Source organism: Diabrotica virgifera, chromosome 4, assembly GCF_917563875.1.
Source record: "Diabrotica virgifera virgifera chromosome 4, PGI_DIABVI_V3a".
Lineage (NCBI taxonomy): Eukaryota > Metazoa > Arthropoda > Insecta > Coleoptera > Chrysomelidae > Diabrotica > Diabrotica virgifera.
In genome coordinates, this window is record NC_065446.1 from 82,947,764 (window position 1) to 83,019,852 (window position 72,089).

Sequence of the window (72,089 nt, forward strand, 5' to 3'; positions counted from 1 at the left end):
CATGGAACTAGAAGAAAAGTAAGTAAGTAAGAAAGTAAAAAAACTAATAAATATTTTTTAAAAATTTAGACGCAGAATGAAAGATTACATTATTACAGAGGGCCGAATGCCCCTTATAATAAATAAAAAGTTTCGTTTGAATAAGATATGTATTTAAAATTAAAAATCACACTCAATTTTCTCTTTTTTTCACCCCTGTAACTTATTAAAATAAACATTATCGAAGATTTCAGGGACTTTCGGCCCTCGGTAGTAACGTAATCTTTCATTCTGCGTTTCATCTTAATCAAACATTTTTGACTTTATTGTCAAAAAATTTTACCAATTTGTGGACAAAGCTTATACAAAATAAAAAAAATTCAATAAAAAACAAAAAATAATAAAAAACTACAAACAAAACAAAAACAGAAACAGACACCAAGTAAATGGCGTGAGTTATACTACTTAAGAGGAAACAGTAGCGATCAACAGGTAGCCAAAACGCGTTCCAAGATTGCGGCTGTAATTTTGAATATTTTTTCGAGATATTTGGCACACGTATTCGTAATATAATAAAGAATGGCGGTACAGAGTCCAATTTGAAAAATATATTAATATGTGGAAATTACTCTGTAATTAAATACATTTTGGAACTACTAAAATTTTTTATTTCATTAGTAGTTCCAAAATGACACAAAATCTAGGCATCGGATAAAAAATTTTATTTGATGAAAGTGTATTTTTTTGTTCTTCTTAATGGCGGTACAGGCTCGTTTTTTTAATATCGTATTTAATTACAGAGTAATTTCCACATATTAATATATTTTTCAAATTGGGCTCTGTGCCGCCATTCTTTATTATATTACGAATACGTGTGCCAAATATCTCGAAAAAATAGTCAAAATTACAGCCGCAATCTTGGAACGCGTTTTGGCTACCTGTTGATCGCTACTGTATCACCTTAATATAATTTTATAGTTATTAAGTACACATTAAAAAATTAAAAATTTTGCAAACAATATGTATACAACGTCAGAGCAAAAAGAAGGCGAAAGAGGAAAAGGAAAAGGGAAAGTAAATCAAAAGTTTTATGCCGCTGCAAATATGTATAAAAGTACTCGAAAGTAATAATCCTGCAAGTCAATTTGCTGAATTCAAATCGTTTATAAAAAAAGTCATTCACTGTATAAAAAGCTCTCTCCAGCAAATAAGCTTTCAAGGCCTTGCGAAAAGCGGGAAATGCTGCAATAGATTTCATGTTAGATGGTAGGTGATTGTACATTTTTCTCGAATTGTATAGTATAGAGCACTTAACCAGCTCAGACCGTGGGGTTGGCAGATAAAGATTATGCTCCACGTTTCTAAGGGGATAGTTGTGAGTGGGTCTCTCTGGACCTTCTGATGCATGTTTACGGATTAAACAAACGCATTCAAAAACAAACGAAGAAGGAAGAGTTAATATTTTAAATGTTTTAAAGAATTCTTGGCAATGAACTCTGCTATTGAGTCTCAGGGAGTAACGAAGAGCTCTCTTTTGTAGTTTAAAAATACGCTCAAATTGAGTCGCACAACACGTACCCCAGAATGGAAGGGCGTACCGAAGATGAGACTCAAAAAGGGCATAATAAACGGTCCTAGATGTTGACAAATTCATTTCCGTAGCAACTGATCTTAGCGCAAAACAAGCAGAACTTAATTTTTTGTGTAAGGCATCAATGTCCAAGTTCCATTTTAGAGATTTATCCACAATAAGCCCTAAGAACTTCACCGATTCAACTACCTCTAGACTGTTGTTATTAAGTACTAAAGGTTGCATCATACTGTTGTAAGGTAGGACTTTGGTTTTAGAAACGTTAAATAACAGGAGATTATCGAGTTAAATCGCACCACGATTTAATGGTGACTAGGTCTGTAGCTATGGTATTGCGAAGATCCATAATATCCGTGTTACTCCAAGTAATACTAGTATCATCTGCCAAGAGACATATTTTACCTTTAATGTTCAGACTAGAGATGTCATTTATGTATATCAGAAACAATATAGGGCCTAGAACTGAACCCTGAGGTACCCCACATTCTATTGGCATGCAAGAAGACGTCTTCGTGTCAACCCTTACAAACTGACTTCTTTTATTAAGATATGATTTAAGCCATTTAAGAGCCTTTCCCCTAAATCCATAGTGCTGTAATTTGTCAGTCAAGATGTTATGGTTTACACAATCGAATGCTTTAGAGAAATCATAGAAAATTGTTGCTGTAGAGTGATGGTTGTTTAGACTGGAGTAAACATGATCGAAAAGGAAGAACATAGCATCATTCGTGCATTTGTCACTCATGAATCCAAATTGATGTGGAGTAAGCAATTTGTATTTCAACAGAAAAGATAAGATTCTTTTTTTTACCAGACTTTCAATTATCTTCGACAACGTGGGCAGGAGTGCAATAGGGCGATAATTCGAAGCAAGATCTTTATCGCCTCCTTTGTGTATAGGAATAATTATCGCTGTCTTAAGGCAGCTTGGAAAAACCCCAGTTTCGAATGACCTGTTTATTAAGGTAGTAAGATGGTTTAAAGTGCAATCAGGTAGAGCAGAAAACATTTTAAGAGTGAGGCCATCAGTCCCAGATGACGATTTATTTTTAATCTCATTTATTGTAGAGCGTAGTTCACCTAATACTATGGGTGTAAAAAAGAAACTATTTACATTCCTATGAGAAAGATATGAAATCGGATCCTGAGAAGGAGGTATAGTATTTGTTAAATTTTAAGAAGAAGAAGTTTGTCAATATTAATAGCAATAAGTAGTGAAATTATTACTAGAGAAGTCTCTCAACACATATAGTTTTTCAGTTTTAGTGTACTGATTATTTAGCTTTTCATAAGGTAGGTACTACCAGAACAAGTGGGCCCCGGTGGAGGTGGAGGTCGCGGTGGATGCTACTAGTTAAATCGAGAACGATGTCGACAGCACTTATTACTTTACATCCGCCAAAATTCCATTCCTCACGATAAGAAGTTTTCACTTCAAAAAACCTAATTTTCCTGAAAAGATAACATTTTCGAATTACAAGAGGTTTAAAATCTGAAAAATGAGAAAATATGCTTTTTCGAGGCTTGAAAACTCATAATATATAAATTATTATTTTTTAGATTTAAATATTCAAGTTAAAGATTCTAAAGAGTAATAGGGGCTTATTTTAATTTAAACCGTTGGGAAATTATAAATTATGCCTGTCCCCTCGAGTTTTAGCGTTCTGCCATTAAATATCGTGCCTAGGTAGCTCTCATTAAAAAAATGTAATCAATAAAAAATATATGAAGGGCACAGGGGAAAAACCCCGTCAGTCAAAAAAAGTAAATTTCGAGAAAACAAAAGTTTTTTCAATTCTGGAGGCTAAACCAACTCCGGTAACGGATTACTACAATATCATTTGACTCACGGGGTTCTTCCATACAAATGCATTGACTGATGGGGTTTTTCCCCAGTGCCGCATATTTTCTAATGTGGATTTTAGTAGATGTTAGACGGTGTTTTGTACAAAAGCTAATAAAATGTTTAAAAACTATTCGTTTGAAGCCACTGGATAGCGTCATCAGCCCATTTCTTGAAAAAATTGACTAAGGGGGTTTTTCCCCTGTGCCCATCATATACTAATCACATTGGCAATAATTAATTTAATAAATAAATTATTTAAAAAAATTACGTTAATAATAAATTACAAAATTTTAAAAAATAAGTATTTTTTGAGAAATTTTCGTATAATGTGTATAAATGCGACAGAGACGCACCATATAGTGCGCCGCGCCGCGACGTCTGATTAGCCGCCGATTACTCTTAAAAATCTTGAAACTGAATGTTTAAACTTCAATTTAGGCTCTTGGCAACTTTAAAAATAATAATTTTGTGTAAGGGTTACACCAAAATATTTTATTTGTTGTTTGTATGAGATAATCGGATTATTGAGAATGACATCTGGATATATGTATACATATGCTATTAGTTTTTGCGAACCATATGGCCTCACTTTTGTTTACCGAAATTGAGTGTATTTAGCCAGTTTTGTATGTCAGCTAGGACTAAATTTGTAGACATTGTTCCTGGAATATGGTTATAATGTTTACTTAATAAGACTAGATCGCCTGCATATGATAGTAGAATACATTTGTCTGGAATTATGTCATAAATGGTACTGATGTAGATGTTGAAAAGTAAGGGACTGAGAGGTGATCCCTGAGGTAACCCTTGTGTAGTATAGCCTGGCCCTACAAGGTTTTCTTCATTGTCTTTAATATATATTTTTCTATTGTGGAGAAGATTGAATATGATATCTATTAATGAGCTCAAGTGGAAGCTTTAACTCTAACATTTTTTATATAACGTCGGTATACTGCGAAAACCAGATAAATGACAAATTTTAAAATATTGAGTTAAGTATACCAAAATTCTCAGCTTTTTACGCTCTACATACAGGTAAAACCCAGTAAATGATACGACTTATCATTCAGCAGATAATTTGTGTAATAAACAAATAAGTTACACCTAACTAACTTTTGATTTTTAAATAAAACAATATATCGCTACTTACTTCCATAAAATCAAAGTTTTGTTGCATATAAAACCACCTAAGCGCACATATATATTTGCCGGACAACAATATATTTCTACCGCTGTATATCTACCATATTCAGTTAAAAGGTGATAAGTGTCTTTAATACAGTGTGAAAACCAGGTAAGTGATCGCACCTCGATTTTAAATTTAGGTTTAATCAGCTAGGTCTCTTAAATATTTCAAACTAATGATAGAATATTATTTCTGATATATGCATCTTTCACTAGCATATCGAATATCAAACACAACTGGTACGCTTCATTCAAAATCAAGCACTAAACTTTAAAAACGTTTTTTCTCGATTTCGGTATTTCGACATTTATCTGGTTTTCGTAGTATACCGACGATAAGAGATATATATTGATATGATCATAAGCAGCCTTTATGTCTAGGAAAACTCCAAGTACATATTTGTTTTCTGATAGGGCGGCCTGAATGTAGGTTGTAAGAACAGCGATATTATTCTGAATTCCCATTCCTTTTCTAAATCCTGATTTTAAAAAAGTTAAATGTTTTGGTGTGTTCAACTATCCACTCTAATCTATTTTTTATATGTTCCATTACCTTTCCTATACATGATGAAAGGGCTATTGCTCTGCAGCTGTCTACTAGTTCTGGATTTCTGGTTGGTTTGAGAAATGATAGTATGATATGTGTCTTCCAGCTCTCTGGGATGGTCTTGCCTTTTAGTGTATCATTATATGTTAAGTAAGGTTTTTTGTGCTGATTCTGGTAGGTAATTTATCATTGAATATGTGATTTTGTCATTACCAGGTGCTGTGTGATGCCAGTTGCATTGCTACAAGATGAACATGGTAAAGTAATATTTGAAGTAGAGGACAAACTTAAAGAATGGGAAAATTACGTTACGAACCTATTCGAAGACGATAGGAGTAGTTCACCACCCGATATTACCAACTGCGACGGACCTCTAATAACATGCTCTGAGGTAATAAAAGCCATACAATCATCAAAAGGTGGCAGAGCGTCTAGTCCTGATGAAATTCCAACTGAAATATACAAGCTTATAAATGATAGCAATGTTTTAGAGGCTATAACTTCGTTTTTCAATATCATTTATACCAGCGGACAACTTCCTAATGGCTGGTCTAATTCACTCTTTATAGCTCTACTTAAGAAGACAACGGCAAAAACCTGTGCTGATTATAGAACCATCAGTTTGTTAAACCATTTATTGAAAATTTTTCTGAAGGTAATACATGGTCGTATCTACAATAAATGCGAGGAATACATGGATGACACACAGTTTGGTTTCCGTGACGGGTTTGGAACGAGAGAGGCATTGTTTGGAATGAACGTACTTGCTCAAAGATGTCGAGATATATCTGTAGACATATACTGTTGTTTTATTGACTTCCAAAAGGCATTTGATCGTGTTAAGCACTCTATATTGATCGAAGCTCTAAAAGACATAGGCTTGGACGGCAGAGATGTTCGAATAATTGCAAATTTATATTGGAATCAAACAACATCAGTTTTAGTAGATGGTGTGGAATCACAGGCTCTTAATATTAAAAGAGGAGTACGGCAGGGATGCCTCTTGTCACCACTGCTTTTCAACATTGACTTCGAAAGAATTTTCAGAAAAGCTCTTTCTGAAAAACAAGAAGGAATACTTGTGAACGGTGAAGTCATCAATAATTTGCGATATGCAGACGATACAGTACTCCTAGCTTCTAGTCAAGAAGATCTGCAAACACTACTTAATAGTGTCGTTGAGAGTTGTAGGGGAGCAGGTCTGGATCTGAACATACGGAAAACCAAAATACTCGTAATAAGTAAACAGCAGCATATAAAACCGTATATACAGTATGTCCCTGTAAGTTGTATCCATATGGAAAACTTTTTTATTATTAATTTTACGAAAAAAAGTTATCCTTTATAAAAAGCTCTGCATGGTCCAAAACCTAAGATTTAACCATCAAATATCAAATTTTTTGAATATTATACGAGGTATGTCAAAAAGTTTGAATTGCACTCAAGAGTAAAGTAGCTTTATTTTTCGTAATATTGGAAATTGCTATTATGAAAAGTTGTTTGGAATTAAAAACTATATTCTAATATGCAATTACATGCTTCTAATTGAAAAAAAAAATTGAAAAATTATGGATAACTATCATTATTTTTTCAGTTATTTCAATTCTGATAACTCTTTTATTATTAATTTTACGAAAAAAAGTGATTCTTAATAAAAAGTTCTGAATGGTCTAAAACTTAAAATACAACCATCTTATATCAAATCGTATCAATTTTATACGAGGTATGTCAAAAAAGATAAATTTAGATCAAAAGTAAAGTACCTTTATAGTTCAGAATATTTCAATTAGAAGGTGTAATTACATACTGAAACATAGTTTTTAATTCTAAATAACTTTTCATAATAACATCGCACCTTTAATAAAAAAGCGAAATAACTCAAAATTCATGGTTTTCGAGATTTAATCATAAAGTGAAATAACTAGACGAGAAGAACCTGTTCCGTTTAACAGCCAGGTTAAAATGATGAAAGTGCGAGAGATAAATGATTTTCCTGCTCTTTTTTACTAACGCCTTTGCACAAACGGGTACTCGTAAAGTGGTGGAATTCAGTTATACTCCGGCTGTGTTTGGAGGTAAGATATCCGGTATTTTCAAAGAAAGTGATACAATACGAAACAATTCTGTGTTTTACTAACGAGTAAGTATATTATTTGCTATCGCTTTTTAGAAAAGTGTATTCTTTCAGACTTATTTCACTTTATTAGAAAAGTAGTTGAAGATTTGTTAGTTCATTTATGAGTTAGTTCATTTTAGTAGAAATTATTTCTTATTATGTGCCGTATTATTTCAACTTTATGCAGTTTCTTATTAAAAATTTAAAAAATTACTAAAGTACAATAAGTATTATTTCAATATTCTACTATTATTTTATTAGATAGGTAGTTAGAAACCTTCACGTTTTTGACTGGTTTCACTTTATTATAAAATCAACAATAATTATTGTAATAGTAATACTTTTAATATTCAATGGTTTGATGTTTGCATTGATACTTATGGACTTATTTTTTGATAATCCAATTTAATTAGATTCTTGTTGACTATCAGCTTCTTGTCTAACTAACCGGTATAATATTTATACTCTTGTTTTAGAGTGGCGTCTTCTAGTCTAGACCACAAAAATACTTGGATTAGTAGCGAAAAATTCGTCATTGGATAATAATTCCATCAATGAAAAACCCGTTAATAATAAATGTGAAACTACGGAAGAAGTAAGTTTCAATTTGTATTACTTTAATATATGTATAAATACACATTTTTTTATTATAAACTAAGGCTTTTACTTGTTTCTATCAAACAGTAATAGTATCTTACGTAATAATAGTAAACTTACGTATCTATGTCAAAAAATACAAAAAAAAAACTATCCCAGCTCGTTGTCTGAAAGAGCCATGTACCGAAAAGTGCAGACTTAAGTGCTCCGATAATATCAATACAGCAAACAGATATGGTATTTTTTGCAAATTCTGGGAATTGGGCAGTTTGCTAAAGCAAAGAGCATACATAAATTTTTGTATGGATTATATTCAACCTAAGTACAGGTACACAAACGCTGAGAATCCTAGGCGCTGCAACCAGGCTTCCCATTTTGTTATAAATGATGTCAAAATTAGAGTGTGCAAAACATTTTTTAAATCAACTTTAGATATTTCTGACCGCATGATTTTTACAATACAGACTAAGATTGATGCAAATGGTTTTGCACTGGATGATTTAAGAGGAAAACATGGCAAGCACAGAAAAAATGATCCCGAACTGATAACCGACATCAAGGGACATATTAATTCTATACCAAGGGTTGAATCTCACTGCCTACGCGTTTCTACTTCAAGAGAATACATTGAAGGCAGCAAAACCATTAAAGATTTATACAATGATTTTAAATTAGAACAAGAGCGGAACATTAAAGAAATTGGTACATATTTATATTACCTATTATAAAATATTTACTACTGAATTTAATATCGGTTTCTTCCAACCAAAAAAAAGATCAATGCGATCTGTGTAATACCTACAACAATTCCAATGTTAATGAAAATAAAGACCTGGAGCAAAAATATAAATCAAATTTAGAAGAAAAAAAAACTGGAGTAGGGCTGGGAAATTAAATGACCGAAACAAAGTCAGCCAAAATGTAAGAGTAGCTAGCTGTGCTGCAATGTCATACAGGTCAGTCTTCTTCATTTTATTATAAATCAAAACTGAACTGTTACAATTTAACGGTGGCGGAACTGACAGATAGAATCTAAGCAGGCATATGTAAATGCACAGTGCACAGTAAAATGTACAGTGTTATTTTTGATCTAAATGTGATGCAAAACGAGGATCCATAGAAATCGGTTCTTGCATATGGGAATATTTAAAAAATATAAGTGAAGAGGGCGATGGTGAAAAATAAGTCATACTCTATTCAGACAATTGCTGTGGACCAAAACAAGAATAAGTATATAACGTCGCTGTATTTATTCGCTGTGCACACGTTAAAAATTAAGAGAATTACACATATATTTTTAATAAGGGGCCACAGTCAGAACGAAGCCGATAGTGTGCACAGGCTTATTGAGAAAGGAGTTAAAAAGAGCTTGAAATCTGGATCTATTTACACTCCAGACCAATATGTAACTTTAACAAGGAATGCTAGAAAATCGAACCCACCTTCAATTGTGCACGATATGAATTACCAATCATTTTATGATTTAAAAGGTTTGCAAGAAGAATTGGGGTATAACTTTACGATTAATACTGAGGGAGAACATGTTAACTGAAACGAAATCAAAGCAATACAAGTGAACAAAGATAATCCTACATATTTTTTATAAGACATCATACAAGGATGAGACTTATAAACAGGTAGATGTAAGGAACAAACGAAAAAAAATAGGATCAATAACGGAAATAGCACTCAAACCCGCCTATACAGAAAAACAAAAATTGAGTACAAACAAACGGAAAGATTTGCAAGCATTGCTATCTAAAGGATTGATTCCTTCTTTTTACTCCCAATTTTATAATTCAATAATTTAATCGTTTTTTTAATTCATAGTTCTAAGATAAACGTTGTGCCATATTTGAGAGTAGCCACACAAGTTTCTTGAAACAATCTATTTTATATTTTCGGTTTATTTTTAAAATGTATTAATATCTTTTCATTTTATTATTATAAATGTTTTAATAAATGTATTACTTATGTTTTAGTTTAATTTTGTAATCAGGCAATTTTGTTAATAAAGATAAATAAACGAATAATCAGTATTTTATTATAAAGAAAACGAAAATTTATTTTGTGTTTAAGAAAATATAGAAACAACTAGGATTAATTCAGTGTCAACTCAAAGTCTTTACATCAAAACTGCAACAAACCTAATTGTTTATTTTACATGACAGTTCATTTAGCAATAAAAGAGCATCTTGTAGAATTATTTCATCGGCGCAGAATATATGTTTAATCATAAAGTGAAGTAACTATAAACTATCAAAAGAACAACACATTTGCACCCTTAACAATAGACGAGAGGATTAGCATTTACTAAAATCTAAGAGCTTACTAATTAAACTCTCCACACCAACCTTTAGAATTCCTCTAACCCGTATGATTTTTGTGAAATTAATTTTTAACCTGTACTGTGCAAAACTTAAAAACTTTGACTGCAAATTCCCACAAACTGTGTTTTTTGAGTTATTTCTTTTTTTTTTATTAAAGGTGCGCAATTATCGATATTGTGAAAAACAAACGTATTTTACTCTTGAGCGAAATTCATATTTTTTGACATAGCTCGTATAAAATTGATAAAATTTGACATAAGATGGTTGTATTTTAGATTTTAGACCATGCAGAATTTTTATTAGGAATCACTTTTTTTCGTGAAATTAATAATAAGAGTTATCTGAATTAAAATAACTGAAAATAAAATTAGTTATCCATAATTTTTCAAAAAAAAAAAAAAATCAATTAGAACGATGTAATTGCATACTAGAATACAAGTTTTTAATTCCAAACAACTTTTCATAATAGCAATTTTCAATATTGTGAAAAATAAAGCTACTTTACTCTTGAGTGAAATTCAAACTTTTTGACATACCTCGTATAATATTCAAAAAATTTGATATTTGATGGTTAAATCTTAGGTTTTGGACCATGCAGAGCTTTTTATAAAGAATAACTTTTTTTCGTAAAATTAATAATAAAAAAGTTTTCCATATGGATACAACTTACAGGGACATACTGTATATGTAAATAATATCAAACTTGAGCAAGTTGATAAAATCGTTTACCTTGGACAGCAACTAAATTGTAACGCAGAAAGTCACGGCGAAATTAGATCTCCGATAGAGCAGGCTAGAGCCGCTTTTAGAAGGATGTCCAAGGTGTTATGTAACAGAGACCTAAAATTGGCATTGAGGATCCGCCTACTTCGCTGCTACGTGTTCTCGGTCTTACTTTATGGTGTCGAGTCCTGGACTGTGAATAAAATCGATCTAAATCGCCTTGAGGCTTTCGAAATGTAATGCTATAGATAGAACAATTTTAAAAGTTTCCTGGGTGAAGAAGATTCGAAACTCCACAATACTAGAACGTCTCAGCAAGACTACTGAGACCATAAAAAGCATCAAGCAGAGAAAGCTGGAGTACTTCGGACATGTAATGAGAGGTCCCAAATATAGGTTGCTACAAAATATTATGCGAGGAAAAATAGCAGGCAAACGTGGTCCAGGACGAAGAAGAACCTCATGGTTGAAGAACTTGCGAGATTGGTATGGTGTTGATACAAGCATGCTATTTAGGGTGGCAGTGAATAATATTAAGATAGCTATGATGGTAACCAACGTTCTGAAAGGACATGGTACATGAAGAAGAAGGTGCTGTGTCTTTTTTATATTTAATACAATGTTGTAATTCGCTCATCGATAGTGGTTCGAATGAATGGTTATTAACTGCTAGTTTGAAATCTGGGTCTATATGACAAGCTGATCGTATTTCTAAGATGGTTTCACAAATTTGTTTATTGGGAAGCTTTTTACAATGTGAATATTGTGGATTATAAAATCTTTTAATTGAAGGCCAATCATAACTCATATCTGAGTTTCTATTCAGTGTTCCACAAAATTGTCTACATTTATTTTCCTTTTTTTTGTTTTAGAAACACTTTCGTTTCTGCTATTGTTTTTTTGGCGTATATACAGGGTGTCCAGAAACTCTACCGACAAACGAAGACAGGAGATTCCTCAGATAATTTTAAGACAATTTAACCCAATTCACCTAGTCCGAAAATGCTTCTTAAGGGAGCTAGAGCTCTTTGAAGATGGCATCATGAAATTAGTTTTTCTTAAATACCTCCAGAACGCTTCTATTTAGAAAAACGAAAATTGGTATGCATATTACCTATTCAGAGATGAATCGATTCCATCCATTGCAAATTTCTAGTACCGGTCATGGGCGTCAGTTTTGGGTAGAGCAACGAGTATTTTATCGCATAACTTTTTTGTCCATAACTTTTATGCATTTTTGACACCGGATTATTAAATCGTGAGGTATTCTAGTACTAAAAGGTACTCTTGCTTTAAGTCGGTAGGTCACACCGTTTTCTAGGAAAATCGATTTGAAAGTTTTTCGTTTTTGGAATTTGAAAAAAAAAAATTGGAAGAACTTTTCAATAAAAAACGAAGTATTTTACCAACATAAAGTAAGAGTAACTTTTAGTACTCGAATACCTCATAATTTAAAAATCTAGTGTCAAAAATGCTCAAAAATTCAAGACAAAAAAGTTATGCTATAAAATAACTGTTGACCTACCCGAAACGGACGCCTATGACCAGTTCTCGAAATTCGCAATTAATGAAATCGATTTATCTCTGGAATATAAATAAATGTACCAGTTTTCGTCTTTCTAAACAGTTTTTTTTTTTGAAATTTTTTTTTTATTCAAAAAGCGAAAAATTTTCAAATCGATTTTTTTAGAAAACGGTGTGTCCTACCGATTTAAAAAAAGAGTACCTTTTAGTACTAGAATACTTTACAATTTCATAATCCAGTGTCAGAAATGCATAAAAGTTAAAGCTAAAAAAGTTATGCGATAAAATAACTGTTGCCCTACCCAAAACGGACGCCTATGACTGGTACTAGAAATTGACACTAGATGGAATCGATTTATTTCTGGAAGGTAAATACGTGTGCCAATTTTCGTTTTTCTAACTAGAAGCGTTCTGGAGGTATTTAAGAAAAACTAATTACAAGACGCCATCTTCAAAGAGCTAGGAAGCATTTTCGGACTAAGTGAATTGGGTTAAATTATCTTAAAATTATCTGAAGAGTCTCCTGTCTTCGTTTGTCGGTAGAGTTTCTGGACACCCTGTATAGTTGTCCATTGTGAACTCTGATTTTAACTTCAGTATAGCATTTTTTCTTTCCTTAACAATTTGTGTCGCCCAACAGGGAGATTGTCACTGTCATCGAAATGACAACGACGCATAGAAAGATGGATAAGCATGTTCCGTATTGTGACTGAATGATTAGAGATGAAAAGAGAGATACGAAATAGAGGGCGCCAAACAAGTTTTTAACGGGGAAAAATCAAATTAAAATTAAAATGAAAGTTTAAATTAAATTAAATTAAAATTTAATTAAATTTAAATTACAGAAAATAAAATAAAATAATTATTTAAAAATAAAATGCAAAATGTCACGTTTAAAACGTTAAAAATCATTAAAAAAAATTGTTGAATTAATTTCTGGAAAGAAACCGAATCAGAAAAATTTTTCATACGGGAGCAACATGGCCATGGCCATACATAAATAAAAAACGGATACTGAATAAAAGACTAATTTGATGTATTTTCCAATTCGTATAAACGTCTCAAGCAAATTGCTGCTTAATTACTTTTTAAACAAGTGAGTATGCAAATTTCACGTTGGTTTATTTACATTGTCGTTGAGACACGAGCATAAAATTTACATAGATCCAACAAACCTTTCCAATTATCCTTTTTACAGCTCTGTCGTTGGCATGCATTATCCTGATTACGTCTCTAAAGGATTCAACAGCAGAGAATCCCATGGCGCCTCAATAATGCCGACTCGTTTTCTCAACACTGTTCACTTCAATTAACAAATAGAAAACCATTTCATGGAGATTGATTTTTTTCTATTTGAAATAAATACAGGTGAGTTATATTTGGTTCTATCAGTCTACTAATTTTTCAATTGAAATATTAGTGATACAATTTTGCAATGGCACGCAATATATCTGCTTCTTCTTGTTGTACTGCCTATAAGTTGTGGACGTTGGATACTAATATGATTCTTCTGTCTTTATTAACTGTTGCGCTAGCAGGTCCTGTAGTAAATACCTTCTTTTCTTCTTCTTATTCTTAGTTTAGTTGAATCTAGTTCGGTGCTCTACAGAACACATGATAATATGAAGAGGAAATCCTAGATAAATATGCTTGAACACTATCCTTATATATCTTTCTAGGACGGCCTACTGATCTTCTACCGTCTGGTCTGTCAAAAAACATTGTCTTTAACACTTTGTCTTCCTCTGATGTCTTCCACATGACCTGCCTATCTTATCCGCTTAGCTTTATATAATATGTCTGACGATGTTTTCAATGCTATCCAGAGTCACAAATTAAGCATTACGGCACCTTCTCCACTCTCTTGTCAATTCATCTCTTAGAGGGTCAAATATTATTCTGAGAACCTTCCTGTCAAATAACAGCAACTTATTTATTTCCCGCTGATGTAGAGTCTATGTTTCACTTTCATATGTAACAACTGGCTAATATAACTTTTCACTTCAATATGTAACAACTAATAATTGACATGTGTACAGTCTTAATTTAGATTTCTTTTTAGCAGCTTAGGTAGATCTTAATAATGACGATATGGAGTATAATCCTCTATTCTCAGCAGCTATCATTGCTGAGACTCCTTTTTCTATGAGGTTGTGATCTGTGATTACGGCCCCCAGATATTTAAACTCTTTTACTACTTCGAAGTTGTGGTCATTCATACCAACTTATGTTCTGCCTAACTTTTGGTCTTAAACGTTTGGTTACCAGCATGTCTTTCGTATTTTCTTCATTTATTCGAAGGCCCAGACTACCTGTTTCTTCCTCGAGTTCTGAAAACATCCCTCTCACGTCTCTTGTAGAATGTGCCACTGCATCTATATCATGAGCACAGGCCAACAACAGGTTTGACCCTCGATTCGCAAATCCCCGTGTCAGTGTCAGCTCAGATGCTATTTTACTTATTGCATATTCTAAGGCCAAATTGAATAGCAACGATGATAAGGAGTCTCCTTGTCTAAGTTCTGATGTTACACTAAACGGCATCGATGTTCTGTTTCTTATTTTTACCTGTGCATATAATATAAGTCTGTCACACACATAATATAAGTTAGTTCCACTAAATGTTCTTGGTATTCTCATTTCTAGCATTGCTAGCCATAGTCTGCTTCTTATTATCGAATCATATACTTGCTAGAAATCAACAAAAATTCGATTACATCTGGGTTTAGTTCTAAGTTTTTTCTAATATTTGTGGGATCGTAAATATTTGATCCATTGTTGACCTTCCAGTACGAAAGCCTCATTGGGAGTCGCCTAGAATATCTTCCGAATACGGAGTGAGCTTCTTTAGCAAGATGATTGATAGAACTTTATATGCTGTGTTGATTAGCGATCTGCTTCTATAGTTTCGAAATTGTTCTTTATCTCCTTTCTTATGAATGGGTATTATAACGCTTCCATTCCATTCCCTAGGTATTTTCTGTTGTTGCCATACTCTCAGAATAATGTCATACAATTTTTTATGTAAAACGTTTCCTCCTTTTTTTATCAATTATCTATTTAGATTTTAGACCATGATTTCCTGGCGTTTTGTGATCTTGAGATGCTATCGCATTCTTTACTTCTTGAAGTGTTGGTACTGGTATTTTCACATCTGCAGAATGGAATTTAAGATCTGCTTCCTCCATCTCACTTTCAATATTTAGTAAATTCCTTCCATCGTTCGACGATTTCTGTTTCTATCATTATTAGTTCATCTGCTTCATTTCTCATAGCTTGTGTTGTCCAAACAGTTCCACCTTGTCTGGCGGAGGTGGAAAAAGGACTGGCTATTACAGATATGCAAGGAGCATGGAGTACAGAGAAAATTTCAGAAGACCGGAAGAAATACATAGTTGTACCACTATACAAAAGAGGACAACATAATGAATGTGAGAATTATAGAGCAATATGCTTGTCATCGGTCGGTTACAGCTTTCAAGATCATTCAAGATCAAAGATCAGTGATAGAGAAAGAAATGGAAGACGAACAGGCTGCATTCAGATCAAACCGTCAAACAAACGATAACGTATATATTATAAGGAATATAATAGAGAGACAATGCCGTAAAGGGTATGAACTATTTCTTATTTTCATTGATCTGAAGGCGGCATCTGATACAATAAACAGAGAAATAATGTGGAAAATACTGTAAAACTATAAGATACCAAAATAGATAGTACAAAGATACCAAGTACAAATAAATGGGTAAAGATCAGGCATGTCTAAATGGGATAAGGGAATTAAACAAGGAGATGGACTAAGTCGTCTCCTATTTATAATAGTCATGGATACTTTAATAAAAAATACAAAAGGTCTAACAAGAAACCTTCAATATATGGTAGGATACAAAAACTTAAACGCAGTAACGATCAGCTCCCTTCTATACGCTGATGATATACCTTTAATCAAAGACACAGTAGAAAAAATGCAAGAACTAATTGATATTTGGCAAAAAGAGATACAGAACTTAAAAATGGAAATGAATCTCAATAAAACAAAACTTATGATAATAAATGAAGATGAGAAAATAGAAAGGAATACCAATATAATAGTAAATGAACACTTAATAGAACAAGTATGTACTTTTGAATATTTGGGAAATATAATAACAGATGTTGGGAAAACGGACATGGCAATAAGTAATAAACTGAAGAAGGCTACTGACGTGTATTACTCATTAAATAATACAATTTTTGGGAAATCATAAATAGATAACAAAACTAAACTAAGACTACATAAGAGCATAGTTAATCCGATAATGACATATGGGGCGGAAACTTGGATTGTGCAAAAGAAACATGAATCAATGATAAACGCGACCGAGCTGAAATACATGAGAAGAGTAGCTGGAGTTACGAAATTTGAAAGATTTAGAAATAAAAATATAAGGAGAGAGCTGGAGCAAGAACCGATAATGAGGAAGATCGAAAACAAACAATTGAACTGGTTTGGCCACATAGAGCGAATGGAGCAAAAGAAACTAACAAAGAAATTCCATGAAGTTAAAATGGGAACCAAAAGAAGAAAGGGAAGACCGAGGAAGACATGGATGGACGAAATCCATGATATAGGTGAAAAGCGAGACATGACTACGTATAAGAGACATGAATAATCTGGCCAGCGATAGAAATTCATGGAAGAAATGGATAGGACTACATCCGACACCCTGAAGAGCACTAAGGATTACGAGAAAGGAGAAGAAGAAGAAGAAGATTCCACTTGCCACTTTTACACAGATTTACCAAACTATAATAGATTTTTTCATATTTAATAGTGTTTTAGGTATATTCAATTTTTACACCATAGTATGAATTAAATATATTCAAATAACCTTTATTACCCAATATGAATTCCCCTAAAAGTAGGTATTTAGACTAATGAATTTTTAATATCTTGGTATAATTATAATAATTGTGTTCAAAACAGTACTTATTTGATTCATCCGGTACACATTAACAAGTACCATATGGCATTGACAATTGAATTGTCACATCTAACACCGATCATTATTTATATTCAAAATAGAACACAATAAATAAAATATTATTATAATAAAAAAACAACACATTAGACAAAATATAGATTCAATGCGATTGTTCAAGTAGCGTGAATGAGGTTCAATTTTTATGTAATGTACCAAAATGATGTATTGTATAGTCTATTTATTACTACACCGTACTATTACTTCCAAATAAATGACAACAATGACAAATAAAAGAAATGATGGCAGCAATGTTTGCTCTTCAGTATGTACTACTGCATCCAACTAGCAATTATGCAAACAAAATAATGGAGAAACAACAAAAATATAGAAAAAACAAGAGAAAAAAAAACGAAAAAAATGTATACAACAAATTATATATACAGTGTTCCAATGAAAATTTGACCCCTACCCCAGTAACTCAGAAACCAAAAGTTTTTTCAGAATTTAAAAAAACATGTCAATTTGTATTAAAGGGGGGACGAATTTTCATGCAAAAATTCGTCCCCTGCACCGCATCAGCAACCCAGTTTTTTTAAATAGCAAGTGTAGTCAAGTTGCACATCATTTGAAAGTTATTTGTTTTCTCTACAGGACCCTCTGTTTTTGGTTAATTTGCGGAATAATCTTTAAGATAATTTTGGATTTAACTAATTTATAATAAGTTTGTCCAAAATTATCTTCAAACTTATTACGTAAATTAAAAAAATAGAGCGTCGTTTAGATAAAAAAATTACCTTTAAAATGATGTACCACTCCACCACACCTGCTATTTAAAAAAAGTGGGGGTCGATGCGGGACAGTAGGGGGTTACATTTAAGGGCATGAATTTTGCATGAAAATTTGTCCCCCTTCCATTAAAAATTAAAGTGTTTTTTTTAAATTTTGAAGCTCTTCGTTTCTGAGTTTCTGAGGGGGTCAAATTTTCGTTGGAACAGACTGTATATAAACATATAGTAAAAGAATTAAAAAAGAATGTGTGTGTACTTTGTACGCATGTAAGAAGTTATATTTCTATTATATGATTTCTTAAAAATAAATATACTTTAAACAGTTTGTTTTAATTTTTTTAAACACCAAACTAATTTTGTGCTTACCGTTTCAAAAAAATAAAAAAAAGTATAGGATTGCTCCGGATTTGAACTCAAGACCTCTCGATCTCTGGCCGAATGCTATACCAAATACGTTACGAGGTCTGTGTCTGTAATGGTTCGGACTTACCTAATGACAATTCACGGTAACAAACAGACAAGGTGAAGTATAATAAATATATAATAAAATGTTTTAATAATACTCATCTTACTCCTGAGGAAGACAAAAATTGTAATAAATATATTTACTAAAAACACGAATATATTCTTTTCACACCTTTTCTTGCATTGATATATTTATACATAACTTGAAAGATTTAGCAACTAAGCGCCATACTGTCTGTGTGCGCATGCGCGCAGTATTATGAAATTTTACTCTCAATCGCGCCTAAAGAAGTATAACTTCAAAAATAAAAATAAAGCAACACAAAATGTATGTCTCTTTAAAAATAATGTTAGGCATAAATAGTAGGTAGTAACATTCTGAAATAAGAAATTTGTGTCTATGAATTTGCAATCAATCAAAAACAAATCTGGCTAATGGGCTCAAATAAAGCCATTTTTCAAAAAAAATTTTCAAAAAAGTGCTTATTTTTGAAAGGGGTTTAAGTTGAAAGTAAGTCACTCATCACGAGTGTATGCAAACTTTGAACAGCCATAATATCTTAACCAATTTTTGTATTACAGAAAAAAAAAACAAGATGAAACTATTATATTTATAACAGAAAAACCTACATTTTTACTCTTTGAGATTTTTCGTATCACTAATACTTTTTAAAGTTATTTTGAATAAAGGAAATTTTTCCAAAATTTTTTGAAATTTTTTTTTAAACCATTTTTTTTAAATAAGCACTTCAAACAGGTCAAACCTACAGATCATATATTATAAACAATACACATACATTTAAAGTAAATGGTAAAGCGGTAACGATTAATTTTATGTAGGGTGCTAAATATAGGGAGATTTTTAGAATTTTTTTACCAAAAAAATAGGGGCCAACATTTTTTCAGCGTAACTTGTTTGTTTATGATGCTAGAAACTTTTGTCAAAAATAAAAATAAAGCCGTTTTTAAACAATAAAAAATGTTATTAAGTTTTTCCCGAAAATTGCTTAATTTTTCGGTGTTTTCACGTTGAAATATTCGATTTGGAATTAGACGAATAAGAACGTATTTTTCATGAGCTACAACTTTGGTCTTACTGGGTTTATAGACTTTACTGATACACCATGCTTCTCGTTTTTTTATAAGCTACAGTTTTGCTAAAAATATTTTTTTTCAATAAAATATTTACTTTTTGAGTTAATTGCGAAAACCCATCTAAAAACGTAGTTTTTTTGTCGAAAAATAGAAAATTTTCTTTTATTAATGTTTATTTTGCAATCTGTTACATCATACAATAAATAACAATAAGCATACATGTGGATTGATACAATGTCGTGAAAGAGAGTTTGTCCAATGATCCACTCTCTGTATGCACTGTTACATTCTTACATTTATGTTAAAAATAATAATAATTTATAACTTTACATTATTACATTGATATAGTCGGTTCGCTAAACTACGACACAACTGGCTAGTGATTTTTTTAAGTAATTTTGTCAATTTGGCAAAATTGGCCAAAAACCAAAAAATTACCTACTAAAATCTCTAGCCAGTTGTGTCTGAGTTTAGAGAACCGTCTGTATTAAAAAAAATAAGACTGTCACAATTAGTGTTGCCAGGTCCGATTTGTTTTAAATCGGTACATAAGGTAAACCAAATCGGGATTTAGGGTTGTAGATCGGGACAAATAAACAACAATAGTGCAGTAAATAACTGTTTTGGAGTGTTTTACTTACCGTCGTAAGGTTCTAGTTACACTTGTACCGTTGGTTTCTTTTACTTGGGGGGGGGGGGGTTACAGTTACCCCTTCTCAGGTTTGAAAAAACGCGCGTTTGAAAATTCCCAAAATGGATAAATTAACTAATTCTAAGCAAATTTTTTTCTATAGACTTTTTTAACCAAGTCAATACTTTTCGAGTAATTTGCGATTGAACATGTTTATTTTTCGATAAAAAAAAACCACTTCTTCAGACGGTTTTTCGCAAAGTCAAGAAGCATTTTATCTAAAAAAATTGTCTTAGCAAAAATGTAGCTTATAAAAAAACAAAAAACGTTAGTGTTCAGAAAGTCTATAAAATCAGTAAAAGCAAAGTTGTAGCTCTTCAAAAATAAGTTCTTATTCGTCAAATTCCAAATTGATTATTTCAACGTGAAATAACCAAAAAGTGAAGCAGTTTTTGGGAAGCACTTATTAAAATTATTTAAAGTGTTTAAAAAAATCTTAATTTTTTTTATATAAAAGTATCTAGCATTAAAAGCAAGCAAGTTACGCTCAAGATAAAGTTGACCCTTTTTTTTTGGTTAAAAAAAATCGTGAAAATCTCTCCCTATTTAGAACCCTAAATAAAATTACCGCTCGACCATTTACTTTATAGGTGTATTGTTTATACGAAAAAATGATCTTTTTTCAAAATAACTTGAAAAGTATTAGTGATCCGAAAAATCTCAAGGAGTAAAAAAAATGTAGGTTTTGCTTTTATAAATATGATAGTTTCATTTTGTTTTTCTGTAAGACAAAAATTGGTTACCATCAGGCCCTTTCAACTATTACCCTTTCAAGAATAAGCCCTTGAAACCGGTGAAACTTACAGATCATATAAAAAATACGTAAGGAAAGTAAATTGTTTGTAAAGCGGTAACGATTAATTTCATTTGGGGTGCTAAATAGGAGGAGATTTTCACGATTTTTTTTTACCAAAAAAAAACTTGATTTTGAGCGTAACTCGCTTAGTTTTGATGCTAGAAACTTTTTTAAAACGTAAAAATAACACATTAGTAAACACAAGTTTTAATGGGTTTTTCCCGAAAAGTGCTTAATTTTTTGGTTATGTCACGTTGAAATATTTGATTTAGAATTTGACGAATAAGAACGTATTTTTCATGAGCTACAACTTTGCTTTTGCTGGGTCTATAGACTTTACGAATTCACATTTTTTTTCCATTTTTTTATATGTTACATTTTTGCTAAGAATATTTTTTTCGATCAATACTTACTTTTCGAGTTATTTGTGAAAAACTGCCTGAAAACGTGATTTTTTTGTCGAAAAGTAAACATTTTCAATCGCAGATAACTCGAGTTAGTATTAACTAAGTTACACTTATTTTAAACGAGCGGTTTTTCACCCCCGACTAGGGGTGACTGTCACATCCCGAGTAAAAGCAACCAACGGCAGAAGTTCAACTGTGAGGGGATGGTCCTAAGTCCAAATTTTCATGCAATTTGGAGTTGACCCTGAACATTACACGGTATCGCCGTATTTCAAGATCATTTAATGGACTACAAGGTGTTTTTATAATCCCTATTTAGGACCGGTTGTTCGAACGCTAATCAACAATGATCACTATCAAATATTTAATTACTGTCACCAACTGTCAATGTCAACTTTTATTGGGTTGCTGAAAACATAATTGATTATAATTATGAGATTAGTTAATCAATTAACATAACAATTATTAACATAATTGATTAACTAATTTCATAATTGTAATCCATAATTATGTTTTCAGCAACCCAAACAAAGTTGACATTGACAGTTGGTGACAGATGTTGTTAAATATTTGATAATGATCATTTTTGATTAGCGTTCGAACAACCGGCCCTTAATATTACATATTAATAATAATCAGACGAAATTACAAAATAAAATTGTAGATTAAGTAGGTAAATTATATCTTTCATTCGATATTGTCGCCTTTACGAGTGCCTTGGTTTTTATAACATAGTTACATATAAAATTCACTGCAAGCCATGCTGAAATTGGTTTTCGTGGGTGAAATTTATTTCACCCACACTGAAAATCGGGACGACCTGCGCAAATCGGGACACCTGGCAACGCTAGTCACAATTTAAAATTAATTTCATATGTACAATTTTAGAACGGCAGACCCAAAGGTGTTCTTATTTTCAGCCTTCGGGTTTCTCAACTGTTGTCAAGCAGATTACATAACTCTTTTTGTTATTTTCTAATCTACATTTTTGCTAAAAATATTTTTTTTCGATAAAATATTTACTTTTTGATTTATTTGAAAAACCCGTCTAAAAACGTAGTTTTTTTGTCAAAAAATAAACATTTTCAATCGCAAATAACTCGAAAAGTATTGACTTGCGTAAGAAACTCTATAGAACGAAAGTTGCTTATAATCAGTCAATTTATTCATTTCCGGGCTTATTTTAAACACGCATTTTTCACCCCCGATTTGCCCCTTTGAAGTTGCCCCTGAAAATGACACACCAGAACGGTCATTTACTGGGCTAATAACTAAGTTCTGTGCTATCCTGACCATATATTTTGCATTATCGCTTTTTATTAATAAGTGTTTATGGCATGGTATACTTTCCGGTAGCAAAAAACTGGACAATCTTTAACAAAACGTGTTATGGTTGCTTTTCTCCAATTGCTTTGACGCAATCTTCGTGTAAAGCCCGTATCATTAAATGCGTCATATAGCGCCTCGTGAATCAGCACTTTCGTCAACTATAAAACAAATCAAATAATCGGCAACAATTTTTTGAATATTTCTTGTGATCTCCTGGTAGCAAATCTCGATATATTTTTGAAGTTATACTTCTTTACGCGCGATATGAGGGTGAATTTTTATATGTTAAAACCTACGATCCCGGCGCATGCGCATTATAACTTTGTTCTGATTGGCTGTTCAAATGACATGTCAAAAATTATCCAATATGGCAGCTGTAGCGCAGCTGTGGTTTGGACGATTGACGGTTTGGTTATGTATGGTTGTTGCGTTTTAAAATTTGTGGGAACAGAAACAACAAAGGTTAGTTAATAGTTATACTGCCTTTTTAAATAGTTTTCATATTATATTTTTGAAGTTATACTTCAAAATGTTTTAATTTATGTATGTATCAGCCCAGAAAAGGTGTGGAAAGAATATATTAGTGTTTTTAAATATATTTTTCTACAAACGTGTTAAAAATGCAATTTTTAGGACTCCATAGGAGCGTTAAAAATGCTACTTTAAGGCACTATTGCTTTAAAAATTTTAAGGCACTGCAGTTAAAAGTGAATTGTCAAATTGTGAAACGTCAAAATATTTATATTTCATTTATTAACATTAATATTAATAATATAACTTGCGCAATTTGAGAAAGGTGGTTTAAAAGGTTTTTTATTATAATTTTGTGTCTTTGGATTTGTCTTCCTTGGGCGTAAAATAATAAAATATCTATTTTTATATTTCACTTGTCACCGTGATGTATAATTATGTATATCTGAAAGGTAAGTAGCATGCGGCTTAATGGCCTTGTTGGTAGAGCATTGGACCAGAGATCAAAAAATCGCGAGATTGCGGGTTCAAATCCCGGACGATTCATACTTTTTTCTTTTTTTTTTTTAATATTTGGCATTGTTAAGTTTTGGTTCATTTTTGGTAATTATTGTTAATTTTTTGTATTGTAACTGTTAAGTAGGTATATTTATTTCGTTGAAATTATATTATAATAGAAGTATAACTTCTTACGTGCGTACAAAGTACACACACATTCTTTTTTTTTTCCTTAAGGTAGTTTCATCGGTGTTAAATTTGCCATATTTCTACCAAAATGAGGAAAAAGTGACATTCTTTAGATTCCCGATGTGAAAATCAATACGTCAAACAAACTTAAGTAAAATTGTGTGGCTTACTGCTCCCAACAAAAATAGTAAATTGCACTAAAAGGGGTGACACACACGCGAGTAAGAACGCGAACTTATGGCTCGACGACCTTTTTCGCGCGTGTGTCACCGTAAGTACGCGTACTTTTTTTTATGGCATCGACATTAGTCATTCAGCCAGTTGCAATAGATTTTTCAGTCAGACAAATACACAATCCTATCCCTAATACGAAATCAACGGATAATTAATAGAAGAAAATACGACTAGGAAAATACAGGGTCACTTGCTTCTCGTTTAGGGACCCATCAACACATTTTTAGTAGACAAACAATACTGGACCACGGATAAGGTGTTATAACATTTAGGATAAACAAAGGATGCAAATCTAAATTTCTACACGAGTATGGAATATTCCATACTCGCGTACAAATCTTAGAACCGTGCATGTGTCTGACAAGAAATTTATAATAATGTTGTATACTTGTTGCGAGCCTGTAGCCAGCAGAGATTGGATATTCAATGGTGGATACATATTAATTTTGATTAAATTTTGATAAAGGGAGTTTGAATGCTGATGAAACTTAGTACATTCAAAAAGATATTTGTCGTCAATCACGTTTATTTTAAATAAATTACTTGGATAGCACGCATGTCCAAAGCGTAGTCGATTTATAGTGGTAATATATTTAGCCTTAAAAAACTTAAACCAAGTAGTTTATGGAAAAAATTGTTGTATAGTGGTGTATCTAGAATAGTTTGTGAAGCAGTAAATATTCCATTGATCTTGCCATATCGATAGCTGGTTTCTTTTAAAAATTTTAATGGCATCTGATACACATGAATGATAACTGGTCTTTTATTAACAATATATAAGGATTACTAAGAGTTTTGGGCAAAAAGTATTTTTTATGTTCTGTCGAACTAAAAGGCAGTCTGAAAGGATTAACGTTTTTTTAATATCAGAGTTTTTGACATATTTCAACGCTTCGAGAATGGCCAATGACTCCGCCGAGAAAACTGAAAACTCATTGGGAAGCTTGTACTTGAATTAGGTAAAATTCGGTAAATTCCTCAGGGTAAAAAATAAGCACAGCCAGTTCCTTCTATCGATTTAGACGCATCTGTATATATTACTGTGTCATCATTGTAGCAGTTCAAAACATATCTCAGGATGTTGTTGCTGATTTTGTTGTTTTCACTGTATGTAGATATTGTTACTTCAGTTTTATGGAAGAGGGCAAAGTAGTTTAAGTTTTTGTCTATGCTGGTCAATTCCTTTGAAAAAAATGAGATTGTTCTGTAATGGTGCACAAGGGTGGAGAAGGCTTTTTCATCCAATATTTGTGAGTGAGATCTGATTCGTTAAGCTTAGTAACCTTGAGTAACCATTTTTCGCTTAACAAATTTCTTCTAATCCCAAGAGGAGGCTCAGAAGCTTCAACATGTAGTAATTGTATAGAGGTAGATCTCATAGCACCTAAGCAGACCCTCAAGGCAGAATTTAAAAAAATGGCAATTTTTCTTAAAAGATTCTTGGACGCAGAACCATAGAGAGTGAAACAGTCTCAAATTTACTGTATAAATATAACTAAGTACGCCCCTAGTATTATTTTTTTTGCTCCATCCTGAATACCAAAGTTATTCGAGTTTTCGATCTAGTTTACATTTGTAATACTTTCGCTACGCCCGGTATATTGAATAGTTGTTTACAATACTGAGAAAAACGGTACTGTCTTTGTGCAGAGTATGGCGTTATTCACTTCTAACGGGTTTGGATGTTTGTTTCGTTGTTCGTACAATTCTCTGAAATTTGGTGTACGAAAGTACCCCAAATTGTTTATATCCTACAAAATTGTAAACGGAATATTTTTCAATAAACACCAGCGTTGATGTAGCTTGCAAGATAAAAGGTTTTTATGACATTTACAGTCTTGAGTTATTTTCGTCGGTATATCCAAATAGCTAGAGGAAGAACCCCTGCAGAGTTGCAGACTAGAGTATAAAGGTTTATGATATTTACAGACAAGAAACCTATTGTATGTGTATTGGAACAAGAAGACTCAAGCTAGCTAAGCCGATGTTTTTAGTAGAACCATTAAATATTGAGTTAGCAAAAACTAACTGTAATAGTGTGAGTCATCGCATTTCGTGAAAACTTAGGGATCTTGTTATTGAGAAGATAACGAGTCCGTATTGGTAGAAAGCAAAAAATCATGACATTTATGGGATGTCCTGAGTAAGTTTTCTAACCACACGATTGGTAAAGAAATGTTTTGTATGGTCACTATTGGTCAAAGTAGGAGGTAACTTCTTTTTTTTTTGGAGAAGGAACCCAAGTTTAGAAGGATCAAGGTAGAGCTGAGAGAAGTTAGTTCCACCAGGGCCACCATCGAGTTAAGTTTAGTTTTGGTTCCTTTAGGGACCATCATCATGTGTAGTTGAGTTCCATTGCGTGTTTCGGAATGTAGTTTTCCAGTTTCCCAGCCGGCTAGGTTGATTCCAGCCCGGCGAATGTGATGGTGTATCGTGAACCCCGGCGATTTTTTCGCTGTTTCTAAGCGAATCGTCGTTATAATTTCATACCAATTTTGGTATTAACTAACTTCTTTTAAGCAGTCAGAACCAGAAGTAGGAGAGAAGAGTTTCAATTTTCGCATTATTATGTTTAACAGTGCAGTTTAACTCACATACTTTATTTTGGTCAAAGTTAATGAACTTTTGATAATTTTTGTTCGAGTAAAAGTATATTTTTGTTCCAGTTATTGAACTTTTAATCATTTTGTTCGAGTTTAACTAAATAATTTTTGTTCGAGTTGAATGCTGAATTTTTCTATATTTTTTTTTATAAACAATGGATAACCTTATGTACTGTTTGCTGTAGCTATTAACAGTGAAGTGTTTTTGTTATTGTGAAGTGTAGTATTATTGAAGTGTTGAACAGTGAAGCTATTAACAGTGAAAAAAAACTCTCAGTTCTAATCTAAGACCTTTGTTGCAGAGAATTGTGTTCATTTTTACAAACGCGTTTCTTGCTATTTCTATCCTGGTCCTTATTTCTGTTGTTTGATCATTTTTCTCTGAAATCCAGGTTCCTAGGTATTTATATTTATCAACCCTTTCTACCGGTACAGTTCCCAAATAGTCTGGGCTGATTATCGGAGAATAGGGCATTTTTGGGAAAAGTTATTTACCAGCAATTTTATTGCTGGAATCGAAGCTTATGATTATATATATTAATAACATAGGTATGCAAAGTCCGCAGATAGTGTGCTACTTTTTTTATAAACAAAATGGCGCCCGAAAATCGTGTTTTTTTCAATTATAGCTCTATAACTCCGAAGACTCCGGAAAATGCGGGTTTTCCCAACAAAATCTTTAATTTTCAAATAAAGTTTTAGATAAGTAATTATCTACCAATAATTAAATAATTTGGTAACTTAAAAGCCTTCTTGGTTTAGATTATATTTCCAGAAGCTAGTAAAAATTGAACGAATATTTTAGCAACAATTCAATTGTTAATTAATAATTTACGGTCGCAATAATAACCAAAATAATTATGATACACTGATCAAACTTTGAAATCTTATAAAGATGAGATGCCTATTTAACATTTTGTCGACAAAATATAAATTTTTTATTTTTTTGCATAATCTTAAAAAAACAGTTATAAACAAATTAACGTTTCTCAGAAAGTTTTTATTATATTCTAATTTTAAAAAATAGTTAAAATGCGTATTTCAAATATCTTGTAAATGAATGCTTTAAAACTTTTTTGCAACCATTTGCAAAAAGTTATGAAACAGCAAAATAAACATAAGATTACTACGTTGTTTACATTTTTTTAAATTCTTTCAAAGCGTTAAAGTCAGTTTAAAGTACAAGCTAATTATTTACAAAAAATATAAATTATTAGTTTAATGGTTATATTTTAGTTAAAGATTATAAATATATTTTTTTGTAATTTACACGCGCGAAAGTAGACTAATACAGTACTGAAGCTAAAATTTTCACTCGAAGCGACGACCGCCCGCGCGACGTACACTTAATAAATAAAATTATAGTATGTATATGTATGCTGCGTGTCAGTCGCTTCGAGTGGACATTTTAGCTCCGGCTCTCTATCAAGCCTACTTTCGCGCTAAAAATTACAAAAAAAAGTATTTTTAATCTTTGATTAAAATATAGCCCTTGAACTAATATTTGATATTCTCTGTGAGTAATTAGATTGCACCACAGACTCACTTTTAAGCTTTGAAACAATTAAAACAAATTATAAACAACGGAGTTTCATAACTTTTTTGCAAATGGTTGGAAAATTTTTTTAAAGCATTCATTTTCAAGACCTTTGAAATACGCATTTTAAGTATTTTTTAAAATTAGAATATAATAAACAATTTCTGAGAAATGTTAATTTCTTTATAACTATTTTTTTTAACATTTAAAGATTATGCAAAATAGGCATCACATCTTTATAATCTCTCTAAGTTTGATCAATGTCTCATGATTATTTTGGTTGTTATTGCGACTGTAAACTGTTAATTAACAATTGAATTGTTGCTAAAATATTCGTTTAATTTTCACCGGCTTCTGTATTTATAATCTATACCAAGAAAGTTATTTAATTATTGATAAATAATTACTTACCCAAAAAATTTATTTGAAAATTCGAGATTTCGTTGGGAAACCCCAGATTTTCCCAGGAAAATTTTCGTCGGAGCAAATCGGGAAAACATGCCTCTATGTAGAACTAAATTGGGATGAATTTTTATTTGAGTGATTTTGAGGTAAAGTTAAAATCTTCGGAGTTATAGACCAATAATTGAAAAAAACACGATTTTCGGGCACCATTTTGTTAATAAAAAAAGTAGCACACTATCTGCGGACTCTGCATACCTATATTATTAATATATAGGATCATAATATTCGATTCCAGCAATAAAATTGCTGGTAAATAACCTTTCTTTGTACTTTACTAATTAGACCAGCGTATTATAACTATTTTTTTTTTCAAAATTTAAAGATTATGCAAAAAAAACGAAAAATTTATATTTTGTCGATCAAATATTAAATAAGCATCTCATCTTTATAATCTTATAAGTTTGATCAATGTATCATGATTATTTTGGTTATTATTGCGATCGTAAATTGTTAATTAACAATTGAATTGTTGCTAAAATATTAATTTAACTTTCACCGACTTCTGGAATTACAATCTATACCAAGAAAGCTTTGATGTCACTAAATTATTTAATTATTGATTAATAATTTCTTACCTAAAACTGTATTTGAAAATTAGAATTTTTGGTTAGGAAAACCCGCATTTTCCGAGGAAAATTTTCGTCGGAGCAAATCGGGAAAAAGATATCTCTATGCAGAATTTAATTGCGGTGAATTTTTATTTGGGTGTTTTTGTTGTAATAATTGAAAAAATTACGATTTGTCGGCGCCATTTTGTTTATAAAAAAGTAGCACACTATCTGCGGACTTTGCATACCTATATTATTAATATATAGGATCTTATAATTCGATTGCAGCAATAAAATTGCTGGTAAATAACTTTTCCATGAATTTTGCTAATTAGCCCAGAGTATGTTTAATGCGAATAATGTAAATTTTCGAGATTCCTACAGACTTATTAATAAAAGCTTCATCGTCACTTCCGCCCTTTTAGCTTTCAAAAAAATCCGTCTCAATAAAAGTTTTTTACATACGTTTCATTTTGTTTCTATATTAGGGTTGTTATTGATTTACCAGATTACCTAAACCTTTTATTACAATAGCAAATACGCACAAAATTATTCAAAAAACAGGTTTTATTACGCCGGGAATTTGAATGATAAAATATGGAGAGATATATTCAATTCTTAATGTTGTTCTGAAGATATTTCCTTGTGGCATTTTTATAATCAACTATGTATTTTAAATGGGAAATAAGCCACAATTTTACCAAAAAAATGATTTTATTAACGTTTCGAAGACCAAATCGGGTTTCGTTGTCAAAATACAAAATACTACTAAAATAAACAAAAATGTTGTTGCTAAGTAAAAAAATTCGTCTAATAATTTATTTAATCTGACTCATTTATATTGGCAATTCAGATGTATATTATACATTTTAAAGTAGAAGACTTTAAAAATGATATCGCCAATATTTTTGAGTTGCGTTCCTGGGACGACTTTACTAAAAGATAGTTCATTCGATTACATGAAATCAATCCCAACTCAAGCATATCCGTCACAAAAAAATCATTGCATGTGATATGTCTTTAAAAAGACAATCATTCAATTCTTTGAAGAAATATGAAATTTATGCCATATGCCAAATATGCAAAAAATGCATTTTGCATGTATGTACTTATTTCGGTCTCCAGTTATGACTAACGTCGATATTAACCTACACTAGATTTTTAGTATTGACGACTGTACATTTGTGAATATTATTTAAATTACTTGACTTAACAAAAAAATCACCTGACATAGGAAATTATAAGAAATACTAATAGGTACTTTCATTTGAAAAACTCAACATAAAATCGAAGTTTGATATATCGAACTCAACAAAGTTTGATGAGGTCGAATCTTTCTATAAATTATACATTATGGTGCAAATGTTTGGAATAAATTCGTTATTTCGTAAGCCGGCGACTTTAAGGAAAAATCCCAAAATAGGTCGATTTTTATTTTTAAATTATGATTTTTTGGCATAAATATCATACTACTGACATCCATCTGGGCGTGATGACGTAATCGATGATTTTTTTAAATAAGAAAAGGGGTCGTGTGCTAGCTCAGTTAAAAGGTTATTTAATTCTCTATTCAGTAACACAAACGTTAGCATAATTATTTATACAAGGTGTCCAAAAAATTTTTTTGATTTAAATTAATTGGCAGAAAAAGAGGAATTTATGTAATTTATTTAATTCAGAATACATTTTACTGCTGTCAGATAAAATAAAAAAATGTTTATTTAACAAAATAACATTGTTTTCGCTTAAATTAAATATTCGAACTGCCAAGAGGCAGGCGGCAACTTGAACGTTGAATTTAAGCGAATAGTCCATTCTTTCACGGTTTTTGCTGTAAATTTTAAAGAACAGCTTGGATTGACATGAAATTTGGCATACGCATAGCTAACATGTCATAGAAAAATAGTAATATGGTGCCGATGTGTGCTTTTGCCCTGGGGGTGAGTTTCACCCCATCTCGGGGGTGAAAAAATATATGTTCAAGATAAGTTCCGAAATGGATAAACTGACTAATTTTAAGCAACTTTTGTTCTATAGAGTTTTTTCACCAAATCAATACTTTTCGAGTTATTTGCAAGTGAATATGTTCATTTTTCTACAAAAGAACCACGTTTTTAGACGGTTTTTCCCAAATAACTCAAAGCGTAAGCATTTTGTCGGAAAAAATATTCTTAGCAAAACTATAGCCTATAAAAAAGTGAAAAAAATGGTGTATATATTAGGTCCCTATACCTAGCAAAAGCAGAGTTATAGCTAATGAAAAATAGGTTCATATTCGAAAACTTCCAAATATAATTATTTTATTGTGAAATATCCAAATAATGAAGCATTCTTGGGGAAAACACATTAAAACTTTTTTAAAGTTTTTAAAAAAATCTTTATTTCTGTTTTTATAAAAAAAATTTCTGTCATCAAATGTAAGCAAGTTACGCTCAAAATAAAGTTGGTCCCTTTTGTTTTGGCAAAAAAAAAATCAGGAAAATCACCCCCCAATTAGCAACTTAAATGAAATTAATCGTTACCGTTTCACAAGTTACTTTTTTTATGTTGTGTTTATATGATCTGTAAGTTTCATCGATTCAAAGTGCTTATTTTTGAAAAAAATTTGGTTTTAAAGTAAAATTTTAAAAATTTTAATTTTGAAGAAAATGCTTTTTTTTCAAAATAACTTAAAAACTGTTACAGGTACCAAAAGTCTTAAACAATAAAAAAGTCGGCTTTGCTTTTCTGAATATTTTGTATTTTTTCGTTTTTCTGTAAGACAAAAATTGGTTAAGATTCGGTGTTTCTAAATTTGCATACACTCGTGATAAGTGACTCGTTCAAGCCCTTTTAACTACAGCTATTTCAAAAATAAGGACTTAGAACCGATAAAACTTACAGATCGTATGAACAATACATACGTGAGTAAAAAACTTGTGAAGTGATAACAATTAAGTTCATTTGAAATGCTAATTAGGGGGTGATTTTCCCGATTTCTTACCAAAAAAAGGGAGCAACATTATTTTGAGCGTAATTTGTTTACTTTTTATGCTAATTTTTTTTTTAAAAACAAAAATAAGCAGTTTTTAAACACTTTAAAAAAGTTAAAACGAGTTTTCCCCAAAAAAGTGCTTCGTTTTTTTGGTTATGGCACGTTAAAATATACGATTTGGAATTTGACGAATATGAACCTATTTTTCATTAGCTATAACTCTGCTTCTACTAGATACAGTGACCTAATATATACACCAAGTATTTCACTTTTTTACGTGCTATATTTTTGATAAGAATTTTTTTTCCACCAAATACTTACTTTTTGAGTTATTTGCGAAAAACCGTTTGAAAACGTAGTTATTTTGTAGAAAAATTAACATATTCACTCGCACATAACTCTAAAAGTATTAAATTATTGAAAAAGCTTTATAGAACAAAAGTTGCTTAGAATTAGGCATTTTATCCATTTCCTGACTTATTTCGAACATATATTTTTCACCCCCAAAAGGGGGTGAAACTCACCCCTAGGGCAAAAGCACACATCGGCACAATATCAATTTTTTCTTTGACTTATTAGCTATGTGTATGCCAAATTTCATGTCAATCCAAGCAGTTCTTTAAAATTTAGAGGTTTTGCAATATTTTACCTTCAAAGAACGTACTAGAAAAGCAAATGTTTATTTGTTAAATAAACTAAAAAAATAAAAATGTATACCATTTTTATTCAGTTGCAATGCGAAGGCAAAACAATCTTACTTTTCAATTAGAATACGGAGCGCAGTCCAGTCCTCTGAATCGCGATTTTCGGCTCTTATTGGAGCCTCATCGGAGAGAACGTAGGCACTGTTCTCCATATCCCAACTGACCAGCATCGAGAGTTTTTCCCACCCATTGCAACCGAAGTGAAGGTATTAGGTGACTAGCGTATCTGGCAATTGAAAGATGAAGTAGTTTTCAATCCTAATAGCAAAATTAATAATACTGAAAATATTAAAAACATCACTAAAAGATTTTTAAATTGAAAACTTATTGGTACACTTTCCTGGTGACACCTCCAAGGCTTCTACAATTTGCAAGCACATGGATGCTGAAGTGAAGACAAAGGGAAGGAATTCTACACTATGCAATTGGTAAGCAGCTTGGTAAAGTTCCAACGGAAAATGCACCTGGTTACTCTACGGAGTAAAACGACTATAAAATAAAAATGTATACCATTTTTATTCAGTTGCAATGCGAAGGCAAAACAATCTTACTTTTCAATTAGAATACGGAGCACAGTCCAGTCCTCTGAATCGCGATTTTCGGCTCTTATTGGAGCCTCATCGGAGAGAACGTAGGCACTGTTCTCCATATCCCAACTGACCAGTATCGAGAGTTTTTCTCACCCATTGCAACCGAAGTGAAGGTATTAGGTGACTAGCGTCATCTGGCAATTGAAAGATGAAGTAGTTTTCAATCCTGTTAAATAAACATTTATTTCTGTAATTAACTATTTAGATGGGAAATATTTCTGTTTTCTGATAGCAGCAAAATGTATTTTGAATTAAATAAATTACATAAATTCTTCTTTTTGTGTTAATTAATTTAATTAAAAAAAATTTTTTGGACAGCCTGTATAAATAATTATGCTAATGTTATTATTACTGAATAGAGAATTAAATAACCTTTCACGTGATCTAGAACACGACCCCTATTCTCATTTAAAAAAATCATCTATTACGTCATCACGCCCAGATGGATGATGTCATTAGTATGAAATATATGCCAAAAAATCATAATTTAAAAATAAAAATCGACCTGTTTCGGGATTTTCCTTAAAGTCGCCGGCTTACGAAATATCGAATTTATTCCAAACATTTGCACCATGCTGTATGACGAAGATTTAAGATTTAGCAAACATTTTTCAAACAAAATATTGAGCAATTTTGTCACATAAAGCGAAATATGCAATCAAAACTTTTTGTTCTTAGGCACACGCTCACAATTACAACTTGTTAATGTTTTTCGTTGACAAAGTTGTTGTTAGCTAATGCGACTCAATATTCAAATGAACTCGAGAGGATTGTCTGGTCTATATAAAAACATTACATAATAATTATTGCACGGGCATTCAGAGTCAACCATACTATATGCACAATCCTCAACAAATCCAATTTCAAACAAAAGCATTTTTTAGTGTGACAATGGGCGATGGACAATACGTTATTGTCAATTACACAAAGAGATTTAAATCAGTGTTTACACAGCGTTAAACGCAGGCAGTGTCCTTTCAATCAATTTGTTTCCCGACGCAGTCTATTTTCATGATGCCTCAAAGTGAGCACGTCAAAAGGCCGATGAATGCGTTCATGGTATGGTCCAGAATGCGCAGAAAACGTATTTCGCAAGTAAGTGCAAAGGAAAATTACTAGCGCATTAAAGTTCTTTATATAATTATTAATCTGTTGAAAGTATTTTTATTTACATAAAGCCCCATCAACCATGGAAAGTTATTAGCGGATGTTGAACGATTATAAATTAATTTTACAAAGGCAAAGGCAGATATCCAGCACTGATTTTATTGAATCTTGCCCAAGTATACTTTCGCTATCTAGAGCATCTTCAGGGGCATTTCGTCAACAAAGAGAAGGTATTATCCTCGAATGTCATTTAATATGAAAGAGTTTGGTGGCAACTTAAATTAACATATAACTACACATTTAACAAAGGACAAAACAGATAAATTTGAGTGCCTGGTAAGGTTTTACATTTTTGCAAGATAGAAGAACCTTATCAAGCACTCACATTTATCTGTTTTGTCCTTTGTTAAATGTGTGCCACCAAACTATTTCATATTAAAGAACATTCGAGGATAATACCTTCTCTTTATTGACGAAATGCCCCTGAAGATGCTCTAGATAGCGAAAGTATACTTAAGCAAGATTAAATAAATTCAGTTCTCGATATCTGCCTTTGCCTTTGTAAAATTCATATATACGAGCATTCGACCATTTCCTATTTTACTGATTATAAATTATTATTATATTATAATTCTTCTTTTTCTTCAAATGCAAATCCACTAATGGATGTTGGCGATCACATTTTCCATTAACTCTCTGCTTCTTGCAATGCGTATCAGAGATTGTATGTCGTTAATCCCTGTCCATTGCCTTATGTTTCGGAGCCAGGACATTTTCTTGCGTCCTATTCCTCTCTTGCCTTCAATTTTACCCTGGATTATAAGTTGAAGGAACTGGTATTTTTCGTTTCGCATGATGTGACCCAAATACGCCGTTTTCTTTTCTTGATGTTTTCGAAAAGCTGACGTTCTTGGTTGATTCTTTTAAGGACATCCACATTTTTGACTTTCGCCGTCCATGGTATCTTTAGGATACGGCGATAAAGCCATATTTCGAAGGCTTCTAATCTGTTTATATTCCTCGTTTTGAGTGTCCAGCCCTCTATACCATATAGCAGCACCGACCACACGTAGCATTTAGTAAACCTTAGACCTTAGTCTCAGTGTAAGGTCGAACTCTGAGCAGGTCAGTACCTTCCTGAATTTTACGAAAGCTTGTCGAGCTTGCTCAATGCGACATTTTACTTCCCTGTCCGATGCCCATTCTTCAAAAAGCCACGTTCCTAGGTATTTGAATTTGCTCACCCTCTCAATGGACTTAGTATTCAGTGTTATGGTGGAGTTATCAAATGCATCCAAGTTTCTAGAGATGATCATGAATTTGGTCTTTTTGGTATTAATCTCTAATCCTATTCGCTTACTGTATTCTCCGATTATAGTGACAAGTTGTTGAAGATCTGCTATGTTGTCGCAAATTAAGACAGCATCATCAGCATATCGTATGTTGTTGATCAATACACCATTCACTTTGATTCCCATTTCTGCATCTTCCAAAGACTCTTGAAATATGGCTTCCGAATAAATGTTAAATAAAAGAGGGGAAAGCACATATCCCTGCCGAACACCCCTTCTTATATGTATGGATTTGGATATAGAATTGTTTATTTTTAATTGTGCTGCCTGATACCAGTACAAGTTTTCAATGCATCTTATGTCTTTTTGGTCTATATCAAGCTTCTTGAGAATCTGCATTAACTTGTGATGTTGGACACGATCAAAATCTTTCTCGTAGTCTAAAAAGCACAGGAATACGTCCTTCCTCTGATCGTAACAATTTTGGACCAACACCTGTATATACAGGGTGTCCAGAAACTCTACCGACAAACGAAGACAGGAGATTCCTCAGATAATTTTATGACAATTTAACCCAATTCATCTAGTCCGAAAATGCTTCCTAAGGGAGCTAGAGCTCTTTGAAGATGGCGATATGTAATTAGTTTTTCTTAAATACCTCCAGAACGCTTCTATTTAGAAAAACTAAAATTGGTATACATATTTACTTTCCTGAAATGAATCGATTCCATCCATTGCGAATTTCTAGTACCGGTCATAGGCGTTCGTTTTGGGTAGGGCAACGGTTATTTTATCGCATAACTTTTTTGTCTTCAACTTTTAAGCATTTTTGATACTGGATTATTAAGTTGTGAGGTATTCTAGTACTAAAAGGTGCTCTTACTTTAAGTCGATTGGATACACCGTTTTCTAGAAAAATCGATTTGAAAGTTTTTAGTTTTGGGAATTTGAAAAAAAAGTTAAAAAAAATTAAAAAAACCGATGTATTTTACCAACTTAAAGCAAGAGTAAATTTTAGTACTCGAATATCTCATAATTGAATAATCTAGTGTCAAAAATACTTAAAAATTAAAGACAATAAAGGTATGCTATAAAATAACTGTTGACCTACCCAAAACGGACAAATATGACCGGTACTAGAAATTCGCCATTAATGAAATCGATTAATCTCTGGAATATAAATAAATGTAGCAGTTTTCATCTTTCTAAATAGTTTTTTTTGTATCTTTTTTTTTAATTCAAGGAACGAAAAATTTTCAAATCGAGTTTTTTAGCAAATGGTGTATCCTATCGACTTAAACTAAGAGTACCTTTTAGTACTAGAATAACTCACAATTAAATAATTCAGAGTCAAAAATGCTTAAAAATTAAAGACAAAAAAGTTAGGCGATAAAATAACCGTTGCCCTACCCAAAACGGACGCCTATGAGTTGTACTAGAAATTCGCAATGGATGGAATCGATTCATTTCTGGAAAGTAAATACGTATACCAATTTTCGTTTTTCTAAATAGAAGCGTTCTGGAGGTATTTAAGAAAAACTAATTACATGACGCCATCTTCAAAGAGCTCTAGCTCCCTTAGGAAGCATTTTCGGACTAGGTGAATTGGGTTAAATTATCTTAAAATTATCTGAGGAATCTCCTGTCTTCGTTTGTAGGTAGAGTTTCTGGACACCCTGTATAATTAGACAACACCATATTATAATTAGACTTAGGCAAATTAGTGCAGTCACTGAAGGTGTATAATATGAGCTATCACCTCCGATTTCGTTGAACCTCCATCGATTTCTATGAAAATTGGTGAGTAGTTAGAGGATATCTCAAGGAACAAAGGAGACATGGTGCCAACTTGCGCTATTACCCTTGGGGTGGATGCCACCCCTCCTCGGGGGTGAAAATTATTTTATTAAAAATAACCCCACAATTCGATAGAGGGACAAATTATAAGCAAAATTTGTTATAAAAAGTTATTAAAATAAATCAAAACTTTTTGAGTTATTAAAGATCAAAGATTTTATTTTTTCGTGAGAAAAATGCATGTTTTTAACCGATATTTCATAAATAACTCAAAAACTATAAGTTTTTACAAAAAAGTTATTAATATCAAAATTGAGGCTAATAAAAAATCAAATAAACTCCTTACTAGAAAAACCTTTCAATGTTAACTAAAAGTGAGTTATAGGTAATTGAATGTATATTTCTTTGAAATGATGCATTTTATAACATAAACTTATTAAACATTTGTCAAATTCATAGAAATATCTATCAAATAAGCCCTCGAACAAGTTGATAGCATTAAAATTTATGCACCAAAAATGTTTCAAAATGTATCTTTTAAAAATTTTTCCAAAAAATGTTATTGTTTTTTTGTAAATAACTCCGTTAATTTTTTAACATATCAGGTTCACCTAAAAACTAGTTAAAATATAATTCTAAGAGCTATTAAAAAACGTCGAAATTAGTCTTTTAAACCTCTTATTTTTTTTTAAATAAAAGGTTAAATGGCCCCGGTTACATGGTTCTCGCAGCAAAATTGAAATTTTAAACGTTTCTATCTCGGTTATTTTTTATTCTACGGAAATAGTAAAAGAAGTAAAGTATTTGGAACTGAAAAAAATAAAATTTAGTTATATATAATTTTTTACGTATATTGAGTATTTTTGGAGTTATTATCAATAGAAAATGAAAAGTACGATCATTTTAAAAATTCTAATTATTTTAAATTATATCTTCTTTTTCAAAAATATGCATTCTAAACCGGTCAAAATTGTTGAAATCATGAACTATGTTAAGCTAAATAAATTTTTGTGAGGATTACTATAAATTTTAATTTTTGTGGAAATGGCGTATGTTTTATTTTTCACTTTTTCCTAAAAAATCGAAAGGGTTCTCTTATTTTCATCATAACTTGCTTAATTTTGATGCTAATAACTTCTACTGGAGTCATTTGATAGGTATTCCGAAGTACTTTGACAATTGCTTAACAAATATATTCTATAAAATGCATCGTTTTCCCGTTATGTAAGCTTGAATACTTAGATTTGAGTACTCGTCGAAAAAAATATACATTCAATTACCCATAACTCACTTTGAAATAACATTAGTTTAGTTCTTTAAGTGCGGAGTGTATTAAATTTTTTATTATCTTTAATTTTGGTAATAATAGCTTTTTTACAAAAGCTTATATTTTTTATTAATACGTGAAAAACAGCTTTAAAACATGCATTTTTTTAAGAAAAAATAAAATATTTGACATTTAATAATTCAAAAAGTATCGATTTATGTTAATAACTTCATATAACAAATTTTGCTTAGAAGTTGCCCCTCTATCGATTTCTGGTATTATTTTTAATAAAAAAAATTTTACCCACGAGAAGGGGTGGCATCCATCCCCAGGGTAAAAGCGCAAGTTGGCATTATATAACCTTTTTTCTTTTAAGTATGTTCTAACTACTCACCAATTTTCATGAAAATCGATGAAGGTTCAACGAAATCGGAGGTGAAAACCTTCAGTGACTCCACTAAATATGCAAATAAAAATGTATGAAATATGCGCATAAATATGCAGTATTTTACGCAAAAATATGCATGTTTATCTAGAAAATATTCATGTATTTAATAAAAAATATTTACAATATTTTTTATTCACAAAAATATTTACAAAATCTTCACATGTTGTATTAATTAATATTATGTAAATATGTATTTTATAAAATAGGCTTATTCAATTAAATATTTAAGTATTTTAACAAATAAATGATATTTTCAAATTGTGGTAAGACTAAATAATTATCAAATGCTGTTCAAAATTTTCTAATAAAAACTTATGGTTTGTATTTGAGTACAATATGAAAACTTCTCTCTATATCAACTGTCCAATATGTATTATTTTTAACGTTTTGACACAATGGTAGGGGAGCAAAAGTATGCTAAATGTGCAGTCACTAGAGCGTTATGGGGACCTATTGGGTTGTGAAGAAAAGGTCCTAAAACCAAAAAAAAATAAGTAAAATTTTCCATTTTAGTGAGGACTTTCCATTTTTGATTTAATTTTCCATTTCCAACAATCGTTTTTTTTTAGATTAAAGCTCTATATATCCATAATTAGAAAAAATGTCTTAAATAAAAGTTACTTATTTTTACGTAAGGAATCCAAATCTGCAATAAAAAATGGTGGCTCCAATTTACGATTTTATAACCCTCCACCCCATTCCTGTGGGGGTAGTGTTTGGTGTCTTTCGATAGATTTTTCAAAAATATTGAATAAGTGTATTTTTCAGTTTTTCGATCTGATGTTCATTTCGCGAAATATCCAGGGATTTGTATTTAAAATTTTAAATTTACCCTCCGCCCCTCCCAGCGGGAAGTCGTGTTTGATATCATTCGATAGATTTTTAAAAAATATTGAGCACGTATTTTTTAGTTTTTCGATCTCTCATTTATTTTGCGAAATATTCGCTTTTTTCTTGTGAAACTTTGGGACTCGCTCATTTCCTTACGCCCTGCTCAAATCGTCAGATTTTTGAAATATACACTGTTTTGCATGTACTTAACTTACCTTATCTTAATCTGACGATTTCGAGTTTTTCTAAGGATAGATTTTTTTCGGCCCCCCTTAACGAAGTCCGCTGCATTAAGAGCCAATATATGGTAGAGGTACATTTTCAGGGTACAAGGTTTCTCCCCATGTAATACTCTGACGCGCTCGAGTAACTGCAAAAATCCCCGCTTGGGCTCCCCTACCACAATGATCAAATTCTTTTATTAAAAATGTATTGTCTAACAATGATAATTTGGAGAATTCTAATTGGGGAATAGTTTTCTGAACAAAACTACAGTTTGATTTTATGAATGACACTGAACTGTTTTTTTTCAGGAATTTTTAAAGTACATTAATTATTCACAAAATTGCAAAGACACGTTTTCACGGTTTATTTTACAACAAAAGCGAAATGGACCGTCTTACCGAGAGATATAAATTGACAAATTTTGGAACCCGTGACAAAACTACATATACGCCGCTATGATTTATTAGTTAGTACATTCCTATACAAAAATTTGAATTTTAAGAGATTGTAAGACAAAATTAAATATTGAGATTTCCAAACTACTTATTTTTTACATGAATATAAAATTATATATGTATATTTACAACCAAAATTTCAAATTATATGAAATTTATACACACTTATATAAAAATATGCAAAATTGGAAATATGCATAATATGAAAAAAAATGCAATTTGCATATTTGCCTAAGTCTAGTTATAAATAAAAATTTATAGAAGTTACAGATTTAATTTTAGAAAAATCTTTATATAGCGTGTCTACTTGAGTTGGAAACATATGGGAAACTTTTTTATTATTAATTTTACGAAAAAAAGTTATTCTTTATAAAAAGTTCTGCATGCCCCAAAACCTAAGATTCAATTATCAGATATCAAATTTTCTCAATATTATACGAGGTATGTCAAAAAATATGAATTTCGGCTAAGGGTAAAGTACCTTTATTTCTCTCAATATCGAAAATTCTTATTATGAAAAGTTGTTTGGAAATAAAAACCAAGCTCAAATATGTAATTACATGCTTCTAATTGGAAAAAAATATTTTCCAAATTTTTCTCAAATTTATTGATACTAACTTCGTTTTTATTCATTACACATACGATAACTCTTTTATTATTACTTTTACGAAAAAAAGGTATTCTTTATAAAAATCTCTGTATGTCCTTAGACCGAAGATTCAACCAACAGATATGACATTTTAATAATTTTATACGAGTTATGTCAAAAAATATGAATTTCACTCAAGAGTAAAGTACCTTTATTTTTCACAATATTGAAAACGGTTATTAAAAAAGTTGTTTATAATTAAAAACTATGTGTCAATATGCAATTACATCCTTCTAATTGAAATACTGTGAAATATAAAGGTGCTATAATATTGAGCGAATTTCATATTTTTTGACACACCTCGTATAAAATTAATAAAAGTTGATATATCATGGTTGTGTCTTAGATTTTAGACCATGCAAAGTTTTTTATGAAGAATAACTTTTTTTCGTAAAATGAATAATAAACGAGTTATGATATTTGTAATAATTAAAAACGATGTTGGGTATCCATAAATTTGAGAAAAATATTTTTTTTTTCAATAAGAAGCATGTAATTGCATATTTCATCTTAGTTTTTAATTCCAAACAACTTTTTATCATAAGAATTTTCGATATTGAGAGAAATAAAGGTACTTTACCCTTAGCCGAAATTCATATTTTTTGACATACCTCGTATAATATTGAGAAAATTTGATATCTGATAATTGAATCTTAGGTTTTGGGGCATGCAGAACTTTTTATAAAGAATAACTTTTTTTCGTAAAATTAATAATAAAAAAGTTTCCCATATGTTTCCAACTCAAGTAGACACGCTGTATGTATAGGTAAGGTGTTTTGTGTATAATTTTCTGAATTTTTTAATGGTCAAGTCAGTTTTTTTCTACGATTTATATTTTAGTAGTTATTTAAAAAACAATTAATTTCGCAGTTCATTTGTTTAATAAAAAATAAAGCACCCACTTCTAGAGTAGAGATTTTTGATATGTTGTTTATTAAACATTTCTTAATAGATAAGGCGAAAACGGCAGGTTCGTTAGAAAAAATATTCCCATGAGATTTTTTTGCATAATCACATTTGTAATACACCCCAGAATAAGGTCCAAGAAGTCGCCCACGAGAAAAGTGGTCCAAATTTTTTTAACAATTTTTTTTAATCAAATTGCAAAAATTATTATTTTAGGTCTAGAGAAATTTTTTTTTAGGTTTTTTAGACCATTCTGGACAAAAAAGGTTTCTTGTAATTTTTCTCTAAAATTGATGGTTTTTGAGTTATAAGCAATTTAAAATTTGAAAAACGCAAAAATGGCCATTTTTAAGACTTAAGAGGAAACAGTAGCGATCAACAGGTGGCCAAAACGCGTTCCAAGATTGCGGCTGTTATTTTGAATATTTTTTCGAGATATTTGGCACACATATTCGTAATATAATAAAGAATGGCGGTACAGAGCCCAATTTGAAAAATATATTAATATGTGGAAATTACTCTGTAATTAGATACAATTAAGAAGAACAAAAAAATACACTTTCTTCAAATTAACTTTTTTATCCGATGCCTAGATTTTGTGTTATTTTGGAACTACTAAAATTTTTTATTTCATTAGTAGTTCCAAAATAACACAAAATCTAGGCATCGGATAAAAAAGTTTATTTGACGAAAGTGTATTTTTTGTTCTTCTTAATGGCGGTACAGACTCGTTTTTTTAATATTGTATTTAATTACAGAGTAATTTCCACATATTAATATATTTTTCAAATAGGCTCTGTACCGCCATTCTTTATTATATTACGAATAAGTGTGCCAAATATCCCGAAAAAATATTCAAAATTACAGCCACAATCTTGGAACGCGTTTTGGCCACCTGTTGATCGCTACTGTATCACCTTAATAACTCGGTTAAAAATTATTATTATGAAAGTCAGAAAGTGACTAAATCAAAGTTTATAGCCCTCCCTACATGATCCTACAGAAATTTGTGTCATTAACTTATTGCTAAGCTGTTATTTTTAATTATTAACAATAAGCCGTAAGAGCGTATTGACGCGCCTGTAAATGTGAGTGCGAGTAAGATGTCCCATTGGACTGCCGGAATGGCATCTCTCTCGCACTCACCCTATACGGCCGCCTAATACGTGCTGGCGCTCATTATTATTACTTAAAAATAACAGCTTAGTAATAAAATTATGACAAAAATTTCTTCAGGATCTTGTAGGAGGGGCTTTAAACTTTGATTTAGTCAATTTATGACTTTCATAATAAATTTTAACCAATGTATTAAGCCTTGAAAATCGCTATTTTTCGTTTTTTTCAATTTCAAATTGTTTATAACTCGAAAACGATCAACTTTAGAGAAAAATTACAAGAGATCTTTTTTGTCCAGAATGGTCCAAAAAACCTAACAAAAATTTGTACGGGCCAAAAATATTGATTTTTGCAATTTGATTAAAAAAAATGTTAAAAAAAATTGGACCACTTTTCACGTGGGCGACATCTTGAGCCTTATTCTGGGATGTCTCACGAATGTGATTATGCAAAAAATCTCATGGGAATATTTTTTCTAACGAACCCGCCGTTTTCGCCTTGTCTATAATCAAATTACAAAAAGTTCTATCTTGTTTGATTTTTCCGAAGTCAAATTCTCTGTTGACTCCACTATAAGCTATTATTGTCTCATCTCTTAGGTAAATACATAAAGTACACATAAAATTCTTTCACTAAATACAAAGAATATGAAATTTGTCTAAAACTTACCAAAATATTATCAATATTTTTTTATTCTAGGATAATCCCAGACTTCATAATTCAGAGATCTCAAAACTGTTAGGCGTCGAATGGAAACTTTTGTCAGAGTCAGAGAAGAGGCCCTTTATTGATGAAGCAAAACGATTAAGAACACAACACATGCTGGAACATCCAGATTACAAATACAGACCAAGAAGAAAGCCTAAGGAAATGATCAAAAACTTTAATCCGAATTACGCGGATCCTCAAAATAGTTTAAACAGAAACTTTTATCAACAAAATGGTAAGTTTTATCTGATATTCTTAATGATAAAGTAAAAGAATTTAGGGGGGGGGCAGTTTTTTTTTATTTTATTTAGAGTTGGACCACCACCTCCGGTTTTTGCCTCTCAGGCGCTATCAATGGAGCTATGCAGTCACAATTCTGAACCAAACACTACTGCGAAAACAATAATTCCACATTTGAGACGCAAATCAGCGACATCTCTTATAAAACGAGGAAGACGAAAAGTCTCAGATACAAAATTTATTACCATTAAACAATTAACATAATTGAAATATAAATAATAAACAATATTTTAAATCTAAGACTTTTCGTTAAGAGAAACTGCTTTCTGGCTGCATCCTGAATCTCCGGCTTTTACAATTTATAAGCACGGAAACGACGAATATAGAAGAAATCAGAAAGGACAACGGTCTCGTATCTACTTTCTTTTGGTCAAGGAAAAGGGCCGAAAGACAGTTTCAAGTACTCAAACATCTGAGTAAAAATGAAAAAGGGGGAAAGGCAGTTTTTTGTTTTATTTGATTCAGGGCCGGTTGTTCGAACGCTAATCAAAAATGAAATCAACTGATCATTATCAAACAATTAAATACAATCAAATTAATTTATACCTTCTTTATTACCTACTTAGGAAAATAGATTACGATCGATTCTCGGACCTACCGAATATAAATACATAATTTGATAAAAATCAGTCAAGCCGTCTCGGAGTATGGCAAGTATGGCGAAGTATGGCAACTAACACTGTGACAGGAGAATTTTATACATGTAAATATATAGATGGCTAATAAAAAATGGAGGTTGTTGATAGAAGGGTAAAAATTAAGTTTTGTATGTATTTTTTAATGATACATCATATAGAGTTAAGGTAGACAATATTGTCCAAAAAAATAAAAAAATGTCAGGGGGCAACCCCCCTTATAACTTATGGGTATGAAAAATAGATGACAATATATTTTTAGTCCTACAAGATATACGTGTAAAATTTTATAAAAATCAGTCAAGCCGTTTCTGAGCAGTATGGTAACTAACACTGTTAAAGTCGGGTCCATAGATATTTCGTCCGTCGGCAAATTCAAACAGATAACATTTGTATGTTATGAAATTCGAGTAAACCGATGTCCCTTTGATACGGCACACGCCGGTATTTTTACAACCGGGTTACTCATCGTAAATCAATCAGCTTAACACTTGAAAATGTATACTTGGGCATTAGTACAGTTAAAATTGTTAGACTATTATATTTAGATGAAATATTAAGCAGTAGAATTGATACTTTTTTCTACTTTTAAGGACAAAAAAGCAAGTTCATTAGCGGAACGTGATTCAAAATTATTCTGCAGATTATATTTGAAGTAATATTTGATTAAAACATCTCACTTTTGGTGGTAAAAATATATTAAATACATATATTAATTTCTCTGGACTACAGGTGGTAAAAGATGGTCTGGAGTTATATTTTTGTTTGAATTTGCCGACGGACGATAGATAGATGGTGTCAACTTTACAGGAGAATTTTATGTATATAGTAGTAACTGTGAATTAAATAAAAAACATTTTAGACCGTAATTTGTTTTAAACCATTTGACAGTTTTTGAAGTCAAAAACTTTGACCGTAATTACTCTAGGCGAAAAGGTTTTTTTTGAAAATTCGTGTAAAAATACCAGCTTCTCAAATCCCAAACTAGATTTAGTCCAAAGTCAATATTAACAAAGTTATTCAAATTATTTATAAGCCAAAAATGACTCTACTTTTGTAAAATGTTTTCGGAATGCTAAAAATAACTTTTTATTGATTTTTTTAAATACCTTGAAATTATAAGTATTCTTCTTTCATGTGGTTTCCCCAGAATTGCTGTATCTTATTATTTTCTGAGCAATAACATTGCAAAAAGTTCTCTGGGATAAACAAATTGAATAAAATTTAAACTAATTAACGAATCGACTTGAAATTTTTTATGTATTATACGAACCCTTTGATTCTACTTTTTGTGCAATACCAAAGTTTTTATTTTAGCAAAAATTATAGCAAATTTTTAATTTTCAAAATTTTAGTCCTACTTTGCAATTTCCGAAGCAACAAATAATCGGACCAAAATTCAAAAACTGTCATTTTAAACATTTTCTCATCTACTAAAGGATGAATACATATCCCAAATAAGAAATTTAATTACTCTATTTTTACCTGTAGTAATTTAAATGAACAAACTGCCATGTTTGACCCTTATTTGTTAATAACTAAAATCCTCGTCCGAATTGTGACGGGTATTTTTGTATTTATAATGTATTAGGTATATAGTTCCCAAAAACCCATTTGCAACCTGACTGGCCAAGTGTCCCGACAAAAACCTTATTTCTCTGGACTAACTTGAGAATACGTTTTGTCCATCTGCCGTCCTTCGTTCTCGCGACGTGCTCTGCCCAGTTCCATAAAATCCATAAGCGTGAAGCGGTAACGATTAATTTTTGGGAATGCTAATTAGGGGGTGATTTTCGCGATTCTTTTTACCAAAATATAAATCTAATAAAATAAAAATAAACCTTTTTCAAACACTTTAAAAAATATATTACGAGTTTTCCGCGAAAAGTGCTCCGTTTTTAGGTTATTTCACGTTGAAATATTCGATATGGAATTAAATGGATAAGATTCTACTTTTCATTATCTACAACTCCGCTTCTACTGGGTATACAGACTTCATGCATACCCTATTTTTTCACTTTTTTATAAGCTATATTTTTGCTAAGATAACTTTTTTCCATAAAATACTTACTTTGTTTGCAAAATTTGAGTTATTTGCGAAAAACCATCCAAAAACATGTTTTTTTTTTGTTAAAAATGAACATAGTCTCTCGCAAATAACTCAAAAAGTATTGACTTAGTGAAAAAACTCTATAGAACAAAAGTTGCTTTGAATTAGTCATTTCATGTAATTCCGGACTTATTTTGAATGTATATTTTTCACCCCCAAGAAGGGGGTCTCCCCTCCATTTTTATAAAATGGAGGTGATGAAGAATTGAAAACTTTTTCTTATATAATAATAGACAATTTCAACTACCTATTCCCAAACTTTCATCCTTCTTTTATTTTTTTGGGTCAGATTGTTCTTTGATAGGGCTACTAAGCATTTGTAACAGTTTAGAATATGTATTCCTAAAATTTATTTAATAACAAGTTTAGTTAATTTCATAAAACATCTCTTTTTTAGAAAATTTGTGTACCTTGCCATACCAGCCCTTAGAACCACCGAAATTAAATATTGCTCATCAACCTTATACACTATCGTTAACCATCCCACCACCAGAGAGAATATCTTTGACTTATCAGGAAACTGTTAAACCTCCTGAACAGCGGATTCAGATATCTGAAGATTACCAGGCCTTTGAAATCAACAACAACCACCAGAAGGAGTATATGTCCAGTTTACCACCGTTGCCTCCTTATACCTCACTTCAGGGCAGTATACATCACAATTCGTTATTAAGGGCAGCATCTATATATGCATATCATGACTTAGCTTCCAGTAATACGTTACCTTTATATTTTCCACACATATAACTGTTAGAAAATAAATATAATTTAATATTATTTGTTGACTTTTTCTATTTTTCTGTTTATTCTATGAGCTAGAAGAGGCAAATTATGGACTAAGAAAATTACAGCAGGAAGATTTCACTCTTTGTGAAGACAGAGAATTTGACTCAAAAACCCACATGCTTCGTGGAATAGTTAGATAATACCTTAGGGCAGGGGTCACCAATTAGCGGACCGCGGTCCGCATCCGGACCGTGAGCTAGTTTTGTGCGGACCGCGATTAAATTCAGAATATAGTGTTTTGGAATTGAAAATGTTTGGCCATGTTTGTCAACTTATATGTGCGTAGCCGCTTTTTCAAGAAGAAACTTTATTAAAAATCGGTACAGATCTGAGCTAACAGATGAATCTCAACTCCCTACCTAATGAAAATTATTTGAACTAAACTCATTCCAGATTTCAGACAGGTGTAACATTTTTTTACATAGAAAACAATTTTTTTAACTAAATTCAAAATTATCTTTTTGCCCGAAAATGTATTTTTAGGGTTTTTGGGCGATTTTAAACAAAACAGGTTTCTTGTCATTTTTCTTAAAAGTTGATATTTTTCGAGTTATAAGCGATTTAAAATGTGAAAAATGCGAAATTACGCACACACATTTTCGAGGCTTGAAAACTCATGTGTAAATTATTAGTTTTCCGGTTTACTAGTGCTTAAATTGAAGCTTATACATTCAATTTCAAAATTCTAACGAGTAATCGACTAATCGGGGCTTATTTCAATATAGATCGTTGTTTTTTAATTGTTAATCGCCGGTCGTCGCACTTTATGATGCATATCTGTCGCATGTATACATATTATACGTACTTATGCCAAAAATTCCCAACAAATACTGGACATTTACTAAAATTTTATAATATATTATTAACATAGTTTTTTTAGATACCTAATTTATTTATTTATTCAATTAATTATTGCCAATATGCTAATTAAATTCTCCAATCATATAGTGCGATACGCACCACATAGTGCGACTTGCCGCCGCGGCGGATTAAGTGTCGAGATGACGCGTATAATTAACAATTAAAAACAACGGTTTAAATTAAAATGTGTCCGATTACTTATAAGAAACTTGAAATTGAATGTTTAAACATCAATTTAGGCACTTGACAACCTCAAAAATAATTATTTACACATGAGTTTTAAAGCTTATTTTCGCATTTTTTAGATTTTAAATCGCTTAAAACTCGTAATTTATCAACTTTTGCGAAAAAAGATCTTTTTTGTTTAAGATGACCCAAAAATGAAAAAAACATTTTCGTGGGAAAAAACGTGATGTTTTGAATTTGTTAAAAAAAAGTGTTTCAACAATTTCTGCCTAAAAATTTCGCCCGGTACCCTTCTGATTTGTTGTTATGATGGATATATTTTTTACCAAGTATCCACAAAGAAACCGAATCAGAACAACCGGATATAGGTAGCATTAGGTCCGGACCCCGGAAGTGTCACAGGTTTTCGAAACGGACCGCCAGGGAAACTAATTGGTGACCCCTGCCTTAGGGTATCTTTATTAATTTCATCCATCGTCAGGATTTAGCATATAACATTTCAATGTAAGACTTTTAGTCGACATTTTAAGGGTTTTAACCCATATATTTTTGGTGGCTTAGCATGTAGAGCTTGAAAAGAACACTGATGATGCTCTCTTTAGAGCGAAAACGTTCTGTTTTGTATTTGTAGCCTTTTTTTGGTTTTTAAAATAAATATACCTTTTACACAGAAGAATTTTCTACAATTTTGTGTTTCTAAATAAGTGCGACAAATTTTAAGGGGTAATTCTGCATGGATAAATAATGACCGTTTGCTTTATAAACATATGACCGCAAATGCATCGTTTCCGAGATACGGGATGTTGAATTTTTTCTTACAAACTGACTATTTTTCTATTACTCTAACACCGGTTGAGATATGCAAATGAAATTTAGTAGGTTTTCAGAGGTAGTTATTGCGCATTTTTTGAGATACAATTAAGAATTTTATATTCACCATTGGCATGCATATGGGTCATATTACCCGGTCATATTACTTGTATGCACGCCAATGGTGAATATAAAATTCTTATTGGTATTCCACAAAATGCGAAATGAATACCTCTTAATACCTACTAAATTTCATTTGCATATCTCAACCGGTTTAAGAGCAATAAAAAAATCGTCAGTTATGTACGAAAAAATTCAACATCCCTTATCTCGGAAACGAAGCATTTGCGGACATATGTTTATAAAAGAAACGGTCATTTTTTCATGCAAAATTATCCCGTAAAGTTTGTCGCACTTATTTAGAAACACCCTGTATTGATGAAGAACGTTGCTAGTTGTTAAAGTACCTAACTTTTTTATTATCTAGCATAAGCGAATGAATCAAAAAGCAAAATGTTAAGAAAGCCTAATGCTACAGTTGAGTTTTAATTTTAGTATTTTATATACGCTAGAATATTCCACAGGGTGTTCCAAACGTTGAGGAAAAACAAGCTATCATTGATACACCCGATATACAATGACACTTATCTGTTTAGCAACAATTTTATAACATCGATATTCCTGAAGAATAAAGCTATAACATGTAAAAAAAGAATGTGTTTGTACTTTGTACGCACGTAAGAAGTTATACTATAGTTATATATAGTATAACGTAGTTATATATAGTATAGTTATATATAGTTATTTATAGTATAGTATAGAAGTTATAATATAATTTCAACGAAATAAATATACCTACTTAAAAGTTACAATACAAAAAATTAACAATAATTACCAAAAATTAACCAAAACTTAACAATGCCAAATATTAAAAAAAAAAGAAAAAAATATGAATCGTCCGGGATTTCAACCCGCAATCTCGCGATTTTTTGATCTCTGGTCCAATATTCTACCAACAAGGCCATCAAGCCGCATGCTACTTACCTTTTTTCTTCTTCTTCTTATGCAATCCACTAATGGATGTTCGCGATCACGTTTGACCATTTTTCTCTATCCCTTGCAGTATGTATTAGGTCTCCTATGTTTTTTAGTCCTGTCCATTGTTTGACATTACGGAGCCATGACATTTTCTTCCTGCTGACTCCCCTTCTTCCTTCGATCTTTCCTTCAATTAAGGTTTGCAGAAACTGATATCTTTCATTTCTAATTATGTGTCCCAGGTATGCCGTTTTTCTCTGTTTAATTGTGCACATCAGTTGTCGTTCTGTACCAATTCTTCTCAGGATTTCTTCATTTGTTATTCTTGCGGTCCAGGGAACTTTAAGGATTCGTCGATAGATCCACATCTCAAATGCCTCTAGCTTATTCATTGTGTTTATTTTTAAAGTCCATCCTTCCATGCCATATAGGAGCACCGACCATATATAGCATTTTGTGAATCTTAATCTTAGGTTTAGGTCAAAGTCAGAGTTCGTAAAGACGTTTCTGAATTTCATGAATGCACTTCTGGATCTTTCTATCCGACATTTAATTTCCATATCCGACATCCAGTCTTCACATAGCCAGGTTCCCAGGTACTTAAACTTTCTTACGCGCTCTACATCTTGGTTGTTATATGCTAGTCTTGCATTTTGATGTTGACATAATTGACGGCTGATTATAAGGAACTTCGTCTTTTTTATGTTGATACTAAGTCCCATGTTCTCGCTATGCTCTCCAATTTTATTAAGAAGGTTTTGGAGGTCTTCTATATTGTCTGCTATTAAGACCGAATCATCCGCATATCGTATATTACTTACCTTTCAGATATACATAATTATACATCACGGTGACAAGTGAAATATAAAAATAGATGTTTTATTATTTTACGCCCAAGGAAGACAAATCCAAAGACACAAAATTATAATAAAAAACCTTTTAAACCACCTTTTTCAAATTGCGCAAGTTGTATTATTAATATTAATGTTAATAAATGAAATATAAATATTTTGACGTTTCACAATTTGACAATTCACTTTTAACTGCAGTGCCTTAAAAATTTTAAAGCACTAGTGCCTTAAAGTAGCATTTTTAACGGTCCTATGGAGTCCTAAAAATTGCATTTTTAACACGTTTGTAGAAAAATATATTTAAAAACACTAATATATTTTTCCACACCTTTTCTGGACTGATACATACATAAATTAAAACATTTTTGAAGTATAACTTCAAAAATATAATATGAAAACTATTTAAAAAGGCAGTATAACTATTAACTAACCTTTGTTGTTTCTCTTCCCACAAATTTTAAAACGCAACAACCATACATAACAAAACCGTCAACCGTCCAAACCACAGCTGCGCTACAGCTGCCATATTGGATAATTTTTGACATGTCATTTGAACATCCAATCAGAACAAAGTTATAATGCGCATGCGCCGGTATCGTAGGTTTTAACATATAAAAATTCACCCTCGTATCGCGCGTAAAGAAGTATAACTTCAAAAATCACTAAAATCGGACAGCAGGTTAGGCAATAATTTTTAAGGAGGTGCGTAAGTTTTGATGCTTAGTATACATTGTAAATCCCAAATCATGATTCACAAAGTTGATACATTGTAAATCATGATTCGGAAGTTCTCCTCGTAACATTCAACGCGTCTTGGTTTGTTTATTTCTAGTGCATCTTTATTGTGATTTTAGTATAGAACTACTCAAACTAATGGACAACGAATCAATAGCAATCATAAACATACTCAACAACACATACATCTCTGGAGAAATACAAACAGAATGGCCGAAGATAAACCAATAAACTCAAGTTTATTGGTATGTACCGGGTGTCCCAATAAGAATGGCTCTCAGCCATATCTCAGGAACCGTTTATAGCAGAGCTTTGAAATAAAAAAAAATTTTATAACAAAAGTTACCTCAGGAAAAGCCTGGAAATTATTTTCATAATTGTGGGTCCACCGTTAGAGGGCGTAATTGAATATCAAAAATAAAAAAATCAAAATTTTACAAAATTTTGCTAATGAAGGGGCACTGGAAATCCGATTATTGTATTCTTCATCAAATTCTGCGCATATTTGATTTAACAAGTTTAACTCTACCTTTGCAAATAAGAGGTGGGGGTGAGTGGGAACCTTGTTATGAAAAAATGGCTGTAAGTCCGGTTCTGCTAAATCAAATTTTGAAAACTGGGTCTTGTTGAAGACAGATCTTTTTCTTCAATGTAAGCGTGATAATTTTGAACCATCCTAATAAGTAATAAGCCAGCTGGGAGGCGTTATTTAATTTTTTTCAGAAATCTAGTTTTCTTTGAAAAATATTAAATACAAGTATGCATTTTTAATCATACTTTATAAAATTAGATTAAATTAGAAATAGAATAGCGAAAACCGCATGTCGATACCTTTTTTCTATCTCAAGATATCTCGAGAAACGTGTAAATTTTATACATAACTGTTACTATCACCGGTAAACTAAGTTAATGAAAAGTAGTGTGCTGTGGAAAAAAACAAAATAACATTTTCCAGATGTCAACGTATAAAAATATAATTAATTAAACAACAATATAAAGAGAAACAATACTATTAAAATTAAATATAACACAGAACAAAAAGAACTACTTAGTGACGACCTAAATATTCAAATTGTTGCCCATCATACACTTCTCTAGAATACATTATCCAGAGAATACTAAACGTCATTCAAAGCATATCGAGAGCAGAAATTGAGACTGCTGTTCAATCTACTCTTGAAAGAGTAAATGTTTGCAACGAAAATAATGGGCAAAAATTTGAACGTTTATGCCATCACTAAATAGTTGTTTTTATTTCTTTGTAATAGGGCTTTCCAACGCTTCTCATTTGTTTCGAGCCTCTGTCATATGCCGTATAATCCGTGTATAATATTAATATACGAGATATGAACGAGGCTCGAAACAAATGAGAAGCGTTGAAAAGACCTAATATACGTTGACAGCTGGAAAATGTTTCTTTGTTATTTCCATAGCACACTACTTTTAATGAATTTCTTTTACCGGTGACAGTAACAGTTATGTTTTTAAATTTACACGTTTTGTAAGATATCTCGAGATAGAAAAAAGGTATTGACATGCGGTTTTCGCTATTCTGTTGCTAATTTTGTCTAATTTTGTAATATGGTATTAAAAATGCATGTTTATATTTAATATTTTCCAAGGAACACTAGATTTCTGAAAAAAATTAAATAACGCCTTCTAGCTGGCATATTACTCAGTAAGTTGGTTCGAAATCATAACTTTTACATTGACGAAAAAGATCTGTCTTCAATAAGACCAAGTTTGCAAAATTTGATTAAGCAGAACCGGACTCACAGCCAGTTTTTCATAACAAGGTTCCCACTCACCCCCACCTCTTATTTCCAAAGGTAGACCTAAACTTGTCAAATCAAATGTGCGTAGAATTTTATGAAGAATACGACGATCGGATTTCCAGTGCCCCTTCATTAGAAAGATTTTGTAAAATTTAGATTTTTTAATTTTTGATATTCAATTACGCCCTCTAGCGGTGGTCCCACAATTATGAAAATAATTTCCAGGCTTTTCCTGAGGCAACTTTTGTTATAAAATTTTTTATTTCAAAGCTCTACTATAAACGGTTCCTGAGATATGGCCGAGAGCCATTCTTATTGGGACACCCGGTACACAAAATACTCGTATTTTGTACAAACGACTAATATACTAGTCCTGGATCCCGCGTACCAAAAAAAATTGATTAATAGCAAGCTGAAAATTTGTTAACAGCTTAACGGTGTCTCGTCGGACAAACTTTGATGTATGGGAACACTGGAACAGGGGAAGTTTTAATTGTGCAACAGGTTAAAAATTTGGAACGTCAGACTACGAAAACGTCCCATGTGTTTTGTCGAACAGAACTTCCAATTGATTTGTTACCCTTTCATTAAACTCTCATGCAAAAATCAGACTGAATTTATCACCAACTGGGCATTTTAATAAATCCGACACGTAGAACGTGTCGAATGACAGGAATTATGACAGGTTAGAGATGCATCAAGTCAAACTAGTTTGATTTTATTCAACAAACTTGACTTGACTTGAAAACCAAACTTTTTCTATAAAAAAGTTTGACTTGACTTAATTTCGATATCTTTAGGTTTGACTTGAAATCAAACTTCCTCAAACAGTTTGATAGTCTAGGCGCCAAATAGAGGTTACCGTGCCATATTCAACTCTGATGGACAAACTCAACGGTTTCTTATGGATTTTTGACTGCTGATTACGAATTTCGAGGGGGGATGATTTCGATCCGAGTGGTCAAAAAATTGTTATAAACAATTTAATTGTTTATAAATTGTTTATAAGGCTCTGGCTCATAAATTAAAAGAGACAAAAAAGTGTTTCAAATAAAATTTGTTCCCTAATAATTTTCTTAAAAAAATTGTACATTAATTTGTTTATAAAGGTTTCAAGCAAACTTGAGCTATAAACATTTATACTTTAATTAACAATCATGATAAAACAACTCAATAGGAACAATTTGAGCTTACGAAAATGTTCGTTAGTTTATTTTTGGCTAAGATGTCGATATTTTAATGGCGCGCTATGAGGCGCAAGATTGGCTCACAGTTAAGTAAGTATGTATTCTTCGACGCTTTATCGATCGTAACTCGGCTTCTGCGCATGAAAATGAGCCAATATGTGATATCGATATAAAAATTGATCGAGTTCTTTTGCAGCATCATCATTGCATATAAAACGAGCATTTATGATGTGGCGGCATACACACAATTGACGGGCCTTGATGATGCTGCAAAAGAACTAGGTCCACTTTATATGGATATCATAAAGATAATTAGACTCTGAAGCCTCAAAAAGTTTTAGTTTTACTGCCTACAAGAACAGACTTGTACCACCATGTAACTGTTAAAATTTCACTAAGAACTTATGCAGATGTAAAAAAGCTGATATTCCCAGTATATCTCTATGCAGATTTGCAGATGCATGAAAAAAATGTTTGTAAAAATAATATTAATAAATAATATCAACTCAGTTTTTAGTTATACTTCTGAAATATTAGTTTTTAATGTGTTTTTCTCATTTAGTGCAAAAAATAGAAGACAATGTAAATAGAATGAAAGGTGATACGAGGTACAGTATGATGATTTAATTATAAGAACTATATGATAAAATTTTATTAGGATCTTCAAAAATGAAAAATGAAGATAACGTATGTATACATAGAAATTATAATTTGCATCGAGAAGTTAGCGCGTGAACCTTTACGCGGTGAGCCGATCTTGCGCCTCATAGCGCGCGCGCGAAAATATCGACATCTTGGCCAAAAATAAACTTATGAACATTTTCTTAACCTCAAATTGTTCCTTTTGAGTTTTTCTATCATTATTGTTCATTAAAGTATAAATGTTTATAGCTCAAATTTGCTTGAAACCCTTATAAACAAATGAATGTACAATATTTTTAAGAAAATTGTAACTTCAAACGGGTATAACTTTAAAACAAATGAAGATCAAGTAATCTAACAAACTTTGTTTGGAAGCCTGTTAATTAAGCTTTAAAACGACATCTTCTAAGACTTATTTGCATGCGTAGAAGCCGAGTTACGATCGATAAAGCTTCGAAAAATACTTATTTTGCAATTTGTAATTTGCATTGTGCACTAATTTTACAATATCTTGAATTCTAATTGTTAGATTTAAGTTTAGTAAACGGGTTTTTCTTAGTTTTTTATTAAGGAACAAATTTTATTTGAAACATTTTTTTATCTCTTTTAGTTTATGAGCCAGAGCCTTATAAACAATTTATAAACAATTAAATTGTTTATAACAATTTTTTGACCACTCGGATCGAAATCCCCCCTCGAAATTCGTAATGAGTAGCCAAAAATCCATAAGAAACCGTTGAGTTTGTCCATCAGAATTGAATATGACACAATGACCCCTCTGGCGCCTAGACTATGAAGTTTAAATATCATATTGCACAACGTGTTTATTTCCAATTCTAATTGAGAGCGTACCGACTTTTATTTTGACTTATTTGGATAGGTCTGAATCTGTACTCTGCTACTCCGCAAATTAGTTTGTAGTTAATATTAAGAAGTATGTGCTTGGCTTGTTTATTACGTTCGTTTTGAAGTATGTGCTTTGTGAAATAATATCTGAACCTGAATATTTTTCGGCTCAGAACAAGTACCAGACCAGATCAAATTGAGTCTTATTTTGAAGGTATCCCTTCTCTTCCACTGCAAAAATTAAGAGAAAAAAATCTGTACTTGAAGTACAATTAATTAAGAAAAATAAATATACTGATTTATTTGATATTGCGGCAGGTGATTTCAAAACAATGAAAATTGAAAAGTGCACACTTGTATTATGTAAAAATAAAGAACAGTGTTATAAAATGACAATTAGTGAACTAATTCTTTAAGACGACATTGCAAAGTCGCAAAAAATTCATTAAACCTACTCTATCAAAAAAATATTATTTTGTTGTTCCTTCATAAATTATTGTTAAAGGGGCCGTTCAAGTATCGTAACACAATTTTACAACCTCTTTATGCCATCTGTACTTTTTCATCTTTTGTTGTGAAGAAAGGTCCAGCTATTTATTGCAAACATGTGTTACTTTGCTTGATCTGGTTAATACAATTTTTAAGATTTTGTCATTTGAATACTATTGTCCTATTATAACATGAGCGGGGCGTGAGGGGGCAATATAATACAATCCAGGGGTTGTATGTAAAATATAAACGACAGTTGAAAAGTTGGAAGATTGTGATTCCGTAGTTTTTTTATTTAAGTTAAAAAAAATGTTATGTAACGCGCTGTTCGAGCCCCCCTCCCCCCGTATAACGCTTATATAATATAATTTTTCATGACCCCCTCCCTCAACTTCATCATCATCAGTAGCTCGACAACCCTTTTTGGGTCCTGGCTTGTTCTAGAATTTTTCGCCATGCTGTTCTGTTCCTTGCTTTGTTCTTTCATTGGGTAATCTCAAGTGTTTTCAGATCTTGTTCCACTTGTTCCATGTATCTAAGTTTGGGTCTTCCCTTTGACCTTCTATGTCAGATCTTTATGGATGTTATGACGTCGGGTTCGTTGTATGCTGCGTATAGTTCAAAATCATATCATCTGCACCATACGTCATTTTCTTTCACCCCCTTATATATGTGTCTGAGGATTTTTCGTTCAAACGTACCTAATAAGTTCTCATCGCTTTTCGACAGTGTCCATGTCTCTGATCCATATATAAGGACCGATTTTATCAGGGTTTTGTATATTTTGCATTTGGTTTTTCTCGTGATGTTGTTAGATCTTAGATGTTTAATTAGTCCATTTACTAACTTGCGTTACGTAATACTTTAAAGCTTCCAAAGTAGATTAAAGTACACTTGGTATGATAAAAAAACTATATAACGAATTCTTTGTTTTAATCTAGTGACACTCAAATATAAAAAAATTATATCGATAAAACGAGACTTACCAGCAAGCAATTCTAAGCATACAGGAATCATTTTCGAAAAATCTACCCATTTTGATTATAATCGCTACCTGTATCAAGATACTTTTATGCGGCACTCATTGTATTATAAATTTTCTTATCTTAATTGGCAAGTAACATGTCAATCTCGACAAAAAAGTATATCTACTAAATAAATTATTTTTCAAACTCTTTCAAACTAGTTTGACAAACAGTTTGAATTTTCAAACCTGTATTGACCAGTTTGACTTGACTTGAATTATTTGTCCGAAGGATTGACTTGAGTTTGACTTGAAATTAAGTCAAACTCAAGTCAAGTTCAAACATTCAAGTCAAACTTGTGCAACTCTATGACATGTGATAAATAACAGTCTGATTTTTTGCATGAGAGTTTAAAGAAAGGGTAACAAATCAATTGGAAGTTCTGTTTGACAAAATACATGGAACGTTTTCGTAGTCTGACGTTCCAAATTTTTAACCTGTTCCACAATTAAAACTTCCCCTGTTCCAGTGTTCCCGTACATCAAAGTTTGTCCCACTAGACATCGTTAAGCTATTAACAAATCTTCCGCTTGCTATTAATCAACTTTTTTTTGGTACGCGGGATCCAGGTCTCTAAAGTTCATGGACAAATTCCTAAAAAGTCATTTACAAATCATAAACAATTTAAACATTATCTTTGGATATGGAAATATTTTGTTATTCTAATATTAAAGGTCATTAAATGATTAAAAAATCGCCCTTCAATATCAATTAAATAATGTTAATCGAATCCAAAGGCCCACCCTCGTCGTCAATACAAATTCAACCTTAGTATGCAGCAGGAACAACAGAAAATCTCGAGGGATTCCTTATCACGCCCTGGCAGATACATGACATGTACGTTGGAAAATGCAAGTCTGACGATCCTTTATATGATTTTTTTCCTCTTCTTCTTATAGAAAATACATTTATTTATTAACTACAAGTATTAAAAATTTCCAATGCCAGATTTCGAATGCCAATGAAAAAAACTATTCTGAGATTAGAAGAAATAAGATTACTAGTAGAAGTAATGAGTTCATCTGCAGTAGTTGATCGGGGAATAATATTGGAAAAGTCTGATAAAAATCACCTAACAATTGAAACATGGCTATATGGTCCTTTTCATGGGCAATTTTCAGTGCGTCACAAATGATAGAAAAAAGGTAAGTCCGTGATAATACACATTTATAACATTTATTCTAACATGACATTTTAGTTAAATCTGACAGTCGTCACATTTTATTTGCAATTTGGCATAAAAACAAATCAATTAATTGTGTTTATTGCATTTATACGCCAGTCAATGGGAACAAAAATAGGATATTACCTCCGAACTCTATCCTACTGCATGGATTTTAATAAAATTTTGGAATAGCCTCTACTTTTTTTTAAATTCAAAGTCTACCCTATGCCGATGTGTGCTTTTAACTGGGGGGTGGTTCCCACCTCTTCTTGGGTGTAGAAAATTTCTTGGTTAAAATAATCACAGAAGTGGCTAGAGAACTTAATTGTAAGTAAAAACTGTTTTATAATTTTTTTTTTGAAATCTCAATATTTTTTGAGTTATTCGTGGTTGAAAATTGGCCATTTTTATTGAAACATAACACCTTTTCGAACGGTTTTTTGCAAATATCTTCAAAACTATGCATCTAACTTAAAAAACTATATAAAACATTTTTGTAGCTTATAAAAAACCAAAGAAATTAGTTCCTTCATAAATATTCTGCTTATAATATAAAAAGAGATATGGTACGTGAAAATAGTTTGTTTTTTTGGTGCATGCTCAAATCGTGGTATTCAACGTAAAATAACAGACAAACGGTCGATTTTAGGTGTATAATGTTACCAACACCTTTTGTAGTGCTTAAAAAGTTCTTTAAAATGAGCAATATTAAAGGTATATTGCATTCAAACTAAGCGAGATATGCTGCAAAACAATTGATGATTAATGTATTTTAAGAAAAAATGAGAAGTATATTTAACCTCTCATCCACCAGAATTTTAATGCATCATTTTACTTCTACAATACCTTTTATTATAGTATTATGGATGGGTTCAAAAAGTTGGACGGGTTTAAAATGAATGGTTTTTGAAAAAAAATAAGATGAATTTATAGAGCGCATTTTTAGATTTCCTTAAACATCTTCTTTTCCTACACGTAACTTGAAAATGATAAGAGATACAATAATCAAACATAAAACAAAATTTTTACTCAACAAAATCCTACATTTTTGTGTAGTACCTTTTTTTCGTATGTCGTATCATTTTCGAGTTACATGGAGAAATAGAAGATTCTTAAGAAAATTTAAAAATGCGCTCTATAATTTGATCTTATTTTTTTCAAAAACTGTCCATTTTAAACCCGTCCAACATTTTGAACGTAGAAATAACACTATAATAAAAAGTATTGTAGAAGGAAAACGATGCATTCAAATTCTGATGGATGAGGGGTTGTTGTTGTTTGTTTGGGTTTATATGACTGCGGACACTAAATCCATTCGCCAATTTTACTATTTTTTATTTTATTAGTCATTTTTTCGTATCTTATCCTAAAACTAATACTAATATAATAAACAATTCTACTAATAAATAATTATTTTTGTATTTTTTTTTAATAATTTTTTATATATATATATTTTTATTAATTTTTTTCCAAATGATGTTCTCAGAGTTCCACAGCAAAAACTGCAACATTCTGGATGAGGGGTTAAATGTACTTCATATTTTATTTAATTCCATTAGTCATCAAATTTTTGCAGCATATCTCGCGTACTTTAAATGTAATAGACATTTACTGTGGCTCATTCTAAAGGTCTTTTCAATCACTACAAAAGGTATTGGTAGCATTATACAACTAAAATCGACCGTTTTTCTTTTATTTCAAGTTGAATACACCGATTTCAGCATTCACCAAAAAAACAAACTCTTCTCACCTACCATATATCTTTTTATAATATAACTAGAAGATACATGAAGGAAAGAATCTCTTTGTTTTTTTTATAAACTACAAAAATGTTTTGTATATTTTTTTTTTCGTTAGATGCATAGATTTTAAGGTATTCGCAAAAAACCGCCCGAAAAGGTGTCATTTTTCAATGAAAACGGCCAATTTTCAACCACGAATAACTCAAAAATTATTGAGTTTAAAAAAAAATGATTGAACAGTTTTTGCATAGAATTAGGTTTTCTAGCCACTTCGGTGGTTATTTTAACCAAAAAATTTTACACTCTTAAGAAGGGGTGGGAACCACCCCTAAGATAAAAGCGCACATCGACATAGGGTAGACTTCGTTTCTTGAGCTATTCTCTACTTATTGTGAAAATATCAAGTAAATCGATGTAGTAGGCTGGAATTCGGAGCCAAATGACCTCATTGACTGCCATTAAAATAAAATGGTATTTTCTTTGATTTGTATAGTTTTATAAATTGTACAGATTATATTCGTAGATATGTATATTATATAATTCGTAAATAATTTTTTTCGATTATAGCGCCATCTATTGAGAACTAGAATAAATGTTATAAATGTCTGTAATCACGGACGTGCCTTTTTTCTGTCACATACAATTTAATGCGTTAGAAAGAAATCGAAAAACTGTGACGCACTGAAAGATGCCAATGAGAAAAAGATTACCAAAAATATTTTGATTATCGCGAATATTTAGAGAACAAAAATATAAAAGGGATACTTGCTTTTACTTGATTTTATCCTTTATTGAAGACGTTTCGAATATCAAGAATTTGCAGCTATAAAAAGATAAGAATGCTATATAAAATAATAGGAAGTGAATCTTAAGTTCAACTCACGAACCGTGGACTAAAATTTAATTGAAAAAGATGTACACACTTATGACAGAGGAATTAATTGGAAAAAGATTATTTTGAAGTTTCTAAAAATATTTACTTCCTACAGTTTATCTCAAACCCTTTTTTAAGTGCGTCACTAATATTGACGTCATATTAGATTTTAAGAATGTCGCGAATCACTGCATGATATCTTAGTTAAATGTGACAGTTGTCAGAATATTTATTTATATTTATGTTTATATAAATATCAATATTTATATGATTATTTGCCAGAATATTAATATTTAAAATATTTTAAGGAGGAAATAAATAAAAAATATTGAATACAATTTCGCTATACAATGTTCGAATATACCAATGACATAAAATATTTATATACATCGTTGACAAATTTCTAACCTAGAATTACAATTGTTATTTTATCCGTTAATATTATCAGAGTACTGTCACGATAGATTACTTTTGTTTCAAATTATCTTTATTGGCATCATGGATTGGCTATCTATTTAGAGTATTGTAATTGTCAACCATTTATACATCTATAGGTATAAGTTACTTTAATATTTAAATACACTTTAACGAATACATAATTTTCGAACTTATATGTATAATAATCACGAGCGTACGTTTTTTTCTGTCACTTCGAGCTTAATGCGTTAGAGTCACTGTTTCCCAACCTTTTTGGGCCATGCCACTCCTTAGCATTTGTAAAATTGTTATGTAGCCCCCCCCCATTAATTTATTATTTTAATTTAGTGACATTCTTGTAGTTTATGCTTGTTGCACAGAGATTTTATATTAGGTTCCAATTTGATCAGCTTCAGCCTCAAGACTTCATGTTGTGTTATATCTAGCCGATTTCCTTTTTTACCATAAAATAATTTACTTACAGCACTAAATTCACATTTAGCTAAATATGAAGATGGAAATGATAGCAATAGTTTTCTTGAACATTTGGTTGAATTTAGGTATTTGATTTCTGATTCCTCGCAAAGTCATGCCTTCGTTCTTTTTTTATTAAATATACTTTTACCAAGATGAAGTAGTTTTCAATCCTAATAGCAATATTAATAATATTTAAAAATATTAAAATATTACTAAAAGATTTTTAAATTGAAAACTTATTGGTCCATTTTCTTGGTCACACCTCCAAGGCTTCTAAAATTTGCAAGCCAGATGGATGCTGAAGCGAAGAAGACAAGAGGGAATTCAAAAACTTACAATTCATGACCCCGTCTGTTCAGCTGGTAAATTCCAACAGAAAATGGTTTTAGTTACTCAAGGAAGTAACGACCAATATAAAAATAAAATAAAAATTCCATTTTTATTCAGTGGCAATGCGAAGGCAAAACAATCTTATTTTTCACTTAGAATACGGAGCTCAGTGCCAGCACTCTGAATCGACGATTTTCGATTCTTGTTGGAGTCTCATCGGAGAGAAAGTAGGCCTGCTGCTCCATACTCTAAGTGACCAACACCGAGAGTTTATCCCCCACATCGCAACTGACGTGAATGGACTAGGTGACTAGCGTCATCTGGCAATTGAAAGATGAAGTAGTTTTCAATCTTAATAGCAATATTAATAATATTTAAAAATATTAAAATACCTATTACTAAAATAGCTTTAAATTGAAAACTTAACATTTTTTTGGTCCCACCTCCAAGGCTTCTAAAATTTGCAAGCCAGATGAATGCTGAAGCGAAGAAGACAAGAGGGAATTCAAAAAACTTACAATTCACGACCCCGTCTGTTCTTTCAATTGGCAGATGACGCTAGTCACCTAGTCCATTCACGTCAGCTGAGATGTGGGGGATAAACTCTCGGTGTTGGTCACTTAGAGTATGGAGCAGCAGGCCTACGTTCTCTCCGATGAGACTCCAACAAGAGTCGAAAATCGTCGATTCAGCGTGCTGGCACTCGAATTTTTATTTTATTTTTATATTGGTCGTTATTTCTTTGAGTAACTAGATCCATTTTCTGTTGGAATTTACCAGCTGAACAGACGGGGTCGTGAAATGTAAGTTTTTTGGTTTCCTTCTTGTCTTCTTTGCTTCAGCATCCATCTGGCTTGCAAATTTTAGAAGCCTTGTGGTGGGACCAAGAAAATGGACCAATAAGTTTTCAATTTAAAAATCTTTTAGTAATACAGTAGAACTTCGATTATCGGTCAGGGCACCGGACCAAGGGTATGACGGATAATCGAAAAGACGGTTAACAGAATATTAAAAAAAATTAAAAATTCATAGTACAACTCGCAAATTTCATTTGTATGGTTTGTTTGACAATATAAGAGGTATTTGTGTTCGTACAACCGAATCAATTTAAAACATTCTGAAATCTTTGTTTTTTTTTACTGTTGCTTCACATTTTGCGACGGCTGAATTTCTTAATCGGCATAAGATCATGTAATCTACCTTATTGGCTTCTTCTTGTTGAGAATACCACTCGATGAATTATTGCATGTGCGATGCAGTTTCTCTAGATTATTTACGCAAATCTTTGTCAGTTACAATAGGTTCATCAACATATCTACAGTCAAATTCCAAGTCGTTGTCGGCTTCTGAATCTGTTTGGTCCGCCTTTGTTGCCATTTCAACGATTTCTTTATCTGTCAGCAATGGATAGCCGTTGGTGTCCTCATCACACAAATCAAATTAACTTTTTTTTAAAATTTTTTTACATTAAAATTTTTGCTTATGTACAAACTTTTGTTTATATACAATGTCTGTATGTAACCTGACGGTTAACAGAGGTGACGGTTAATGGAGAGACGCATAATCGAGGTTCCACTGTATTTTAATATTTTTAAATATTATTAATACTGCTATTAGGATTAAAAACTACTTCATCTTTCAATTTCCAGATGACGCTAATCACCCAGTCCATTCACGTCAGTTGCGGTGTGGGGGATAAACTCTCGGTGTTGGAAATTGGAGTATGGCGCAGCAGGCCTACGTTCTCTCCGATGAGACTCCAACAAGAATCGAAAATCGTCGATTCAGAGTGCTGGCACTGCGCTCCGTATTCTAAGTGAAAAATAAGATTGTTTTGCCTTCGCATTGCAACTGAATAAAAATGGAATTTTTATTTTATTTTTATATTGGTCGTTACTTCTTTGAGTAACTAGATCCATTTTCTGTTGGAATTTACCAGCTGAACAGACGGGGTCGTGCATTGTAAGTTTTTTGGTTTTCCTCTTGTCTTCTTTGCTTCAGCATCCATCTGGCTTGCAAATTTTAGAAGCCTTGGAGGTGGGACCAAGAAAATGGACCAATAAGTTTTCAATTTAAAAATCTTTTAGTAATATTTTAATATTTTTAGATATTATTAACATTGCTATTAGGATTGAAAACTACTTCATCTTTCAATTGCCAGATAACGCTAGTCACCTAGTCCATTCACGTCAGTTGCGATGTGGGGGATAAACTCTCGGTGTTGGTCACTTAGAGTATGGAGCAGCAGGCCTACGTTCTCTCCGATGAGACTCCAACAAGAGTCGAAAATCGTCGATTGATAGTGCTGGCACTGCGCTCCGTATTCTAAGTGAAAAATAAGATTGTTTTGCCTTCACATTGCAACTGAATAAAAATGGAATTTTTGAAGATATTCTTCTTTAGCGGCGAATCGATTGAGGGTAAAATTATACATGAGCCGCACGCCTGCGCACACTGACAGTATGTAGTTCTGACAGTATGTAGTTCATTGCTAATCTTTCAAGATAGGTATGTATGTATGTATCTGTAACCGTGCAAATAAGTCATTAAAAGAATATATTAGTGGTTTTAGGAAATGTATTATTTATTATAATTCTTGTGTTTTTGGATTTGTGTTTCTCTGTAGTAAAATAATAAAATATGTAAGCATAACATTTTTACATTTTGTCGCCGTGTTGTGTAATTATATCCGAAACTTACGTGTCAATTCAAGTGGCTCGCTGGCGTAGTTGGCAGAGCGGTGGGCCAGAGAACGGAAGCACACGGAAGGTCGCGGGTTCTAATCCTAGACGATTCATACTTTTTTTTATTTTTCGTTATTTTAATAAAAAAATTTTGAAAGTGGTAGATAAGAAAGTTAGTTTAATTTTTAAATAAAATACAAATAACCTGTTAAGTATATTTACTTCGTTTAAATTACCTATATAATAGAAGAATATCTTCTTACGTGCGTACAAAGTACACACACATTCTTTTTTATTTTATTTTTATACTTTTACCTGTTTCATTTGTTTGTAATTCTGCGAGTTCTTGTTACTACTGCACATTTAATATATCAGACAAATGGTCAAACATTGGCTTTATCATCCATGTTCAAAATCAATTGGTTTTAAATCAGAACATCTGTCTTTTAAATCAGCCGATAGAATATTCAAAACAAATAACAAGTACAGCGGTATGAGTTACTTCATATTTTTGAAGTAAATGAAACTGTTTAAACTTTTTCAAAGAGTATTAACAGTTCCACAAATCTTTTGAAGCACCTGAGATAGCCATCTTACTTCAGTGTGAAGTAAACATCTCAGGGGGTCTTAATCTTGTCCTTCAAAAAATAGCTTAAAGGAACGCTCATATTTGGCATTAGTTTTAATAGAATTAACACACTTTATTACTCAATGCAGTACTTCATTTAGAACTGGCGAGATGTTTTTAGCAACCAAGTTTTCCCTAGGGATAACACAATGCACAATAATCATTTCTGAATTTGCAAATTTGGATTCTATTCTGGATTTGGATGAGGACACAATGTGTGTTAAAAGTAAATACAAGGGACACAAGAAAATAAGCCACAGTAAATAATCTAAGGTTCACTAGACCCATCAAACCAAGGACTAAGTTTGTAAAATTTATACAGTGCGCTGGAATAACTGTTACACCTACCTTTTAACTTATTTATTTTTAGCACATAAGCAAAACGCTCGGACAGGTCGATGTTTCGAACTTTACGCGATCCCTCTTCAGATGACAGGCATAACTTTGATTTTTGTTTAAATGGGAAAGTACATTATGTGGCGCCTCATTTAAAAGCTTTTTAAATAGTGATTACAAACATGTATAATACTTTACCCCATTTTGACAGCGTAGGCGCAAAATTTCGGTCGAATTATGTTTAAATGCATTCATTTCTTTCAAATCCTGAGAAAACTAATAAGTATTTTTGAAAAATTTAAATGCAGAATGAAATACTACATTATTACCGAGGGCTGAAAGTCTCTTATAACAAACAAAATGTTTTTTTTTAATGATATATTTAAAATTAAAATCTCACTCAATTTTCTCTGTTTTTCACCCATGTAACTTATTAAAATAAACATTGTAGAAGCACCCAGGGATTTTAACCCTCGGTAATGCTGTAATCTTTCATTATGCGTTTAAGTTTTTCAAATATACTTATTAGTTTCCTTAGGATTCGAAAAAAATTAATGCATTTAAAAATAATTCGACTGAAATTTTTCGCCTACGCTCTCAAAAAGTATTAAAGTATTACACATTTTTGTAATCAGTATTTCAAAAGCTTTTAAGTGAGGTGTCACATGATGTACTTTCCCATTTAAAAAAAATCAAAGTTATGCCTGTCAGCTGAAGATGGATTGCGCAAAGTTCGAAACACTGATGCTATAATATACTATGATTATTTTAAAAATCGACCTCTCCGGGAGTTTTGCTTATTTGCAAGAAATAAAGGGGTAACACTTATTCCAGTGCACTGCATATGGAATCTGTAAGTTAGAAGTTCCGTTCAATTATGACATCCGTACATATGCAGTCGGATGTTTAAATACATAGATATATTATATGTAACTCATTTCCAAAAACTGTAGGAAACACTGTTTGTCCGGGACAATACCTCCCGTATAATGTTATTATTTATTTATTATCTATTTAGATTTTAAACTACAGTGGAACCTCGATTATCCGTCTCTCTATTAACCGTCACCTCTGTTAACCGTCAGGGTCCATACATAAGTTATATTGTATACATAAGTAAAAATTTAGTCATTAATTGATTTTGTTTGAGCATTACGATAAGCCAAACGGAATTCGTTGAAATGTACATGTGCAGCTATGCCACCACCGCATTTTTTTATGTAAATAATTTTTGTTCTTATCCAGGGCTCTGGAATGATACCGTGCTTTTAGAGTTCTATTTTTTTAATCGCAAGCCGAAAATAAAAACGCACAGCACAATAATTATTAGTTAATATCTGTATGCCACCATAATTCAGTGTGTCACCATAATACTATGAATTTTTTTTAATGTTCTGTTAACCGTCTTTTCGATTATCCGTCATACCCTTGGTCCTATGCCCTGACAGATAATCGAGGTTCCACTGTAAATATTAAATTATTAAAATAGTAAATTTAAAAATTCACCAAGACTATTAACTTAATCTAAAGCAAAAGCCTGCATTTGACTCTCTCTCACTTATCAAGATGTGTAAATAAGCCTTTCTTTTAATTAACGCCTTTTTTCCATTCTTCTCCTATTTGCATTTACCAGCAGCCCAAGTCAGTTGTTCGAGAGATTTTTAGCCTTATCCTGATTTTTATCCTTATGCTGCTAATTATGAAAGCCGTTCATTACTTATTATGCTTTTATTTTTCAAAGCAATTAGTCGGTGTGAGAAAAAATGTGTGAATAAAGTCTCAATTATCCCCGTACTGTGGCGGGATACTTCAAGATAAAGGATTTTTAATTATATGGTTTATATTTAGGTCTAATTTTCTTTAGGTATGAATTTATTAAAAGAACAAAGAAGGCATTAAAGCGAAAACAAAGGGGATTATAAAATACGCAGACTACCAATACGGGGTGTAACAAAAATACAGGTCGTAAATTTAATCACATATTCTGGGACCAAAAATAGTTCGATTGAACGTAACTTACCTTAGTACAAATGTGCACATAAAAACAGTTACAGTCCTTTGAAGTTACAAAATGAAAATCGATTTTTTTCAATATATCGAAAACTATTGGAGATTTTTTATTGAAGATAAACATGTGGCATTCTTATGGTAGTAGTATCTTAAGAAAAAATTATAGTGAAATTTAGACACCTCATAAGAATTGTATGGTGGTTTTGTTCCCTTAACCCCCCCAAACTTTTGTGTACGTTCCAATTTAATTATTATTGTAGTACCATTAGTTAAACACAATGTTTTGAAAATTTTTTTGCCTCTTAGTACTTTTTCGAAAAGTCAGTTTTATCGAGATATTTTGCATATTTGTCAAATCCACCACATATTTGTATATGGCTAAGTACGATTATGGAGACTTGATAATAATAGGAAAATTTATTTATTATTAACATTTTTAGGTATATTTTGAACCATATTAAATAAAAAAAAATGAAAAAATCTAACACATCCGTCAAAGAAAAGCGTGGCGCGTGTTAATCGAATAAACGGTTTTCGCCCCACGCTTTTCTTTGATGGATGTGTTAGATATTTTAATTTTTTTTTTATTTCTTGTTTTTTAGTTGATTTTTTTATAATATTTTTAATTTTAGTCACTCGTAACTAAAGAAAAGCGTTTCTTAAAAATTTTTTTTCATATTTTTTTATTTTTTACTTTTTGTCTTACACTTTCCAAACATTAAAATATATCGTCATGTTTCTTAAAATATGTATAAAACATTATGATGTACTAACATGAAAAGTAGTCGGAATCGGCAAAAAATTTGAAACTTTATTGTTTATTAATGAAGCATAACGTAAAAAGTGAAATTATGTATTGTTCATATCATTAGCTATACAATCCGTAAAAGTTTCAAGTTTTTACATTGTAAATATCAAGAGAATTTAAGCGTTTTCCATTAAAATCGTTTTTTTTTATTTAAACAATTAATAAACATGAAATTTTTTTTTTTTGACAATTCGTGTATTGTTCCCGCGAATGCATATGTCTGCAACCTTTCATTCATTAGCATTGAAGAAAAGGCAGTCAAATTAATATCTAAAGATTTGACGCAAACTATTGAACTAAATAAAAGCGTTTAAAAAGAAGCCACATCTCGATAAAACATGCCTTATCGAAAAAATACCAAGAAGCAAAAAAGTTTTAAAAACACTGTGTTTAACTAATGGTATCGCAGTAAAAGTTTAATTGAAACGTACACAACCATTTGGGGGGTTTAAAGGAACAAAACCCCCATAAAATCTTTAAATTACTTTTAATGGGAAATAAGCCACAATTTTACCAAAAAAATGATTTTATTAACGTTTCGAAGCCCAAATCGGGTTTCGTTGTCAAAATACAAAATACTACTAAAATAAACAAAAATGTTGTTGCTAAGTAAAAAATTCTTCTAATAATTTATTTAATCTGACTCATTTATATTGGTAATTCAGATGTATATTATACATTTTAAAGTAGAAGACTTTAAAATGATATCGCTAATAAAATTAACATGAAGTAAAACTCCCTAGTGTAGTTGGTATATTTAATAAAAATTATAAAAATTTTTAAAAATCCAAACGGATTACGTTCAAAACGTTTTCGGACTTATCAGTCCATCATCAGTGAACCTAAAAGTAAGTAATCTCACTTAGTAAAATTGAAAAGGGTGAAATTTTGAATGTTAAAAATTGAAAAGTGTGGTTACGATTACTTACTCTCTGTCCTTGCTAAATAGCCACAATGCCAAACACTGGTCAAGATGTATGTTCTACCCACATAACAATGATGTTCGCATCATGTTCTAAGCATATCCTACCAACATTCGTCGAAGTATATCCTTTTTAGTATATGCGTAGTACAAGCATAGCATGTACCATAAAAAACATTCTAAATTTCATGTTCTTTGCATGTGCCTCAAAGAATATTCTTGCACCGAATATACTGAGCACATTCGGGTACGTGTAGTATCTCGGAATGTTCGTAAAAGTTTATTCTTAGAATATACCTTAATCGAATATTCTTAGTATATGCGTAAGTATATGCAAAAGTATATGCTTAACACATACTTGTATATACTTTTAAAATATCTTAAAAAGAATATACTGTATGTACCTATAGGAAGAAGAATAATGTTAGCCTATAGATTATCAACTTCGCGTTAAGAATAATTAATCAAATTTATGTATTTTGGTAGGTACTAGTGAACTATCTAATTCATTTTTTTTAACCGTTTTAATTGTATGGTAAAAAGTTTAAAACTTAATTCTATTGAAGAAAAATGAGAAATTCTCGTTTCGTTTTCAGTTGAAATGAATATACCATTTTGATTTGAGTTTATACCATAAGTATTTTTACCTATAATTTTCGGGAATCCGGAAACGGCCATTCATTGTCATTCTGACCCTTGCAGTGCATTTTATACCTGCACAAGGGAAGGGGGTAGGTAACAAAAGAGCAAAATATGAAAATAGTTTCCAGTACAGTTATGCATTTATGTCTACGCTGTAAGGTAGGACCAAGTATTTCTAGCTACAAGGA

At 31.5% G+C, this 72,089-nt stretch overlaps 1 protein-coding gene across 1 annotated transcript; it reads left to right on the forward strand.

The window, feature by feature from the left end:
• Nucleotides 1-34,674: 34,674 nt before the first annotated feature.
• LOC126883706 (SOX domain-containing protein dichaete-like) lies at nucleotides 34,675-48,412 on the forward strand. The gene is made up of 3 exons (XM_050649368.1): nucleotides 34,675-34,884; nucleotides 44,582-44,825; nucleotides 48,033-48,412. The coding sequence occupies exons 1-3, from the start codon at nucleotides 34,801-34,803 to the stop codon at nucleotides 48,380-48,382; spliced, it is 678 nt and encodes a 225-aa protein (XP_050505325.1). The 5' UTR covers nucleotides 34,675-34,800; the 3' UTR covers nucleotides 48,383-48,412.
• Nucleotides 48,413-72,089: the final 23,677 nt, after the last annotated feature.

Excerpts from the sequence above, each read along its gene's own strand:
- LOC126883706 (XM_050649368.1), top strand. The coding sequence starts at position 34,801 with ATGATGCCTCAAAGTGAGCACGTCAAAAGGCCGATGAATGCGTTCATG. Across the intron at positions 34,885-44,581 it reads GCAGAAAACGTATTTCGCAA|GATAATCCCAGACTTCATAA; the intron begins GTAAGTGCAAAG and ends TTTTTATTCTAG. Across the intron at positions 44,826-48,032 it reads AAACTTTTATCAACAAAATG|AAAATTTGTGTACCTTGCCA; the intron begins GTAAGTTTTATC and ends TCTCTTTTTTAG.